At 39.6% G+C, this 60948-nt stretch overlaps 1 protein-coding gene and 1 pseudogene across 3 annotated transcripts; both read left to right on the top strand.

Annotated features, from left to right (window-relative positions):
• Positions 1-2109: 2109 nt before the first annotated feature.
• On the top strand, positions 2110-5590 carry LOC147904773 (short-chain type dehydrogenase/reductase pseudogene; annotated as a pseudogene). 2 transcript variants are annotated; one of them, XR_015543302.1, is made up of 2 exons: positions 2110-3001; positions 5197-5590. The product of XR_015543302.1 is annotated as a short-chain type dehydrogenase/reductase pseudogene, transcript variant X2 (transcript). The 2 variants fall into 2 exon arrangements; XR_015543301.1 differs by having other exon boundaries at positions 2110-3054.
• Positions 5591-24129: 18539 nt separating this feature from the next.
• LOC147904772 (uncharacterized) lies at positions 24130-30905 on the top strand. Its single transcript, XM_087395420.1, has 5 exons — positions 24130-24685; positions 25528-25681; positions 29601-29812; positions 29991-30164; positions 30327-30905. Exons 1-5 carry the CDS (start codon positions 24464-24466, stop codon positions 30411-30413), a joined length of 849 nt encoding a protein of 282 aa, XP_087251546.1. The 5' UTR covers positions 24130-24463; the 3' UTR covers positions 30414-30905.
• The last annotated feature ends 30043 nt before the right edge of the window (positions 30906-60948 follow it).

Genomic DNA, 60948 nt, shown 5'->3' with positions numbered 1-60948 from the left:
CAAATGGGAAAGCAAATGCCGCATTATAAAAATCCAAGGTTGATCACCCTGCATGAATTGAAGCATCATCTTCCCCTTATGATCTAACAGATGCAAATGGATATTCAGAATATTCAATCCTCCCATCTTTGGAGAGAAAAATAAAGGAGCATAAGGGCTTGGTGTAAATGATGGGATTGCCAAAAAAGTTCCATGATAGAAGACATGAAAGATGAAATGTCTTGCTTTGAAAACATCATCAAAAGTAGATAGAACTGGATGTAGGCAACCAAAATCAACTGAACTTTGCATAATCGAACATGCAAGGGCCATATAGCTAGCTTCCAATATTCCAATTTGTTCTCAACAAACAAGTACAAATCCATATGTTGGCCATAAAATACAATGTAACATAGTGGAAGAAGCTTAGATTTTGGAAAATTGACTTCTAAACCAATAGCCAACCCATACAAGGAAAGTGCACTCAGGGCGGTTACACACCGCTCGACACCTACCCAAGCGAATTGTCAGGTATAAGGATGTGATTGCATGGACATACACCAATTTGAGGGGAGTTCCTCGTGAACTGTGCCAGCATAAGACACCTTTCATGCCAGATGCTAAGCCAATCCGATAGCAAAGGTACATAATGAATCCTAATTATGCCAAGCAAGTCAAAGCCGAGTTAGATCAACTCTTACAAGCTAGATTTATATATGCCATTGACCGTAGTGATTGGCTTTTCCTATTGTATTTTTGCCTAAGAAAAATGGAAAACCGAATGACCAAAAAATTCCAGATCCATTCCCAATATCCTTTACTGATGGAATTTTGGATCATGGGTAGGGCCTTGGTTACACATTAAACGGACAACCTAATAATAAAAGGTTCTACAATTGTGCAACAAGGTGCATTTTGCCTACGTGGCTTAGGTGAAAGAGATGTGGATTGGATGGCAAGAGTTCAATTCCTGACATCACGCAATGGGGGGATAGTGCCCGCCCATGATGATGAGTGTCCCCATTTTACGTGACCAAATGCCCAATGCCACATGGATGCCATGTAAGGCATTGCAAGCTGGGCAGGGCACTGAAGTGTAATCGCGGTCTCATGAGGTAGGAAAGATTCCCTAGCCGAGAGAATCGAATGGAGGTAGGTGAAGGCCCAAACTACCAAAGTTGTCATTGCTCGAGGATCCTCTATCATTTCTAAGCATACTTCTAGAGTCCAAGAGGCATAGTTAATGCTTGGAACTGATCGGCTAGTCTATTTCCCAGAGATTTCCAACTAACCTAGCAGTGGCGAAAATGAAAATCGACTAGCCAATAAGCTCCAAGCATTAACTAACCTAGTAGTGGTGAAAATGAAAAAAAAACTAACCTACTAAAAGTGATGAAAATGAAAATTGACGAGCCAATCAGCTCCAAACAACCTGAGCAACCATTTTCTCTATCATTGGTACTTCGTTTGGTTCTCTTCTCAAAATGTTCCTCAAAACTAACCTAGTAGTGGCGAAAATGAAAATTGACTAGCCATTCAGCTCCAAACCTAGAGGATTCTCTCGTTCGTTACTTTGTTAGCACTGCCCTGCTAGGGGCAGCCTTAGCAATGAGAACGAGTTGTGTTTAAAGCAGAGATGAGCCATGTGGTTTCTTTTTTGCCTACCCTCTGGGTAGCCTTAGCAACATTTCAATTTGGGCAAAGCAAAAATTAGGCATTTTTAGAATTTTTGGAAGTACATTTTTCCTCTTGGACTTGAATGGAGTCTCTCTCTCTCTCTCCCTCTCTCCCTCTCTACCCTGCTTTATCTCTCAAAGTCTTCCTACCCTCCACCCCGACTTCTCTCTCTCCCCCTCCTTTATCTCTTGGAGTCTTCCTCCACACCATCTTGAGTGGATTCTTTTTTGTTTGCTTTTTTGATCTTGGGTAGGCCTTGTAAATGATTAGATATCATTCACCTTGTTTGGTTGAGCATTGTTGGCGTGAGGTTTTCATTCCTTGTTTTGCTCTCCTACCTCTCTAGCCCTCCTTCCCTCTCCCTCTCCCTCTCCCTGTCGCTCTAGTCTCGTGTTCCTTATCCTCGTCCCTCCCTCCTTGCCTCCCTCCCTCCCTCCCTCCCTCGCTCTAGGCAAGCATAAAACTTCCTTGAGCTCAGCTCCCCATTTCTTGAGGATTCTCTAGTTGGGCATTCTCTATCATTGGTACTTGGTTTGAAGAACGTTCCTGTGAGCTTGAGCTCCATCGTCGCCATGGCCTCCCAGCCTCTCCTCGCAGGCCGCGTTGCCATCGTCACGGGTGGCTCTCGTGGTATCGGCCGCTCCGTCTGCCTCGCCCTTTCCCGCCATGGCGCCTCCGTTGTTGTCTGCTACCAAGGTAACTCTTCCTCCGCCTCCGAAGTCGTCTCCCTCATCCATCGATCCTCCGGTTCCGCCATCGCTGCCCAAGCCGATGTCTCCAACCCCTCCGACGTCCTTTCCCTCTTCGACAAGGCCATTCAAGCATTTGGGCACGTCAATATCGTCGTCCACCTCGCCGGCATCCTCCTCAGCACCTACCCTCCCTTGGAAGACACTTCCTTCGAGGATTGGAACAAAACCATGTCTGTCAATGCCACGGGCACTTTCCTGGTGTGCCAGGAGGCCGCCAAGAGGGTCGTGCCTGGGGGAGGAGGCCGGATCATCACCGCCAGCTCTTCCATGGTACATATACTGAAACCTGGTTATGGGGCTTATGTGGCCAGCAAGGCTGCCGTAGAGGCGCTTACCAAGATGCTGGCGAAGGAACTGAAGGGAAGGAAGATCACAGCCAATAGTGTAGCTCCAGGGCCTGTGGCCACTGAGATGTTCTTTGCAGGCAAAGACGCGGCAACAATCGAGAGCTTCAGAAATTCTCCTCCTCTGGAAAGACTGGGCGAATCAGAAGATATTGCTTCGTTGATACTGTTTCTTGTGAGTGATGGTGGAGAATGGGTGAATGGTCAGGTGATCAGGGCCAATGGAGGGCTTGCTATTTAAAAGAACTTGTAAGCTTACCAGTAATTTTGTAAATATCGAGAGTTGTCAACAGCCTAAGCGGGTCCGTCTTCTCATCATTATCATTAGACACAGGCTAGATAAACTATCGGAAACGATTGACCTGTCTGCATGGATTCTCATCACTGATAAACTATCCGTAGCGATTGACCTGTCTGCTTGAGTTCTTATCAGCATCACATAAAAATCGAGCTGCCCAACAAGTGTCCTCTTTTGTTTATGGCTGTACGTCTGTATCCTGCTTTCCATTTTAACTGGTTACTCAATGGCAGACCCGCCCTGTAAGATAGCGCTGAACGCTTTTAAATCATGTCGTTCCTACTGCTTCCAGCTTATTTCAACCACTCTTTCATTCTATAGATATTGATTTCATCATGCATTTTTTCCTTTTGTTCTCCTTGTTGAATCCTATTGAATCCGATCGTCCACAGTCAATACAGGTATGGAGGGTAGGAAAGTATATGGTTTCTCTATACAGAGTCATTAAAGATCTACATGCTCTCTCTCTCTCTCTCTCACACACACACACACACACACACACACATTTTTTGTGATTCTCTCTCTCTCTCTCTCACACACACACACACACACACACACACACACACACACACACACGCTCGGTGGCTCGCTTACACTTTGGTTTTCATGAACTTGGATTTATGTTGAAGGGCAGAAGCTTGCTTGCATATTTACCCCAGGTTCTCGGTTCCTTAACTCTGGGTCTCGGTCCTAGTTCTTGGTGCGAAGTTTTGGACTCTGGCGTGATTACCTTGGGTTGCAGGTTCGGATAAAAGAGTTTCAGAGTCTGGGATTTGGGTTCACATGTTCCAGATGCTTGATTCATTTGCTCCAGGCTCCAGTTTTACTTTCTCTGGGTTTTGGGCTCCAGACTCTTTGTTGATATTGGGATTGAATGTCTTATCCAGTCAGGGGTGATTCCCCACACATGTTAAAATGTATGTTGGGCTCAGAGAGAGAGAGAGAGAGAGAGAGAGAGAGAGAGTGCAATAGACAATGCAACAAAGAGAATTAAATAATTCTGATGATACAAAATAGAGAGGGAGGAATGACTGATAGCTTTATCCACCTGTGTGCTCAAGTGCAGACCTTATATTACGATCTAGATAGACTCTGGATGGAGGATGTACTAAGAATAGAAGGCTTTGGATGTTGACAAGTAGTGGGACGCCTTGGGAGCTGCTGCCTGGCCTTTATGTAGTAGTTGGCGAGGTGATCGAGACTTGGTCAATTTTGTGGTCAATTGTGCTGCAACCCCCACGTTTTTTATCATGACTGCATGGCTCACCAACCATGCAGCTCACTGATCAAGTCTATCGCTTCGAACATTCATCATAACTTTGACTACCTCTGTTCAGTTAGCAGTGAGCTAGGTCTTCATAAGCCATCTCCTAACCATCAATGGCCACAACAATGATCCCTTCTAAGCCAGTGCTCCTACCAGCAGCTATGGCTCATAATGGGGGCCTCACAAGTGTGCGCAATTTACCATTGGTAGATACATGGAGAGTATTTTACGAGATGAGCATATGGATGCGGGTGTGAATACCTTTCTAAAAATGGAGGTTGAGTTGTGACCTACCCCTGAAGAGAGTTGACTATGTTGTCATTTTGAGACTGCTCTTTAAGAATTGGATCCAGGAACGATGGGCTCAGTTTGTTTGCCAATGGTGTGATTGTCTCATTTCGAAAGTTCTTTTCTGAATAATTACTTTATGCTATGATAAAATAATTGTGTAGGCCAAGAGACTCTGCGGGTCTTTAGAAACCCAGTATAGCTGCTTATGCTTGGGCACTAATGACGACATAAGTGTTGCTTTGCTTGCTAAGTATGTCTTCCTTTTGTTTTTCATAAAAGTTTTTGTTTACCTCTTTTTTCTTCTCTTTCATTTTCTCTTTTATTTTCTTTGTCGATTTTTTATCTTTAGAACAACAAAAATTCTAAATTTGTATGATTGGACTTATTCTAGTCTTACAAAGGTATATGATAAAATAATTGTGTAGGCTTAATTGTGTAGGCTGATTGTCTAGGACTCAGTCCGTTTATGGATCATTTCTTACAAGCATGACAAATTAGATTTATGCTTTGCTCAAGTGCGATAACAAGTAGGTTGGTTGACACCTGTCTTTCCAATAAATTCTAACACATGTTTTTGTTGGATGGCAGGTACCAGATCCACATGCATATAAATTTGGGCTTCTTTTTTTTGACATGTACTTTTCATATGTGGATTGTCTGGGACGAGCCAATTGTGGACAAACAGGTCTACCAAAAAAGTTTTTTAACTCTACAGAAACTTATTTATATTCTTTTGAAGAATATGTATATAGAATACATTTTTAATTTTATATTTTGGTACATGTACGGTGGAAAGTAAGATATCTATTAGGTCAGGAGGTGTTGACACATACACAAACATGACCGTAACACAATGCTATTTCCCAACCTTCATGGGTTGAGTTTGCTAAGATATGTGCTATGGCATGTTGGCTATAATTGACATCAATATGTACTTTACCAAATGGATTGTGATATGGTGTTTATATCTCTTGCAAATTCACACTGAAGACCATTGCATGTAATAATTGATAGGTTTTTATAACACTCGACCATTTTTCATGCTGCTACTTTGCCAATTGGATTGTGATACATAATAACGGTTTTTGAATCCAACCCACTTGGAAAATAGGTATTGTTAGAATAGTCACTGCCCCACCTGTGAGCCCCCATCTCTGGAGCGTAATGAGGTTAGGAATTCTGTATAGGATGGGGGGATTTAAGAGGCTGCCATGTGGGCACAAGTTACTGATGCCACATCTGGGGACAGGAGAGAGCTGGACCTATGGGCAGTATATAGGGCTAGATATAGTAGCAACTATGGCTGCCAGCTGGGCAATAGATAGACTGCCACGTGGGCAGCAAAGCCTTCTTCACAGGTTGGCAGATCTGCAAATGGAAAGGCTGGATCTGATGGGTTGGATCTCAGCCACATGGGCTTGTGCAGGCTGGAAGAAAGAGCAAGAGAAGCAGAGGCCCAGCATGTGGGCATAGAGTGGTATGAGCTGAGGGCTTCAATAGGGCTGAGAGGTTACATAGCTCCTGCCACTGGTTGGCTAGCAGCAGACTGGTTGGCCAGTCTGCTAGGCCGGTGGGACCAGAAGGGGCCGGAAGGGGCCAGCAGGTCTGTCAGCAGGAACTGAAGGTCACTACAGAGCACACAACTAGTAAAAGTGCCAGGTAGAGTTTGGAGCAGATTGGCGGCTCTCCACTGAGATGCCAAGGTAGTAGGATTGTTGCAGGTGTTGGGGATTCTTGGGAGCACGCTTTGGAAGGTTGCTACTTATATTGGGTGCAGTTATTTTGGTTTGTCTTTACTGCCATTCATTTCTTTAGATCTGAGTGTGTCATGTCCACACGTCACCTGAAGTAGGTTACACATGTATGGTTGCTTTGATTCAAAGTACTGTTGGTGCCTAGGGTTAAGCTATTAGATGGCAACCTCCTCTGTGTAATTCAAACTTGGTATCAGAGCAAATATTTGGTACACGTTTATATTTTTTTACATAGTATTAGAGCAAGGGGAGTAGGGAACTAAGATTGAGATTTTAAGAGCCTAGGAGATAGCATATGCGCAGTCTATGTATATCTATATATCCTGCACGAGAGACATCATAAGAATGGCAACCATCATGAAGAGGACTAAAAGGATTCAAAGATGCATAAGAAGAAAGTCAAAAATCAAGGACAACATATTGAAATAGAAAAATGAATCTCCAAAGTCAATGCCAACACACAAATCTAAAAGTCAGAATGTGACAAATCAATTTTAGTCTATCCAAATTATATATATCAAGATATTATAAATTTGGGAGAAGATAATTCCCTACTTTAACAAAGATGAAATTAGTCTTGACATTATGCCATGTATAGATGAACACAGTTTATCATGTCTAACAAAATGCGCCAAGTTCTTGATAGGACCTTGAAGAAAAGAAGTCCCTTTGATCAATATATAAGAATATGCAAACCTTACAAAGCAACATATACACAAGCACGAGTTGTGGTACTTCTAGAGGCTCCAGATAACTTTTGATGCAATAATGGCTTTGACAAGCGACACGTTTGGTAGGGATAAGGGGGATGTGGTGATGGATTCGACGAGCGAAGAGTCTGGTATGGATAAGCAAACTTTTAGGTAAGATCCCCTTTGTAATTCACGCTAGTCTTTTGAATGACACGATGAGGTGGCTTTATGCTAATGCAATTGTAGGACATGTGCATGGTCTTAGATGCCTTGCAACCTTCCTAGAGGGCTCAATAAGAAACACTTGGTCTGAAATATTAGATTCTCGCCTGGTTTCCCTCTTTGAGAAACTTGAGATGTCGAATGCAGTTGTCAAGAATGGGACATGAACCATTCGAAATCAGCCCCTCTTTTTTCAACTATGAAACCTTGCTTTTTTGCCAAATATACATCCTCCGTTGAAAACGCCTATGTGGGTGGGATTGCCGGATCTGCCTCTTTTGCTTTCCCTTCAAATCGAGACTCTCTACTCTCCTCTAGCACAGTTCCTCGGTTTGAAGGCTGAGAAATTCATAAATCCTAGAGGCAATCCTCAACCATCCGTCCCAATGGATCTGGTTGTTAATCCTCTAAGTGTGCCTTGATTAGAGGATGGACCAGGGAGAGATAATCTAGAAAATCTATTCTAAAAGCATTTCCAATTCTTGCTTTCTTTGTGGATTGAGTGGCCATTTCATCAAGGATTGTGTACAAAGTGCTAGTCATAGAAGCCCAAGGAGAAAGATTAACGAGTCACCACAAACAGTAGAATTTAAAGAAATTGATGAGAAGAGTGTGCCAAAAATACATAAAGGGATGCTTGAGAACAATAAAGAAAAGGTGCAGTCTCAATGGGATGCTAAGGGAAAAGGAATTTCCAGCAACAATACTTTTGAGGTGCTCGGATGACTCTCAGGCAATGAAGAAGTCGAGAAAATAGTGCCTAATACAAAGTCTTTTGAGGAACAGCTTATGAAAGTACACAAAGAAACCTTAGAGAATGAAGGACAACCTTTTATTAGGGTGAGGCGCAAGAGAGGAAGCCAGACAAACAAGAAGGCTTCTCAATCAAACAAAACAAGTACACAAGCAAATATAGTTGGTCCCAAAGAAGTTACAAACCTAGAGGCTAGTGAGAAGAGAAGATTTTTGAGAGCCTCTATGATGTCACATGCACAAAGTCCAATCCACTTTGAGAAGAAGAGAGATTAAAATATTTAAACACATGACAAACATCTCTCAAGAAAATTTCTCGTTTTTTAGTGTAAACGTTGAAGGAATGACATGATTTGAAACCATTCTATTAAAGACATGGTTGGGAAGAATGGAGATTATACTAGACTTTTTGGCACTCTAAGAGCTAAAAGTAGGGGGTGAAAAGTTGAGATGGCAACCACAACAGATTGATAGCAAACAAAAAAAGGGTTATCACATCCAATGACAAAGGAAGAGCAGGGGCAACAACTAGAAAAGTGCATTGATAGAGTCATTCTAGCTTTCGGATTAAGTGGAATTAGGATAGACTTGAGACATGAAATTTTGTCTTGTGAAATGGTTCAATTTTGCTCCAAACTCTATTAGGGACAAGAATCTAGTTAAAGCTAATCCATTCTTCTTTCGCATCCCGTATTTTCAGGACAAGTAAAAGAACATTTGGGGTAATGATTTTAGAGGGACTGCAACTACTTCTGAGAAGTGGATTAGGGCTATATACAAAATCAAGATTTTCCTAAAAGCAATTAGGAAACAAGCTGTTCTTGCTCGTTTAAGAGGAGACAACTCTTAGACCGTAATCCTCGGAATTGGCTCAAAATCTTTTAGAACAAGGACTGAAGCAATTGAAAGATTTCAAGGAGCAAATGAGAATACAAGAACTCATATCTCAATATATGTAACAGTGTAACATCTAATTTTGGTATGTAACATTGGTACCCGTTTTAAGATTCCCTCGAGAATGTATAAAAACACAAGTTTTTTTGCGTAGTCATATTTTTAGAAGTTCTTAAATTCAAGTAATTCTTGCACATTGTGCCTACAAATTAATAAGGACCTCGTCTACATCACTAAATATCAATGTATTTAGAAAAATCAAGAAGTCCACATGTTTTTTAGTTTCTTTGGTCTAGTATTTCCTTTGAAAAACTACATGCCACATTGCAAGGTCTTACGCATACTAGCACAACGTTATCAATATTATTCAAATTAGATTATACACTATCACCTACACTTTTGAAAGAACATTAGAATATCATTACATTAATGAATTAAACTCATCCTTCTCTCTTACAAGTGTGTAAGTGTGCAAAGCATACGAATTGTGAAATGTCTTGGGAACACTTATTTATTGAAACCATGCATATTCATTAAAACTGTTTATACAAGTCCAAGCTTAGAGTCTAGGCAAAGCTGCCATTTGTATCAACATTATTGTACAAATTAGACTTTACACTATCACATAAAGGTCTTATGAAAGAACATAAAAATATTACCTTATTAATTAATTAAACTCAATGCTTTCAAAATTATAAATGTGCAAACCATACGGATAGTGAAATGTATAATGAGTAATTTTTAATTCAAACCATGAATATTCATAAATTGTTTACACAAGTCCATGACTACAGTCTAGTCAAATTTGCCACATGTATCATCTAGATCGTCTGTACGCTCCTTTGTAGTCTCAACTTGCTGGATGGGTTGCTCAATGACTCTCTCTTTCTCAACCTCCTTCTCCCAAGTGTCAGCTAGCTCGCTTGCCTCTGTAAACCCAGGCTTGAATATCTCTGGAGGTTGGGGCTCACATGAGGAGGCTACCTCTGAATCTACATCATATATTTTGCCTTTCAATCCAAGATCTTGATGCTCATCAAGCAACTCATGAATTGTAGACTGCAATCACTCTCTTCTTTATTAGTCAAACTAAATAGGATCTTTCTCAATAGCAATTACATTCCGATGCTTTTTTAAGTCACATGCTGTTAGTGTGCTTGAACTAGCAAATAGATCAAGTATCCACTCATTCTCATTTGAGAATAGATCTATGAGTTCGAGTGGCATTTGCCCCTGGAAATTAGCCTATGTCTCCCTCCGAGACCTACAAGCGATCAGGCCTCCCCCCCTCGAAAGTGTTATGTGCTTCCCCATTGCCCGGAAAGGCAATTGGGTTCCTCCTGTGGGGGGAACCCGGGGCTGGGGACTCGGATGCTAGCACGGCACTTACCTCGGGTTCTCGAAGGGCATAAAATGCAAAGCATTTTCTTGGTCGGCCCCTTTTCTTCCTATACAAATTAATGAGGAGTTATGGTTTTTGGTAAGGATTCACTATCTCCCCATTCTTGTCTATTGTGATATGCCTGAGCTTCTTAGTTACAGCCGAAATAATAAAATGATATAATGTGAAAGTAGCAGATTGATGAAAATTGATATGACCTATGCTTTTCTTGCCATCCACAGACCAATATCCAAGTGAAATGTTTCTGTAGCAGAGGTGAATCAATGCCATTTCATCTGCCTCACATTAGGTTTCATCTGCATCAAGTAGCAAAAATAACTTTAACATTTAACATTAGAAAAACAAAAGCAATAATAATTGAATTAAAAACATGTTTGTATTGTGTAGTGAGCACTCACCAGCAAAGGTGATCACATCCAACACATTTTTCATTGATCACACTCATCACTGCCCCATACTGCAAGTCTGAATGAAAAATTACAACACGCCAAATTGTTGCCATTGTTATCTTCATGAATTGGTTGAGCAGACTCATTAGCTTCTTTGCCTTGTAAGGAACTTCAATGTGAAGCCTACAACATTAAAACCATATGCTATATCTGCAATTACCAATGTGTACTCATTCTTCGGAACTATCTTTGACAATTCATTGCAATCACCATTGACCACACGATAAAAACTCGATGGATGGTTCTCTCCCCAATCAATCATTCTTCGGAACTATCTTTGACAATTCATTGCAATCACCATTGACCACACGATAAAAACTCGATGGATAGTTCTCTCCCCAATCAAACTCTACCATTTCATCACATTAAGAGTGATAGATTGTTGACGTGTTCAACGATACATTTTTTTTTTGGATAGCTCGATCGATGAGCTGCTTGAATTGAAACTAGCAGGCATCATGGTACTCAAAAATCCTTTCTTGCCTCATCTCTGAAAATGATTGTAACAATATAAGTTCAATGTTTTAATGCATGAGAGTTTTCAAATTCTAAAAGAAAATAGTATTATCATATGCAAACCAAATTTGACATACCATGGTTTTGAAGATATTGAAATATGAAGCAAGGCTTTCCATTTTACTACGGTCGGGTTATTCTTCACAAAAACTTCCAATCTGGCATATTTAATTATCGGATCATTGATTCTTGCATCCGCATACATATTTTATGCTTGCATTAAAACACATATTCAATTTTCTCTACTGCCATGTTAAAATCAAATCTCTAGAAATATTATTCATACAAAGATTATTATAAAAGCAAGACAAGTATCATGATAGAAAGGGGAAAGGTTAACTTACTCATCAAACTCATTGCCCATTTCTAAGAGAGAGAGAGATCACACGATACAACTCTACCAAGCACGGACTTGATAAGAGTTTCATCCTTTATTCCTTGCATGCTCTTCCATGTTGTGGCTTGAATCTCCTCTAGTAAATCGTCTGGGTGTCCTTCTTGCTTCCTTTAGGCAATACTTTTGTTTGCCCCTTAATTTCAAAATTTTCCCACTTTAAGAAAATTGCATTTATCAAATCCCATACCTCCCCACTCCAAACAGAACTCTGGAACATCCCATCCCATCCCATGCTCTGAAGCTATCATTGACTTGATGAATCTTTATTGGTTGCAATAATCTGGGTCTCATTCAAAAGTGCCAATCGAAACTCAGGAGTGATCAAAGTACACTCTTCCTTAAGTTTCATGACAAACTCATTGCGATAAAATCAAACTCGTTCAATCCATGACATGGATTTTCGATAATCATTGTCATCATTATGATCAAAGGCCAACAAGTTCGCCTCCTCAATATAGTCAAGCCAGCATAGACCGTGCACTTACATGTCTTGCAAAATTGATTGTGAGGAAACTCAACATTAAGTTGCCGCTTTACTTCTACTGAATGGGAGCAACCAAGAACGTAATTGGCTTTTTGGCGATCAAAAGACTCCTCATTGGGACAATCATTTGGATCCACTTGTACAATGAAATTGACAACTGTGCACCTGGATTCTCTTTCATCCTTGTCTTCAAATTATCAATGTGAGAAGCATACAAGATTATCTCATAAACACTTTGCACGAGTTCTGTTCTGAGTTGTATTTGAAGTTCCATCTCTGATTTCTGCTCCGGGTACTTGTACCTCAGTGCCCTTTTTAATTTCTATGATATCCCTTGTATGTGTCTTCTCTTTTCTTCCTTTTTTTCCCTTTCTTGCTTTACCTTATGTCCTTGCTTGAGCTATTGTAGGTGTCTCCACTACAGCATCATCATCTGTCTCATTTGAAGGAATCATTCTTACACCCTTTAGTTGTTTTCTATGTGAGGGTGGTGCAGTAAAACCATGCCCACCCGAAGGTGCAACTAATCCATGAATAAGAAGAGGCTCGTAAACCTTGTGAGCAAGAAGATACATAAGCTCTCAATCCATGATTGCTTGTGCCAAAATTTTCAACTTCATGAAGAGAAGATCCTTTTCCTTTTGACTTGGAAGAGCCCAGGGCTTTGATTGGGGATGTTGCAGTATCCTCCTCCAAATCCTCCTCCTCATGCTCCTGTGAAGAACTCCTAGACATACATACCTCCATCTCTTCAATTATCTCATCCACCTCCACAATTTGATTAGTCAAGTGGTGAATAAGATCTTGAACACACAAAGAGTCAAATTCATTCAATTATAGTTTTGAAAATAAAGTAGACAACGAAACAAATTAAGATAATAATGTTAAGATAATAAGCTTTCCTTTTGCCTTGACTTTTTCAATTGTTCTGCTACATTCGGTGGAGTGATGGCCTTGTATGAAAACTTGTCTTCCTTAACGACACAAACAATAGGTCTCTTGTTGTTATCAATCCCTAACATTTCAACTTCTCCAATATTTGACTCACTTTTGCTATGTCCTTGATCTTAATGATTGGCTTGAAAACAAATCTTCCATTGGGAAGCATCTTTGAAAGCATCAAGCCATCTCCTTTGTATCGGGGTCAACCTTGATAGACCATTTTAAGTCTTGAACATTTTGAACTTCTGCATTATCCCATAAATTTCGAAGATGTAATGAAGCTTCATCACTAGGGGCCACATCATAGACCTGTTGAAGTTGTTGCACATTTAGATTTGATTCTTTGCGAGTTCTCTTTGATTGGATGGTATCCTTCTTTGTAATATTTAACTTCTTGCTTTTGGGAGGTGCATATTCTTTGGAAGGTTTCACAAAGGCACAAATCTCTCCAAAAGGTTGCTTGGTTGACATATCTACAAAACAGAAAAGCAAATTTCAGCTATTTCAAATATAACATGTTACTTACACATGAACAAATATGAAATGACAAAATAAAATATTCAATAAAAATAAGCTTCAAGGTTTGGGTCATATTTAATAAAAATTCACATAAAATATGGCAAAAAAGCTTAAAATTATGTTGAAAAAACCTAATTTAAACTATTAAAAATGTGCTGGAAATTTGGAGTTTGAATTAAATCTATCATGAAATTCTTTAATTTTTAGTAAAAAACAAAGGTATTTTACACTTTCAATTGACTATAATCACGGTTGATGATATTATCAACCAAGACAAAGCTAGGTTAATGATATCATCAACCTTTATGCACTTACAAACAAAATATTGTGATGAAACCAAAAATTTTGAACTAAAGGGAGCTTTTTAAACCTCAAAGTCGATGAAATCATCGATTGGCATGATGCCTCGTCGATGATTCGATCGACTTTCATGGAGCTCAAAGCCGTCAATGATATAATCAACGAGCATCGACCGAGGCCCAAAATATTTTTGTTTAAAAAAAATTGCAATTCTTTTTTTTGTTAGGACTATTTGGCCAAGCCGTCGATGATATCATCGACGGGCATCTAGCCCGGCCATGATATCATCTATCAGTAACTAGCTGGTAGATGATATCATCGACCTAGCATCGGTAGTTAGGTCGATGATATCATCAATTGGCTACCAGCTAGTTGATGATATCATCGATCTGGCAAAGGGCCGTTCGATGATATCATCAATGGGGCCAAAGGCCAGTCGATGATATCATCAACTAGCCCAATGGCATATTGATAATATCATCAACTAGCCACACGTCGATTGATGATATCATCAATCCAACCAAAAATTCACCCCCTTCAGTCCAAAAAAATGGTTCAACTTGCCCTGGTTGACTCAGAGAATGTTCTAGTGGACAACCTAGAGGAGGAAGGTTCTACAACTTCTACCCCACAAAGCTTTGGCTCTAGTGCATTTGAAGGTGTAGGATTGGAGGATGAGTCCTTTGTACGATCAATGGCATGCATGTTTATGCAGCAATGTAATTTGTAGCTTTTCATGATTTTGGAATGTGCTTTGTCATGGCCCTTTTATCTGCATTGGATGAAGAGGCCCATATTGTAATGGTTTGAGAAATTAATGTATTTTATGCAAATTTTGTATTCCACATGAATGGTTTTTTGGTCGTTTTCCCAACAAAGTTTGTTCAAAATTTTTTCAAAATCCATCATGCAAAATGGCAATATTTTTGAAAAAAATGTTAAATTCACAAGAAAAAAAGGGAATCTTTGAAAGCTTCCCCTAGAGTTCTTTTTTAGCAGTTATTGTTCTCAAATTAGATGTGACACTATTATGTACATATATATATATATATATATATATATATATATATATATATATATACACATATATTATACAAGGGAAGGATGGGCAGGTAAGTTTGCTAAAACTGATGATGATATGTTCAGGAGTATAAAGAAAAAACATGCCTAACTAAGTATAACTTGGATAAGAGATCATGACAGGGTGGTCATAGACAACTCAAAAATCCTGCAACTGGTCACACTACATTATGAACATCTTTTAGGGGCTCCAGATGTTATTACTATACAGTAGCTTGTATCAAGGTCTAAGTATAGCCATGTTTATCTGAGAGTTATCTCTCAATTTGACTAGACTTGTTGGATAAGGAGATAACTATTGAGGAATTGAAAGGAGTTGTTAACTGCATGGCAAAGGCAAGACAGAGGATGGGCTACCTATTGAAATTTATTTGGTCTTCTGGCATCTTATTGGGGCCTTTCCTCATTAAATTGTGGGAGGAATTAATGGTGGAGAAAGGATTTCTAGACAATAGGATTAATACAGGGGTGATCAAATTGATACTGGTGGGGGGAAGGGAGCAAGAAAGAGCTCTGTAATTGGAGATCCCTAACCAAGTTAAACAATTGTTACAAGATCTTTACTCAGACCTTAACACTAAGGCTAAAAGACATGATAAAGGTCTAGATAAGGAAGGACTAGAAGGGTTTCATAAAATGGCAAATATACTTGAAGCTATTCCTCAAATATTCAGACAATATGGGAGGGGTTAGAGTTTGCTAAGCAAGAGCAGGACATTTGTTTTCTAAAGGTGGATTTTGACAAATCATATGACCAGATGGAACAGGGATTTATCATAACTACAATATAGGTTTTGGGGCCAAGTTCAAAAATTTTATGGAGGTCCTACTCAAGCAATCTATGGCGAAGATACAAGTCAAGGGTTATAATTCCCCCCTCTTTGCACTCAAGAGATCAATCTACCAGGGATGCCCTATTTTACCTATACTATTTGCAAGATCTTTAGATGCCCTTTAATGGCTTATTCAAGATAAAGTAGATGATAAACTAATTAAGGGCATCCATCTTGAGGATGGGAAACATATTGTGAGCCAGAAATTTGTTGATGACTAAGATCTAACACCTCAAAACAATTCCATGCCAGTAGAGAACACAATGAAATGCCTTCATATCCTTTGTTTAGCTCTAGGGTAAAGAATAATCATAAAAAAATTGGGTCTTTAGGAGAACTAGGAATGCCCCTAAAATTTTCATGAACAAAGGATACAAAGTAATAAAAGAGGGAGAAATATTCAAAATTTAAGCATACCCATGGGTTCCACTGTAGCATGAAGGCTGAGAGTGCTCTCAACGGGAGCAAGAACGGAAGAAGGAGAGAGAGAGAGACAGAGAGCCACACAAGTTAAGGCACAATGACCTTTAACCCCCACAACCTCCCACTTAAAGGACAATGTGCCTTTAAGGGAGAACAACCAGTGAGCATACTATCCAATGCCCATCAATACACGATAGTACTCAAACCGCTGACTAGGTAGACTCTTCGTCAGCATATCTGCAAGGGGTTTACCAGAAAAATAGGATCTTTCACTAGCGAGATTCAATTGGTTTTCTATTTTCTAGAGAGATGCACCCCTTTGGAGCTTTCGAGAAAAAAAGCTCTATGCCATAAAGAAAGTGTGAAAGCTAGTGATGGCAAGAATTGTGGGAGAGAACAGTCATGCATGGAAAACCGATAGAGAACTTCAAGATTAGTTCTAACAAAGGGATAGGGATACTTTGGCCTACATCAAAGGCATGAATTATTCTTTTCTAAAAGAATGTAGATGGACATCTTAGAAAAAACTCTCCCTTGTCCCCATCTGAGACATGCTTTGTGGATTAGTTTGAACATCTAAATAGAAAATGGCATAGTAAGGAATTTGAAAAGGTTTGGATGTCATGCTTTGAAAGAGTTGGAAAAAAAATCATGCCTCCTTTGGTTGATCATCCATAGTAGTGTGGATAGGTAGTAGAGCCTAGATAATAGGACGAGGAGATGCCAAATACAAGTGTTTCAAAGATGGCAAGAAGGCATTCCCTACATTTTTATGAGCAAATGTTTCAAATACAAGTGTTTCAAAGATGGCAAGAAGGCATTCTCTACATCTTTATGAGCTGTGAACAGCCTATGTATGTTTGAGACTTAGTCAAAAATCAATTCCCTTTAAATTATGCATATTTGCTACTTGGGGACTCAATTCTAATATTTGCTTCCATTGTTTGGATTAGGAGGTTCTTGCTTCTTCTTGTTTTGGTCTGGCACATATGCTTTTGTTGCCTTTTGATGTTGGCCATCTATGGACTTTGTCTCATGTTTGTATAACTTCCATTTGGCTTTATCAATGTAAGTTTTTATAATCTTTTCACTTGATTGCATGGCATTTTTTCAAAATGCTCATTATGGTTGAAGCTATGCATTTGGATTATGCATATCTTGCTTGTCTTCTTTCTTGTTTATTTATAAGATTTGATTGAATTGAAAAGTTGTTTGTTTATTCATTTCCTTTGCATGTCTATTGTATGATTCGAAATTCTTAACATAATGCTTTGTCCTTCTTTTAGATTAGATATTGATTTCATGCCAATTCTATTGGCATAGATTGCATCTTTTGCATTTTTGTGTGCTTGTGTATGTTTTTTTTGTGGGAATTGAGGCTATGTATTATATAGAAATCAAAAGTATAGATATTACAAAAAATTTCTTTTTCTTCCCTGAAACAAAATTGGGTGAAGGCATTGTAGTGTGTAAGTAATAGCATCCCGACTAATAGTAGCAGTTAGTACTTAGACATCATCTCAAACTATGGTGACATCATCATTAGATGGAATGTGAATGATAGTATCATGAAAAGCTACAGTAGCTTGGGTTATATCAACAAAACTATAAGGTATATTAGCATCTTCAGTAGGACCAAGGATAGCAACATTGATAACATTTAGTGAAATATTTGAGTAGGCACTCATGACATGCGTGACCGGATTTACATTCCTTTGGCCATGACTAGGTGTTCATTTACGAGACGTACATACTTCTTAAGGTTACTATGAATTTGATGGACCAACACGTTACATTTCTCCAATTTTTACCATGTTCTCCGCTAGATTGATACATCTATTACTGTGGTGATACACTAATTTATGATCAACCAGCCTTGTATGAGGACATTGAGTCCCCACAATAGGGACAAGCAATAGTTAAAATCCAAAGCTATCAATCATTTCTCATGGAGAGAGAGAGAGAGAGAGAGAGAGAGAGGAAATATAATTTTGGAAATGATGCTCGTCAAGTATGATATCATTCCACATGATAAGATACCTATCAATCTCTTCCAGAGAAGTTTGGGGGACTCTCTGAAGAGTATTTCTAAAGCTGTTCCAAGCTTTCAAAAGAGCAGTCATAAGAGGAGAAGAAGGAGATCTAAGAAGGGATGAAGTAAATATCCACCTAGTGATGTGCACCCACCAGTCTTCACCTAAAAGGGGGACTCTCCAAAAAGTATTTCTGAAGCTTTGAAAATAGCAGCCACAAGAGGAGATGAAGGAGATCTGAGGTGGGCTGAAGTAAGTATCCCACCTAGTGCTGGGCACCTAGTCTTCACCATATGCATTGAACAAAGAAGTCCTTCCAAGGCTCTTGCCCAGGCATAAGTCCCCTCACCACCAACTTACAAAGTAAGGCCCTGTATTGCAAGTTTGGGTCTATGATATTGAGACCACCTTTTTGTGTGGGGAGGATCAAGGTCTCAAAGCCAACCTAGCTATCAAATCTCCACAAAAAATTCCTTATAGGCTGTTTGAGCTAAGAATCGCAATCCTTAGAGCTGCGCCAAGAAGAGCAAACATCAAAGGAGCCATTTTGGACTATCACACCATACTTTAATGGTGGTAGCTTGATGCACTTCATGTGCATTTTAAGAAGTAAAGGAAGAATGGTGGGAGGACAAAATCAACCCAATTCAGGTTGTGGGAAGTGGAAATTAGCTCACCTTAGGTCAAAATTAGCTTGCTTGTGATTGTGCATTCAATATGTGGACACGGGAGTCGAAATCAACTCGCTTCAATGCTTTTCCTCTCCAAAGTACTAGGTAGGGTTTCCCTATGTTTACAAGTTTAATCTTCTCTTAATTACACAATTAGGGTTTTATGTCTTAATTACATATATAAGGAAGCAAGGAATTACTCATTAGTCAACTTAATGATTAGTCAATTAATTGATTTAGTCAACTTTCCGGTTTCATGCCAAAAATGAGGAAACTGAGTGATAGAAATGGAAAAACTGAGTGCCAAAAATGCAAAAATTGAGTGGCGCATTAATTAACTAATTGAAATTTGAAATTGATATTAATGAATCGATAAGTTAATTATTTATTCTAATTATTTCATTCATTCCTCAATTTAATTAATTAGTTAGTTAACTATTTAGTTAGATAATTAATTATTAAGTTAACTAATTAGTTAATAGTTATTTAATTAGTCTAATTACTTAATTAGACTAATTAGTTTAGTTAAGTAATTAGTCTAATTTGTAATCAGTCTAAGTATTTAATTTAATTAATTAGTTAGTTAATTAATTTGTTAGTTAACTAATTACTTAGATAATTAATTATTAGTCAATTAATTAGTTGCTTAACTAGTTCATTATTGAATCTGAATATATGTATGCCAATTACTATAGTCAATTAACTAGTTAATTAACCAATTAGTTATATTTATTGATTAGTCAAGTTAAAATTACTGAATTAATTTATCTAGTTAATTCATTGGTCTACTTAAGGAATTAAAGTAGTCAATTAATCGTTTCATTAATTAATTCGGTGATATGCCCTAATAATTACGAATTTGAAAAAAAAATGTAATTTCGGAAAAAATTTAGCAAATTACCAAAGATTTTAGGAAAATAGTTAATGCTTTCATGGAAATTTTGGTTAGACCCATTCCTCACATGGATTCTAGAGATTGGTGCCAGTGCCATTCTCCACAAACCCACATGGAGATTGGCACCAATGCCATTCTCCATGTCTAATTGTGGGGAATAGCATTGGTGCCAATATCTATGTGAGTCTGGCAAATTTCACATTTCCCTGTGGGGCAATTTTCAAGCTCACATGGAGATTGGCACTAGTGCTAATCTAAAATTTAGGGAAAATTTTACCACATTACCAAAAAATTTAGGAAATTAATTTATGCTTTCATGGAAATTTTTTTAGACCCATTCCTCACATGGATTCTGGAGATTGGCACCAATGCCATTCTCCACAAACCCACATGGAGATTGGCACCAATGCCATTCTCCATGTGGGATTGTGGAGAATGGAACTAATGCCAATCTCCATGTGAGTTTGTTGAATTTCAATGCCATTCTCCATGTGGGATTGTGGAGAATGGAACTAATGCCAATCTCCATGTGAGTTTGTTGAATTTCAAGTTTCAAAATTCAAACTAAGACAATTTAGGAAAATAGATTATGCTTTCATGGAAAAAAAAAATTGAGCCATTCCTCAATAAGTTCTGAAGATTGGCACAAGTGCTATTCTCTACAAACCCACATGGAGATTGGCATCAACGCCATTCTCCATGTGAGACTGTGGAGAATGGCACTAGTGCAAATCTCCATATGGGTCCATAAAGATGGCACTGGTGCCAATCTCCATGTTGGCCAATAGAGTTTTCTCTTGGCATCACTTCCAAGGGAGCACTCAATACCCTATGTATGCACATGTATGGTGGCTAATACATTTCCTTGATTATTGGTCTGTTGGCAGTGGGCTAATGATCATTCCCCGACTCCAGAGGTTTCTTAGAAGCAGCCCCCAGTCTTTCCAGGAATCACCCAACAGATAGCAGCCCTTAGAGTGCTCTTGAAAGCAAATAGGGATCGCTAGTGACCAAAAATGAGGAGGGTGAGTCTTGGAGGGTGGTCTTCCATGAGGGGAAGGTGAAATTGGCTTCATAGTGCTTCTTTTCAAACTCTAACCCTATCACTAATGTGGTTTCTCCTACTGCTCCTCTACAAAACAATGTCGTGTCTTTTATGGATCCTCTACAAAAGGCTCCCAATCCTGACGATGGTGCTCTTCCAACTGATGAGTGTAGCAAAGAAACGGCCATCTATGGAGATGAAAAGGCAATCAATTTGGCAGGAATGCCGGAGACACCGCATGAAAATATGATCACCGCAAGAGACTACTGGAAGAACCCCCGTCAGAGAAAAAGGTGTTGTCATCGAACATTTCCATTTCAGAACCGCCCCGTTCGATGTCTAAGAAAATTAAGGACGCTGCCTATAGGCAAGGAAAATAGATTTACTTTTCAAAGAGATCGACATCAGGTGGGTTAAAAATGTCAAAGACTTCTTGAGCAAAACTAGAAAATCCATCTGTCAAGTTCCGTCACAATGCATTTCACAATCGTCGAACAAAGATCTGTCCACTTATCGATGAATCCCTTGAGAACATTCCATCGTGCAGTGACTTCGAGAGGCTTAGTACATTTCGTGATTGCAATGGCACATTTGCTCACTTCACCTTGGTTGTTCGTTTCCGTTTATGTTTTGAAGGATTGAAGTTGAGTCTTCAGGATGTTGTGGCATGGCATTGTTAAATTTTGGATGAGGAGAGAGGTGTTAGCTTGGGGGTTCTAAGAGATGTTATCGTTGTGTCCCTGTGTACAATGTATTTTGCTATTGGGCAGTCGCCACATGTTGTGGAAGGCTATACTATTGTTCATAGAGATACCTAAAACAAACCACTCTCTATAGCGTACAACTACTTTACAAGTCCCAAACTTATTGCCATTCATGTTTGCAATGGATTCCATCAACCAAAATATTAATTGAGTTAGAGTTTTGATGGTTGAATACACGTGCTCAAGAGTTTGATGTTATGTAAGCCTCATCATAGGGGACCATATATTTTTTAAAAACATGTTTATGGCATCATTTTGACTTATTTATATTTCAAAAATACTTCAAATCATCATACATGAGGAATTTCATTTGAAATGTTCTTTCAAATGATGTGAGTATGGCAAATTGAATGATATAAAATCTAGGTTTGATGGCTAATTACATGTACTAAATAATTTGATGTTATGTAAGTCGCATCATAGGGGACCCTATATTCTAAATAATTTGATGTTATGTAAGTCACATCATAGGGGAGCCTAAGTCGCATCATAGGGGACCCTATATTTTTAAAAAACAGGTTCACGACATCAATTTTATTTATTTATCTTTGAAAAATACTTCAAAGACTCATGCGAGAGTAATTTTAAATTATTTACGTGCCATTTAATATGTTTATAATTTAAAAATCACATGTGATAAGAATTTGATGTTATGTAAGTCGCATCGTAGGGGACACTATATATATATTTTAAAACTTTACAACAACAATTTTAATTCTCTTTGAAAAACAATTCAAAGAATCATGCATGAGTAGTTTCAATTGAAACGTAATTTTAAATGATTTGTGTATATTAAATTTAATGATATAAAAATTGTAGCCTTACTTGATAAAAAAGGTTAAACGAATTGCATTTGTCAATAAAAATATAACTATAAGCAAATCAATTTGAATTATTGCTCTTTAGAAAATAATCAAATTATCATACGTGAGGAATTTCAATTGAAATGTACTTTCAAATGGTGTTTGTATGGCAAATTGATTGATATAAAAACAATAGCTTTCTCACGTATTTATGTTTTAATTATTTTCAAAGTGATCAATCAATACCATTACATGAGTATAGAAGTTCCGGATCCAACTTGCTAAAACTATATGCTTTTCTTTATAAAACTTGAGATCTTGCAAATTGGCACTTGCATTTAATGCTCCACACACAACAAGAAGAATAGGATTATTCCTCAACATATCAATCTTGCAATGAGAAATGGTGAGGAATTTAGCAACATACTCAGCAATGATGTCATTGTAAATGGGGATTATTACTAAAAATTTCAAAGAAGAACAATTTCATTGAATTGAGTGTTTACATGTTTAGCCACCCCATCATCTGCATGGTATTTGATTGTAGGTACTCCCGTATAATGATCATCAGCAGATCACGAGCATTAGACATAATCTCCCATTGTGTCCTTCATTACATCAGGTTGGTCAGGTTTATTTCTTTTGCTTTTTGGGTTATAAGGTTTTCTTACTCACACACACACACACACACACACACACAAAAGAACCAAAAAATAAAATTTGATACACGTGTGCATCTCTCTCTCTCTCTCTCTCTCTCTCCTTTCTAAATGCCTATCTAAAAGCCAATCTAATAAAAAAAATTAAATGTGCTTAAATATTGATTTTAAAAAATAAAATAAAAGCATTGCCATATTAAAGGTTTGGATTGCATGCTTGCAGCATTTAAAAATGTGAACAAACCCATCATACACGGGTCTAAGTACTTGTGTTTTCTAGCAAAGAAGATCCACACCACAATTATGGTGAACATTTGGTGATACATAATTATATTATTGTTCGTCATGTGTGAACATGGCATTTGACGAGATGACCACTCCCAAAGGGGGGCTTGGCTTACTGCCTGCATTTGAACCCAGCTGTGTTTGCCTTAAGTGGTGCGATTTTATTTGGCTGCAGCAAAGGGCTTGCATGGTAGTAGTGCCAGAACTCATTTGAGGTTAGAATGCCACCCCTCTCTGCGGACGTTGAAACAAATGGTATACTAGGTGCTGTGGCATCCAAGTTTCTTCTTTCGTGAATGTGTGAAAGCAATAGAAGCCACGACGGGGATATTGCGTGCACTTGTCCGGATGCATTCGAAACCATCTTGGAGCCTTAGAGCACTTCCCCATGTCGGCCACTGGTCCAACGCCATTGGGAGGGAGAATTTGCAGCCCCATGTCGAAAATAGATTGCTACTCTGGAATTCGAAGGGCCGGCCGAAAATTGCCATTGCTAGCAGCCGAGCCTCGGGTTGTTGCTAAGCGGCTGTTTGCAAAACGGCCATCTGTGCCTCTGCTTACCGCTTTGTCGGGAGTCGGTGAGGCCGTTGCTTCATGTTGATTTAATGTTCATTTTCATTTTCATGTTCATTTTCATCATTTTCATCATCTTCATTTTCATGTTCATGGTCATGTTCATTTTATCTTCATTGGAATGTGGCGGAGCGTTGGAAAGAGGGCAAGGTGCTTAGCCAATTTCTTCCTCAGCTCCTCCATCCTCATCTTAGGGTTCCCTCACCCATCTCCCCATCTTGCCCCTTCGTCCCATTTTGCTTCCTTTTTCGTGGATCTCTAGCCCCTTTTCTCCATCGCTCCCTTCGCATCCTTCTTACAAGATTTGCTGGATTTCCTACCCTTCCTCTGCCTTTTCGCAACAGCCTCCGGTTTTTCTAGCCGGAAACGGCTTCTCCTCCGGTCCCTAGCCAATTCGCAGCAATTTGGGTGCTTTGGCGGATCGTTGAGATTGAAAGAATAGGTCGCGTCTCGCAACCGTGGCTGCCATGTCGGCGGTGATTTGTGGCAAGCGTTCTCTCTTCGAGGACATTCACGGATCTCCTCCCATCGCAAAGAGACTGCGCTGTGGAGGAGGAAGCTCTCCGATTCGCTTTTCTTCTGGGGCATTGTGTAGAAGCGGCTCATCAGGCTCTCCACAGCATACATCGGCTGACCCGGCAGACCAGCTGTCGCAGCTGCGAGCCCTTTTTCCTGACATGGACGAACAGGTACTGTACAAACTTATTCGATTTGTCGTTATGTTTTTATAAAGGCGCAAACTTGCTAGGTTGGATTTGCTATTCCTGTTTGGAAACACAAAAGCAATAATTTTCTATGTCCTTCCTTTTGATGAGGAGTTCTGCATTCTTGAAGGGGTGCGTAATATTTCTGGAGACTCTACGGCTCTCCTGTTAAAAAATTATAGACAATGTGAAGCGAAATTTCGCAGCTTCTTTTGTTATCACTGTATGCCAAGAGGGAGATACGAATGTGTTCTCCTTCCAGAGGTGTTATCCCTTTCTGGAAACAGGGTAATCATATTCATTCTTCATCCAGAGGAGAATTTCTGCTTTGCAGGATGCGTAATTTTCCCTAGCAGTAATTATGGTGGTCAATCATGCTTCTATGATCTCAAAAGGGTTGGTTAAATGACCATCTGATGTTATCAGAGAAAACGCGGGATCCATTTGGCTATAGAACAGCCAAGACCATGGCTATCCATTCAAGGATAGATCTGCCTTGTTGAGTGGATCACCCCGTAAGACAAGAAGGACAATCATGTACTGTCCATGTGGCTTCTTCCTGCCTCCTACACTCCTATAGGTGTCACTCCCCTATGCTCTCATTTTAAAGGGGGAGTTGACCCTTATTCTCTGACCTCTCTCTCTCTCTCTCTCTCTCTCTCTCTTTCTCACGTTTCATTTGCAGTAACTTCATTGTCTTGAGTTTGCTCTCACATGTTTTGCTCATAGGCTAAATAATTAATGTATTCTATTTTAGGAAGGTATACTCTTATGTTAATGCAACCATGAGGTTGATCTATTGTGTTATTTGTTTGTGATATACTTAGTTGGTGGAGAAAGTGTTGGAGTCAAGCGGAAACAGTTTGGACTCTGCAATATTGAGTCTTAACGAGCTACGCTTAAGCTCCAATGGAAGGGGCAGTTTTGACGACTCCAATGGAGATGCCTCCTCAAGATGTCAAACTAGCTTCTTAACGGAAGGTGTGTCTTATTTGAATACATTTTTAACAGTTGTAGTACTTCAACCACACATCTCTTTTCTTTCCTTGCACATGAAATGTTTTTGGATTTTTGTCTCTCGTAGTATTTCGTGAAGGACAAAGTCTTGTCTGATTTTTTTAAAATGATCAAATTCCTTATGACAAATGCATATTTTGATCTATTTTGGCTTATCATGAGTATATCTTTATTGGAGATATTCTTCATAGATATTGAAAGCTCGTATAATGATGGAACCAAAGGTTGTTTGGATTCTGTGTATGTACACGTGTATGGGGAATTGAGTGGTAAGTATGTATGTATGAATGGGGGATGCAAGCTAGGAAAGGAGTGGCAGAGGTGTGCATGCTATTGACACACATGTGCATACGGGGCATGCCTTGGGAATGGCTAAATTTTCATGATGCAACCCTTTTAGCTGGAAGAAAAGACATTGAGCTTGCTATTGCATGGTGTGGCAATAACTCTTTCTATAAGTGGTGCATTACTCTGTCAACTAGATTGTCCAAGCATTTTTTGCTTAGAAATGCTCGTTTGGGAGAGACCAAATGCAATTGTAAAGTCTTGACATTGAATGAAGAGAAAGTGGATCGCTTTTTGATTAACTTTCTAGTTAGTGCTAGCCTTCGTCATGGTTGAGTCTGCCCTTCACCTTAGGAGTGCTTACAGAAACTCAGTATGGAGACCTTTGTATAAATGGATGCTCAAGTATGTGTGGGTGTGTGGATATGCATTTGTGAGAACATATGTTTATACTATGTCTACATGCACTGTTGGGCGTTGATGATGTCGGTGGGGATTGGGGGGGGTTGTCGCTGACCCCCAAATAGCCCTGGTTGGCCAGCTTACTGACCCAAGTCAGCCAGCAGTCTGCTGGTTGGCCAGATCGAGAAGGGTGTTTTGGGAGGGAGGGGGAGAGATATAGAGGGCCCGCTTTCTGGGCATGATACAGTTCAAGCAGGAGAGTGCAGAGCCTAGCAGCAGCTCAGTCAGGCAATCTTTCCAGCGGCTACTACTCAATCTTTCCAGCAGCTACTCATAGCCTCCAGGAGGCCACGTGACAGGAGGAGGAATAGCAAAGGACAGCAGGTCTTTGCCTCCCACTAGAGCATCTTGACTGTCCATGTGGGGTAACTTCTGTGGCAGAGATCTGGACATTTTAGAGCAATGAATATACTTTATTTTGACTGTCTATTTCAAACTTTTGTGTTGTCTTTCTAGTACTTGTGTGCATCTGTGGAGTAGGATTTAATGTTTGTGTGATCCAGGGCAATAAAATCTTCGACTGCACGTAGTGCTTGGCTGCGGAAGCAAGCCTCTTTCCTTTATCTCGCATGGTATCAGATCTTGGTTTGGCACATAACAGCATGCTAGTCCTTGAAGCATGCAAAAGTCCCCAAAGACCAAATCTTGCAAGTCATCTTGAACATTGCAATGCAAACTATGTATGCTGAAACTATGCAAGGTCCCTTGCTGTGCTAAATTCAGCATAAGGGCTGAGTACTAAGTGCCGCTACAGATGGTGTCAAGCTACAGCAGTACGGCAATGAAGCTGGTGCTCCATGCTCACCCTTGGCTAAGGTCCATTTATGGAGGTGGTGTACATATGCCCTATTTAATATCCCCCGAAGGCCTACGGATGGGCCCGATTCTAGGCCAACCAGTGAATTTTTGACTGGTGTGGTTAGAATTATGCCCTACCATAGAAGTTGCTTTGTCTCCCTCTTGTTGGTTGGATTGAGCAATGCGTGCTTCATCAAAACCTGGCATAGCTTTTGCACTGATGGGATTTGCAAGGAAATTAATCTGGATTGAAGATACAAGTTCTATATCAAGTGTCCTGCATCCTATGTGATAGTTTTGCTTATGATTTTTTAAAATTTTTTATTTTTCTTGTTGACTCACAGTTTTATCTAACTTCGCTTACAAACCCCCTTTTTTCCGGAGTATAATGTTTTACATTGAATATTGAATTTGTCATGTATCCTGTGTTCGAGGTCATTGCTACCCCTTGTTATGTTTCACCATAGCTTGGTTACTTATCTTTGAGGTCCCTGTATAAGGAGAAGCTAGGATCATGTTAGCATAGGTGAAGAAGGGATGCAGATGCATCAAGGGTCAATTTGCCATCTCCATGATGGAGGCTGAAAGACAACACCTCTCTGACTATAATTTTCTTGGTGGTTGAATTCCAAAAGATGGAAGATGAAGGAACAATGTGCCACACCCCACACCCCCTGAACACTCTTGCTCTCTTCAAGTGATGAAGAGTGAAGAATCGATTGTGAGTGTGGAGAGTGGAGAGTGGAAATGCCAACCTCAACATACTTATACAGCCTAGGCAAAGGGCTAGGCTAGACTGACCGGCCCTAGATCTATGCCGATCTAGCCAACCTATAGCCGACTTGGACCGACCAAAGAAACCAATTATTACCGATTGCCATGTGGCCGATCAACATTGGGCTATGTGCCACATGGAAGCATTGTCACACATGGCCACTACGACATCATATGTCACTCCATTTCGTGGCTCTTTTGCCACCCTCACAAGTTGAATTGATTGTCATGTGACCCATATGCCACATCATCATCTTGGGTAAGTGTATGAAGCAATGTGCCTCATCATCTTCCCCATGGTGCAGCAATGATGGAAAACTAGACGAATTATACACTAGATGCAATGGTGCACACAAGTTACTTGGTTGATCCTTACAAAAAGGAAAGAAAGTGGAAAGGTAGGACGAAGTAGCCATACAAATAAAGTGGATGTCGAAGGAGCTGGTTGTTCTATGAAGGATTTAAACTTGCATTCATGAGCAATATGCCAGAGGCATTACCAACAAGGTGCAACCCTTTGACGGGTCTTATACAAAATCACATACATTTTGATTCCATCACAATATGAAGAGAAAGCTACTATGTGATTCCATCATAATATCTATAGGAGGCTATCGCCTTCTAGACTCACCGTAACTAACTATCAGCCAATGCCAACAGATGGTCCAATACATGGTTACTTAGTACATGTGCCGACCACCTAGTTCTTACCCCTCAAGGGGCTACGATGACTCCAAGATGGGACCACAATCCCCCCCCCTGAGCACATCATGACACCTATTTTCTATATATCGGGGCATATGAAGGTGACAATGCAATTGATAGCTTGAGATAGGACCCAATAACTCAAGATTGTGAAGATTGTGTGTAAACGAAAAGACAACGTGCCATATACACCCCCCCCATCCCTCCCCCAGCCACCCCCCCCTTCCCTCTGAAGAGGAAAAACCCATTGCGGCCAATGATGGTAGTTGCCAGAAATTTTTCGAAACACACAAACATTCAAAATGTTTAAAAGAGGTCGAGTATTTTCTAGCCCCAAAATGTGTATAACATGTCCCACATATTTATGGTATATTCAAATGATGCTAAACATGCAGAATTCTCAATTTTACAGCCCTACATAAAATGCATAGAAGTATAAAACATATTTTCTATGGCTTCTTGCTACATGTCAAATGCTAAACCAAAAATACATAAGGGCAAAAACCCATGCATGCAAAATGCAGCAAAACCCAAAAATACAAATCAAGGGCAATATTTAAAGTGCAGCAAAATGCAAAAGTAAAAATCAAGGGTGAAACATTTGTTTGGAAGAGAAACATTTGGAAACGTGCTGCAGGGTTTGAAACGTTTCTTTCAAAGAAAACACGTTTTGTTATCATGATCCCGCCACCCTTGTATGTGTTTTGCGCACATGTTTAGACAAGAAGCAATAGAATATATGTTTTATACTTCTATGCACTTTATGTAGACTCCTGTTAGTTAATGGTTATCTGGATTAAAAGCACTTTGGTGGTGATAATGATTTATTAACTGAGTTATGTCTCTGGTTTTGTATCAGATGGCAATGCTTGCACGTTGTCTGGGGAAGTCGCTCACACTCAAGGAACAGCTTCGGCATTAGAAAGCGGTGAATGGGTCAAATTGTTTGTGCAGGAAATGCTTAGTGCATCTAATCTTGATGATGCCAGGGATCGTGCTGCAAGGGCTTTAGAAGCTTTTGAAAAGACTGTCATGGATCGTACTGGATCCATGTTTGAAGTCTTGCAAAAGGTATGGAGTTTGCTGTCACTGTTTTGAAATCATCTCGTCCATGTCTTCAAGGCATACACTATCCATAGGTGTATCTGGACAAAAGTGGTATTTTGGGCCTCTATGATTAAATTTCTCTGTTACTTTGCCCAAGTTTGCTGATGGGCTCACTCTACAAGTTCCCAATGCCTGCTTTCAGGAGAATGCAACTCTAAAAGAACAGTTGCAAGGATTTCTCCGCGATAATCATATCCTGAAGCGGGCTGTTGCTATTCAGCATGAGCGGCAGGTGGAGCATGAGCACTGCTCACAAGAGATGCAACAGTTGAAGCAGCTAATCACTCAGTATCAAGAACAAATCCGCGCTTTGGAGGTGAACTCATGATCTTGATTCCCAACCAGTTAATAACACTCCTATCACTGAAATCCAAAGGAATTTCACTTCTATTCTAATTGAACTGTATGGGTTGGTGAGTTTGATTTTCCTGGCTATATTTGAGTTTGGTTTGAGTGATATCCCAATGTTTTAATGCAGTTAAATAACTATGCACTGAATCTACACCTGCGCAAAGCTCAAGAAGGATCATCCATACCTGGGCGCTTTCACCCTGATATTTTCTGAATCACGGAAGGAAGGAAAGCTACTGCTTCAATGTCAAACAAGTTCATCTTGGCAGCCCTGGCAGCTTTTGTGGAATGAGAAGCTCTGTGCAAGCTATAGAGCTAGAAATGACAAAGTAGTTTCTCGGATGCTGCAGTTGTCTTTGATACTCAAAGAGGAGGAAGACATGCAAGCCTGGAATGATGGAAAGCTTTGTTACTTGAATTCACGCTGTCAAGTAACAACCTATTTGATGGTTCTCTTCGTACTTGTAAGCTAGTAGAACGCTCTCATAGTCACAAAAGTGGGGGGCATCTTTTCCTGTTGGAAGGAAACAATCCAGCTTTCTGAGCATTTGTTGTTATTTTTGGGGAATATGCGTGAGGTAATGTTTAAAGTTCACAATGGTGCTGGAATTCATTTCCAGCAATTCCTGTATTATTACTCGATAAAAGGTGTAATAGATGATCTTCTTGTACTTCGTGCCAAAGGATAGTTTGATGGTGATGTCCATGAATGAGTGAAAATTTTTGGTCGAGGGTAGAGCCAAAAAGGAGCCCAAAGTGCTGTGAAGTCGATAGTTTTCAACGACTTAAAGAAATTTGAAGTTTGAATGTGAAGTGGCCTTTGTAGCCCTTGGAAGGCTTGATTTCTCTGGGAACAATTGCCTGCTTGAACCCATCTTAAGGTATGGATGGAACTTTGGCGTAATGAGGATCTCTCGACGAGTAGCAAGTGTTCTAGAGAAGGAAAAGACAAATATTGCACCATTGGTAGGTTTGGATAGGTTCATAGTGTAGCGAGTATGAGACTCAAGATGGTTGTGGCTTCCCTTCTGCCTCCCCCGCCTTGCCTTCCTTTTTTCTGGGCAGTATAAGACTCTAAAGACTCTTTTAGTAGAGGTGGTTGTGGCTTCCCCCCTGCCTCCCCCCCTTTCGTTCATTTTGTCTTCACTCTTAAGTTCTATCTTTAGATGTGCACATAAGATTGTAGGTGATAGGAAATACAAATGTAAAAAATAGATGCACACATGACAATGATCAATCAGTTAAGAATGAGGGACGAAGTACTGAATCCTCTTCGCAAATGAATTGTGTAATGAAAAACTGAAGTTCATGATATACAATTGTAAATTTAAAAATTGAAAGGAGTTTGAATCTAGCAGCTTATAATTTGTGCATCATCATGAGCATTCTTCACTGTCCATCAGATTCTTATCTTGAGCCCCTACCTCTCTCACCATCTACCTAATGGTAGGATAACATATGTAAGCCCTATGAATAATAAATCAAATGCTCGTTTCAAGCAACTATTCTGTTGGTTCCATATCACTGACACATGGGAAGTCCATGTGGCCTCCAAAACCTTAGGAAGGCTGCACCATCCAACCACTAACCAAAACCAAGGTAAACTGAACTTTCACCGGCCAGAGGCCTCCAACAGCATATCATGGACTCTCTTTTGACAAGATCTTGAACTCTTGCATGTCCATAATTAGCAAACGTCTTGCCATACACATCTAGTAACATTTTGAGAAGAACAAGCCATTGAGAGGCACAACTGCTCGCTGACACACCGAATCAAGGTGATCCTAAAAGCAACCATGTTTAGCAAAACATCCTCTACAACTTTACATTTGATTCACCAATTGTGTGGTAAATAAGCCAAATCATCAGTAATCATGCAATAGCTTTATCTATTGTAACAACTAGCTTATTTAGGTGAGTCAGAACCCCTAATACATGATCAAATGTTAGTCAACATCAGATTTGAACACTTGTAAACATGGACCTCAGATGAAACTATTGCATGGCACCTCTGATGTGAGTGAATGGGCAACATGTGTTAAGTGGATGAAACCATCGTGTGAGTGCAACAACATTCATAATCCATTCATGCAGATTGGGAACCTCATGAGGGTAAACCCCCATGGAACAATCCAAAACATATCAAGTAAGCTTACATATCTCCAAAACATTTCCTCACCCCCTGAGTATAAACTCCAAACAATGATTGCCTAAAGTCCACTTTGGCAAACCAAAACCCCTCTTTCTGCTCAGCGGCAATCACATGCATAGAAGTCCATCAATAAAACCCAAAAAAACATGTGCCACAGTTTCAAAATCAAAGTAACAAGTGCATACCACTTGTGCTACCACATGACTATAAAATTCATAATATTGGTGACAAATCAAAGTGAGTGCAAGTGTACTAAATTGTCACACAAATTCCATAGTTCCCTTCAAGGCGGAATTGAGGACCTCATGGAGAAAAACACCATGCACCATTTGTACCTCCAATAAAAAGCCTAACATCTAAGCCACTCAAACATCATTGGCAAAAATAACTTATCTCAATAAGTACTGACCACCACTTGGGTCTTAGCCATGTTGTACATTGAGCCTCCTTAGTAGCCTATTTCCAAGAATTGACACTTGCATGAAAATTCTCTCCCTTCTATATGAGTGGGGTACAAAGTGGGAAAGCATCATATTTTAGAATGAGGCAGAAAAGCATTTTGTTTATTTGGAGTCCCCAGATCATCAGTACATTATCGGTACATGGAAAAAGCAGTGTTGTACTTCCTTAACCACGAGAGACTATTGGGCATTTTCAAAAACCACCAACTTGCTGAACATCCACTAGAGATTTTGAAACTTGGCAAAACACATTTCAAAACAAACTATATAACGTTGGACCGTTTGTTCAAGCTACAAGGAGTTGTAACGGGGACATTATTCAGTGTAGAAGCTAGCAAGTGGATAGCTGAGTCAACTTCATAAAGCACCCGTACCAAATTCACAGAGATGAAGCAAATCAATCTCACAATGTTGGCTTTTGGAAGAAAATAGCTCATGCAGCCGATGCAATGAGGCCGGTATGGTTTGCCATCCGAAAACTAGACGTGAAAGGTCCAAGTTTAGGTAGTGCTTACATGGCTTGGTGGACAGCTGAGTGAGATCTATTGAAGGAAAATAGAAGAGCCACAAATGACGACGGTGGCTGTGACACCCGTCGTTTGATCATTGTGCAAAAGATGTTTCGAAAGTGATGGAATCATGCTCACAATGACCTTCACTATGCTGGTCATGTTTTAGATCCACAATGGTGGGAAGTTTCATCTGGAAACATTGGAACACGTAATGAAGCCTTGGCATAATCTCTTGGGATGATTTTTTGAAGATACATCTGAATATGCTGCTGCCTGCTGTTAGGGAATTAACCACTTTTCAAAATAGGGAGGGGTTGTCTGCATGTACAAGAATACAAGACCTTGTAAAAAAGATGCCTACGTGGAGATGGTGGGAAGAGTGTGGAGCATCGACACCTCATTTGCAAACCTTGGCTTTGAAAGTACTATCCTAGCCTTGCAACAATTCGTCCAGTGAATGAAATTGGAGTAATTACAAATTTGTACATTCCGTCACAAGAAGTCGCTTAAAGACACAAAGAGTGGAGAAATTGGTATATGTTTATGCAAATGGTAGAGTGTTGGATGATGTTAAGGGAGACAGTAATGATGGAGATCTAGACAAATGGGTAAACTATGATCTCTGAGAGGCTTGTTGCATGATCCTCCCCAGCGTTGGACAAGCCCAAGCTCTATCGGCAACAAGGATGAAGAGATTTTGTGATGTATAGAGTTGCACAAGCTTGAAAAAGCATTGACACTATTGACTGTGGTTGTATTATGATTCATTAAAAATGGTTCCATTTAAATATTGTTGATTGACGTCATGCCACTTGAAAGTTTTGTTAAAGCATTTAGATGGTATTACAAATGTATTGTTTTCATGTTGGAGCTTGGAAAGCATTAAAATGGCTTGCAATCTGTAAGTGCTCATGTAAGTGATGCTAGGTATTGCACTAGTGTGAGTGAAATACCGACATCCATCACAATAGAGCATAATGTTGCGGATGATCATGGTGTAGATACACGCTTACTCGGGAGAGAGAATAAATGGGAAAAGGAGATTTGCCATCCCACGCCTGTTTTAACAAGTAGATTACCATGTTCATAATCATCCAATTACATCGGGAGGGGGCAAGACAGTTGGATGATTTCTCTCTCTTGATGCAGTCTACAGATGTGGTTGAAGTTGTCGCAAATGTGGAGAATAATGTTACGATGCTAGATGGCAAATGGTGGAGATGTAATGTCTACCATCAAGAATATAGTGGCTCTCACTTAAGAATGAGGTTGCATTTCTTGGGTGATCTATTCATAGAGGAATTGCAAAATGCAAGGGGCCATCATGAGCTGAGGCCATTGTTGCTTCCAAAATGCATTGTTATAAGCATCAAAAATTGCTATACAATTCAAGTTACAAGATGTTCATATTCACATTTTGGAGTTTGCATCTTCAGAAGCGTTGTTATTACAAAAAAATGGGCCTGACCAAAAAAGAAGCCAGTAGATGGCAATATCCATATAAGATGGATCATAGTTATTGACATGAAAAAATTGAACCCAACGGGTGTGGCATGCAAAAAAGGATTTAGATGAGGGTTTTTACATAGGACCTCATGTTGCACTGGGAGGAGATTGGTGGGTGCCTTGGGCCCCAAGCAAGTTCTGTAGTTTGTGTTGGTACAAGACCATGAAGCATCTGTTAATGATGGTAAGTCCTAGTAGCATGCTTTGGCGATGATCAACAGCATGGCAAGGATGATTGACATTATGTGCAAGCTATTAAAACAAAGTGTTTCACTTTATGAGAATTGATTCAATACTACATTGAATTTAAACTTAATGAAAATTTGTTTCAATATACCATCATAAACAAAATTAATAAAAATTAAAAAATGAAACGAATATTGATGCAATACACCATTGTAACAAACCTTTAATACAATTCTTGCAATTGATTACACATGCCAAAAATTGTTTTAATATTATATGTAAAGTTGTATACAAAATTTCTCTCCTGATCATTTAAATTCTACGTAGCCTCGAATCAAGAGAGTACGTTGTGCTGATGCCGAGCATGTCATACAACTCACATACCACAGGAGCGTTACACATTGCACATGCACTTCTCACCTTTAGAGTATTTAGGCAAGCAAGGTGAAAGCGATGATCACAAGGGAGAGCATAGTATCGTGTGGCCCTATCAAAGCGATTTTGGTAGATTCGAGAACATGGCCCATCCATGATGAATTGTAATTGAGCAAGTATTGTGGACAGTTTGCGCACGACGAGGACAACAAAATTGCAGTTGATTGTCGATACTATGCCTCCTTCTTCGATATGTTGCAAGGTGGCTTGTGCGTCACACGCCTATTGGGAATAATTAGTTGCTATCTTGCACATCTTTGTTCGTTCATTGTGTCACTTTTCAGTCGCTCAAGTTCTTGTAGCACCTGTTGATGCTCCATAATTGTATCGCACACAATCACGGGGGAAATGTGACATCTCGCTTAGTGCATGCTCCCTGTTGTCCCTCTCCAATGTCCTCTTCGATGGCCATGAAGATATTGTCAGTCGTCACTAACGCTACACGTCCAATGAGGTCACATAAAAACTTGTCAATTGATGTTGGGTTGGAATTCTCCCAATTAAAAAGAAGAAGCAAATAATTGAAAAGATATATAAATATGATAGCCACCTGATGTTGGACTATCGATGTGTGCAACAGGTTCTACTACCATGGGTCTAGCACTAAGTGTCACTCATGGTTGCTTGCATACTCAAGCACTTGAGGCAAAGTCCACTTAACAGCCAAGCACAAACTTTGCGTATAGCATCTTTGCAAAGTATAGGGGAATATTTGAGCGAGATTTCTTTGCAAATAGCATCTCTCAAATGGTGGTTGCATTCTCTTTGATGGCTTGGTTACAATAACACCCAATAGGCTCATATCCCGTATAGCCATTACATTGTCATTCAAGACAAGGGCCTTAACAGCTACCCACTTCATGCCTTCAGGGTTATGGAAAGGAATGGCAATGGCAATTTCCTTTGTTTGCTCTCTCCTCAACAGTTGCGTGGTGGTGTCAGCTTCATCCTTTGTCTGCTCTCTCCTTGACATTTGTGTGCATCTTGTGGTTGGTACTTAACTTGTGTGGATGGTCGAGAGGGTGTTCTTGATGATGATGCCATTGTTGTGATTAGTGAATTATGATCTTGGAAATGATAAACCTAGTAGCAAAGATACGAGTTCATAACATGAGCCATACATACATTCCAACATTTTGTTCTCATATAATTATAAAAGATCATCTCGTGAGATTGTAGTCATATAACCAATGGTTAAAATATCAAATCCTATATCCTAAACATCCAATCGTGTTATCCAACATCCATTTGAAAATAGTGCGTAATGTGGGGGTTAAAGGTCACTGTGCCTTTACCCTGGTTATGTACAATACTCAAACACATATATAAATGAATGAAAAAGAAGATTATGGTGGTTCTGCACCCACCAAAACTTGTGTGGCTCTCTGTCTCTGTCTCTCTCTCCCTCTTCAACTGGTATCAGAGCCCGGGTGATCTAGCTGAGCATGCGTGAATGCTTAGAAGCTCAGTAGCTTTGTGGGACGAAGGAGAAGCTCTGTGGGAAGCTTTGTGGGTGACTTTACTTGCATCCAAGTGTGCAGAGACCTTGGAGGAACCTTTGGAAAAGTCACTTTGGTTTTGCGAAGTGGTTTTGAGAGCCTGTTAAGTGTTTTCAAAGAAAAAGTCGTTTTTTGAGCTTTTCCCTGTTCTGTTCGATGACAGAGACTCCGTATTGACTTGTAGAGGCAACTATTGCTTGCTTTTGGTGTCCACTTCACTTTAGGAGCTTGGAAACACCTTCATTCTTGAATCTGGGATCATTTCATTGGATTTCTGACTCATTGTGTCAGTTCCTACATTTTTCTGCCCGGGTGTTGGAACTCAAGTTTGGAGCAACCATTTGTAGATCTGTCAGTTCCGGTGGACTCAAAAGGTCCTAAAACTTCTATGTTGCTCATCATTTGCACTCCGGTGGAGTTTACAAACACCTCTATTTCCAAAAACGTTTTTCAGCCCGTGTGTTGGACCCAGTGATTGAGACCACGGTTTCCAAAACCGTCTGTCCCATTGCGTTCCGGACGCCCAAAAACCCCTACCTATCAGTTCTTGCGCGATTCGGTGGAGTATTTTCAGAGTTATAGATCTCTGTGTATTCAATTTCGTCTCTCTGTTATGCATTTTTCATTCTAAGGTTTTGAAACCTTAGATTTATGCCACATGGCAGTGGATAAGTGTTGACTCCCATTTCTCACTCATCGGTTGGGATTTTGGAGTTCTGGCAGAAGAGAGATATTTGTAGATTTTCTTGCTGAGTTCGATTATGCAATGGCACCCATGTTTTGAGGCATCTCAGGTTCTATTTTTAGTAGTAGTCATTATCGTGGGACCATGATTTCTTGAGCATACCTTATGCAGATCACTCTGGTTGCAGTTTGAGCAGTGTGTGCTCATTTGTGGTGTGCATTGGGTTGTAGTGGATGATTTATAGGCCATTTGGATGCATTGCGGTCCTTATTGGATGCGTTGATAGGCCCAAATTGCCTTGTGGGATGCTATTTTTATGGACGCTTTGCACATGGATGCTATTTTATGCTGAGGGACAGCTTTGACACATTGCAGGTGATGCACTGATAGTGCTATGCTCTCTTGGATGAGATATTATTAATGTATATGCCAGTGGACGGTGTTTATGCTTGAGTCATTTGGCACTTATTGGCATTTTGGGTTGCCATTGCAGTTGGCATTTTCTTTTGGGTCAGATTTGCTCATATGGTATATGCACATGAGTCAGATGCTTTGAGACATGAGTTTTGGTGATATTTCACTCTATTGTGGCATACACATTTGGGTGCACCTGGTATTTGGTGTGATTCTCTCTTACAGGCACTAGCATTTGGGATTTTGCTTTATTTGCATTATGGCATCCTCTTCCATTCTGAAAAGGAGTTTTTCAGCATTAAAAAGTTTGATGGGACAAACTTTTCTTTATGGAAAGAACAAATAAGGGATGTGCTTATTCAAAAGAAACAGATTAAACCCTTGGCAGGGATTGAAGCTAAGCCTGCAAATATGTCTAAGGATGATTGGAATGAGTTGGACGCATTAGCAAAATCTACTATTAGACTTCATCTTGTAGAGTCAGTTTATTTCACAGTAGTAAATGAGCAAACTACGGAAGATTTATGGAAGAAACTGTGTGTCACTTATGAGAAGGAAACTGCCTCTAATAAAGTTTACCTCATGAAGAGGTTGTTTGAGCTGCAGATGAAGGAAGGGGTCTCCATTACTTCTCACTTGAATGAATTCAATATTATTTTCAGCCAGCTTCAGGCTCAGAAATGAATTTTGATGCAGAGACTAAGGCAATATTTCTCTTATGTTCATTGCCATCCTCATGGGATACCTTCCGTACAGCTGTCACAGTAACTCTGCACCTGGTGGAGTACTGAAATTTGATGATGTTGTGGGTAGCTTGTTGGCCGAGGAGATTAGACGGAAGTATATGGATGGCAACAAGCAGGATGCAGCCTTAAATGTGCAAAGGGGCAGATCACAGTTCAGGGGGAAGTCCCAAGAAAGAGGGAAGTCTCATAGCGAATCTAGGGCATAGAACATTGAGTGTTACCACTGTGTCAAGAAGGGCCATATGAAAAAGGATTGCTACAAGCTGAAAAGAGAGCAAAAGGATAAGAAAAAGAATGCAAATTGGGGTGCAAATCAAAAGGAAGAGAGTCCAAGGGAGGACAAAGGGAAAGTGAAGATCGAGGAGATCAATGGAGTCACACATGATAGTGACAATGACGTTCATGTCTAGTTTATCTGCAGAGTTGCTTACCACTTCAGATGATTCATATTCCCAGGATTGGATTTTGGATTCTGGTGCTTCATTCCATGTTACTCCCCATAGGGAACGGTTCTCCACTTATGACAGTGGAAAGACAAGTTGTGCATCTTGGAAATGACTATGCATGTGACATAGTGGGAGTAGGTGACATAAAGTTTTCTTTTGCAAATGGGTCTGCATTTATTTTGAAACATGTGAGACATGCCTAAGTTGACCAAGAGTCTTATTTCAGTGGGTCAGCTAGATGATGCTGGTTTTGACACCACTTTTGGCTTTCAGAGTTGGAAAATTCAGAAGGGCTCTATGCTTTTGGCCAGGGGTGCCAAGTGTGGGACTTTGTATCCCTTACATGTATCAGGGGTATTTGATCATGTTGTTGTAATAACCGAGCAGCCAAGCACTTCTTTGTGGCATTGCAGGTTGGGGCACATGCCACCAGAATGGAATAAAACTCTTATGCCATTTGGGTTATGTACCGCATTTGAGTTTCTCTGATTTTGAATTTTGTGAGCACTGTCTCTATGGGAAGCAGACTAAATCAACCCATAAAAGAAGGGGAAAGAAAGAGTTTGAAAAGCTTGATTTGGTGCATTCAAACATATGTGGTCCCATGCCTACACGGTCATTAGGCGGGGCTGAATACTATGTGACATTCATTGATGATGCAACTAGGAAAGTGTGGGCTTATGGTATAGCTCGGAAGAGTGATCTGTTCTAGGTATTTCAAAAATGGCTGGCCTTGGTTGAGAATCAATCAGGTAGAACACAAATGCCTACGGACTGACAATGGTGGAGAGTATCTCTCTCATGACTTTTAGCATTTCTGTGATACACGTGGGATTAAGAGGGAGCTCACATCCCCTCGTACGGTTAAAGGTCACTGTGCCTTTACCCCGGTTATGTACAATACTCAAACACATATATGAATGAATGAAAAAGAAGATTAGGGTGGTTCTACACCCACCAAAACTTGTGTGGCTCTCTGTCTCTCTCTCTCTCCCTCTTCCGTTCTTGCTTCTGTTGAGAGCACTCTCACGTAATATGATTTAGGAATATTTAAAAAGTACACGACTTATAAGTTATAAACAAACAATGTTTGTAGGCCAACTAGCAACATCATTCTGTGAATACAAAACTATCCACCTTGTAAATTGAGATATGATGAGATGCCAAAATTGCACATTTTATATATAAGTTTTCATATCATCGATTGGTCGCATTGTGACATTTTTATCAACATTGTGTGCGTGTAGTTTGGTTAGCAACAAGTCCACTGCCATTCTTTCCTCGGGCTTGTTCTAGCACATGTGGATTTTACAATCCCACAATAGCTTGATTACATGCCCTAGGTATAACTGATTACTTGACAGTGCAGTCTTGCAGCCCACAAGAAAGTTTGCTATTTTTCTAAGTAACCAACTGAAAGCATAGCAATCTGACATGTCTGACCATGCGTCATTTGGTTGAGGGTATGTATCATTTCTCCCGTATAGCTCTGGTGCAAACCAAGGAAATCATGACTTTGGAGCAAGTGCCCAAACCTGCTTGGGATTGCTCTTAGTTTTGTGGAGACACTTTCCCCATTCAATAATGCTCACATGCACATATTTTCCATCTTGTGTGAAATCTAGCATGTAGTTGCCGGCATTCAAGTCAGTGTATCTGAAGCCCCGCTTGTGCATTACTTTCATTACACTGGCAATAGCTACGCAAATTGCAACAGGGTTCTCACAGAATAGGCATGCTTGCATCTGACTCTGCGTATCATGCCACGAATTTTGAGGTTTCTCATGGGGGTTGCCTCGCCTTGCCCAGTTTGGATAATCTTGAACATGGAAGGTAGACTCATGAGCATGTCTACCTCCATTGAAGTATGAACTGATTAACCAAAGATCACTAACATGTTTGCAGCCAATGGCTTGACACACGACACTATGCATTACGGTCATTGCTAGCACTTCCTTCAATGATTTATGTGCATGTGCACTATCGTGCCTCAACTTCTTGCAAGCATAAGATAGGGTTGGCTTGAAACTTGGCACACTCTCGATCTTAACCTAATACACTTTTCCTTCCACTCCCTTGCCTAATTCTTCAAGAATTATCAATGCAACTAGTGGGAAGTGTATCATTGTAGAGCACATGTCAGCAAACTTCATGCATAGATCTATTTGTGCCTTGCCGTCTTGACTTCTCGGGTCAATCCTTTCTGAGGAACCACTATAAATCTGGGTATAATATCGGCTGACAACATTCGATAGTCTACCTGTTGCCCCTTTCTTCTTTTTGTTTTTCTATGAATCGTAGTGAGGAATTCTTTCCATTCTATGAGCCACCTATCCATGTTTGTCCTTGCTTTATCTATCAAGGGCTTTGACTGCTGACCATTTTCCATTGCACAACTATATCACCCAACACTCTAAGTAGGAATTTTAGTATAGCCTCTTTCTCCTCTGTCTGCTCCACCTCTCCACGCCTCATCCAATTGCATTTAAATTGAGCAGATATGCGCTCTTACATTTCATCTAGCTCAGACTTGGTATGAGGAATCTCTCTTATTTGCTCAGTGTAATAATATGTCAAATGCACATCTTGTGGACAAGGTGTTGCAACTTGATTCTCCAAGTGTCTCTCTCTCTCTTTGAAGGGTGGCTGCCATGAGGAAAGCAAAGGTGTAGATCTAATTTACACAACAATCATTATGTAGGCACTTGACTGGTTTTGCTACCACGATGATCTGTACATATGAAAACCAACCTAGAAACAATTAAGTAATTCACACGCCAATCATAATGCATTACGTTAACACTCGACAATCATTACAAAAACAAAAGCAAAAGAAATTATGTAATCAACACAACAATCATTGCTATGGTATGATGAAGTGAAAATCAAATTGTACGTACAAACACATAAAAAACACGCGCAACATAATTTCTTTAGAAGAAAAATTGAAATATACACACAAATGCTAACATGAATTCCTAATAGATATTTATAGCGTGGACCCTACAAGAAATAGCACGACTCATACAAGTGATTGAGGTGCATGCAAAATGTAGGTAAGCCGTAATTGGTCCAAGAAACTCTATCGAAAGAGGATAGGCTAAACATATAACAACAATCATGATTCAATGAACCAAGATGATCTAGATCAACGATTGTGTGATCACACATCTGGTTGGGAAGGTCGTCATCGAGATGAATCTAGCTTGCCAAATCGAGCTATCATTCGGACAATAATCGGCTCTATTAACATCTATATACAATATGTATGAATATATATGATACTAAACCAAAGTGAGGCCAATCCAATCGGCTGAAGCAAGCCATCACTTGGCTTTGATCATGTTACTACCTCATAGTATGTCACTTGAGGGGAGATGAATCCAATCGATTGAAGCAAGTCATTATCTGGCGCCAAGTGATAAACATTATATACTCACATGCACTCAAGCAAGCAAACATAGACATAATACATATTCCTCTCTCTCTTGCTCTCTCTCTCTCTCTCTCTCTTTCCCTCTCTTAGCTAGGGAGAGGTGAATTCAGCTGGCCAAAGCGAGCCATCACTCGGCCCTGACAAAAAACAAAAAGCAAGGCCAGAAGCTCACCAGAAGGGAAGTGCGGGGAACAACAGGAAACAACACAAGAAATTGATGAAAATGATGGCCAAACTGCGCTTTTATAGACCTTGACTCAATACACTAGTTGGTGTGATGCGACACCGATCGGTGTATTCTAGCTAATGCATGTGTGCCATGTGTATGATGTGATGCGACACCAATCGGTGTATTCTAGCTAATGCATGTGTGCCATGTGTATGATGTGATAGTCACATACCGGTTAGTGTAATGCTACACCGATTGGTATGATGATATTACACCGGATGGTAAGAGTTATTACCGTGTGGTGTTGCACCACACTGTGTGGTATTTTTAAAAATTACCACGCAGTGTGGTGTTATGTTGCACGATATTTTCTCGATCAACCGGTACGCTTTGATCGATTTTTAAAAACATAGTTTTTGCGTTCTGAATGTTTCCAAATGTTTAAAAAATGAAAAGGACGTTCTTTTCTATAAAAAAGTGTCCTAAAAAAATCCCAAACCATGTATCTTTTCTAAGAAAGAGGAGGCAATGGTCAAGGAGGACATTGCCTCCTTTTAGACATTGATGGGGCACATGCATTGCTTGTTCAAAATGAGAATTTACAAAGGAAAATAAGGTTACTGGGCAAGTCTCATGATTGGCACAAGTCTTACATGTCTTCTACATGTTTCCAATTAATATTAATGCTTGAACGCTCTTAGGATTATGGTATAATAGTGTCACAATATATTGCTATAACTCGTTTGTTGCTTTGATAGTTTATCCTTCCAATCACAGTGAAGGGACGCTTCTTAGAAGATGTTAGGAAAGCTATCTAGAAGTAACAAGATCAATGGTAGTGTGAGGTATGATTACTATCACATTGCTTTATATTCTATTTAGTTTTGAATGAGTTATATAGATGGATCTCTCGAAAAGACACTCCTTATCAAGTATCAAAAGGCTAGGGCGAAGTTGTGTGCTAGGTTTGAGAAGATCTTTCCACTAAGCCTTATGAAAAATGAGGTGCACATGCTTGTACACTAGTAGAGGAGGTCGCAATTGCAAAAAGAGACTCCTTATCAAGCATCGAGAAGGCTAGGATGGACTCTATCAAAGTTGTGTGCTTGCTTTGAGAAGCACTTTCCATTAAGCATTATGATAAATGCGCTACACAAGCTTGTACACATAGTAGTGGAGTTGCCATTGCAAGAACCATTCATAGTTTTTGAATGTTTTTCCTCAAACATCAAAGGTATTTATAAGGCAAAAAGCAAGACCCGAGGGCAACATGGAGGCAGCATGGTAGAGCACTAGTTGGTGCAAGATCAATTGGTATATATCACTAAGTTTCTTAAGCTTATGGATCCTAGTATGCCACATGCTTGGCATAAGGAAAAGGGATTCAAAGAAAGATGAGTGAAGATATGAGGGATAAAATTAGAGCTAGTGTAAGGAGGAGATTTAGAGCCTTGCACATGCTAACACAACCATATCCATAGGATCTTGCTCCTCTCCTTAAATTAGAACCTTCATGTGGTTGGCTATAACAAGCTCTTTGTTAAGCTAACGAGTAGCCTGATCCATCTATGACGGGTTAGGAACCTACCTACGTTAGGTCTCAAGTTGAAAGTCAAAGAATTTTAGATTGAACCTCAGTTAATACTTAGCATCTCTCTAAACACGATTTGGTTATATTTACAAATCATGACATTTATATGATTTTTATCAAATTTTGAATTGAAATGAAGCTCTGGCAATGCCTTTGGAAAAGATAAATCCCAATGAATCCCTAGCAGTGCGAAAAGGAGAGACAGCCTAAGTGCGGAAGTCATTGCTACAATGATGACGTTTTGGCATAAAAATACGAGAGTTTCTCCAAATAGAAAGGACATTTGTAAGAAGCGAATGGGATGCAAGGTGTTTAAGGAGCACATCATACACATGCTAGATACAATGCAGGTCAGTGGTGCCTAAACCAGCCCAGTGGTTGTTTGTGATTGAGCTTTGGGATATATTTCTTGAGCCAGGCTTGGACTAAATGTGATTCTCCTAAACTAGCCTGGTTGTTGGACCATCATGTAACCATAGGCTGGTTCGGCTCAATTGCCAGTTATGTGATTGTCTTGAACCAACATGGTTGAACAGACATTAGTTGTTGTCCAGCCCGGTGGCATGGTTGAGTAGAAATTACAAGCAATACATTTTCCAATATATTGTTATTTTACTAAACCAGGTTGATGGTTGGAACATCATGCAACCGTAGCTGCTTCAGCTCAATCACTAGTTATGTGATTATCCTAAACCAACGTGGTTGAACAAGCATTAGTTATTGACCAGCCTGATGGTTGGAATTATTGTGTTTCTTAGTACTTAAATTTGTTAAATTTAATTTCCTACTATTTGGGTCATATACCACTATTAAATTGTGGAATTAAAAAATGAAAAGCAATATATTGTTATTTTCTAATGGTGAAACTCAAAAAAGAAAAGCAATATACTTGTTATTGTCTAATATGTGAAGTTAAGACCGTCAGGCTAAACCATCCCGGTGGTTGAAATGTGACAGTGTCCTAAACCATCTTGGTGGTTGAAATTGTGAGTGTCCTAAATGTGTCCTAAACCAGCCCGATTGTTGGAACATCATGCAGCCGTGGCTACTTTAGCTTAATCACCAATTATGTGATTATCTTGAACCAGCGTGGTTGAACATACATTAGTTATTGACCAGCCCGGTGGTTGAAATTATTGTGTTTCTTAGTACTCTTCGGGTCATATATTACTATTATATTATGGAATTCAAAAATGAAAAGCAATATATTGTTATTTTCTAATGGTGAAATTCAGAAATGAAAAGCCATATACTTGTTATTGTCTAATATGTGAAGTTGAAACTATCAGGCTAAACCATCTCAATGGTTGAAACTGTGACAGTGTCCTAAACCATCCCGGTGGTTGAAATTGTGACTGTCCTAAACGTGTCCTAAACCAGCAGTGGTTGACTGTCCTAAACATGTCCTAGGCCATCCCGGTGATTGAATTTGTGACTGTCCTAAACCAGCGTGGTGGTTGAAAATTGTTTTGCTTCATTATATAATTTAATTAGACTATGTTTTGTATTCTTTTAGTAGTAGCAAAAAGGAGGCTCATTGTTTTTTTGTTCCCTCATGTTGGGCCAGCAGATGGAGTTGTATCTCAAGTTTATGGATCCGAATCTGGACATTTCAATTGGGTAGAGGAGCTTTGAGCATTGTAAGCCCTGGTATGTCAGGAAACTCAAAGACATGAATGTTTATTGTTGCAAAACACACATAGAATTTGACCTAGCCTGGCCAGCTATGAATGACTTGAGATTTGGTCGTGTTGGAGCATTGCTCCATGGGGATCGATGCCCATGCCTCCCTAATGAATGTGCAGTCTGTAGGCCACGTGGATCCTCACCATGTGTTGCAAGGGAGGGAAGGTTTTGTAGCCTGAGGTCTCTGTGGGAACTAGTAATTTGTCCAAAGGGAGAACATGAGTGGCACAGGATTGAATGCATTTGCGACACATGCAAGCATTATAGTTTGAAGCTGAAGAAGAAGACATTCAATGTCTTCCCAAATGAAATGACCACATTGCTCTAAAATGGAGGAGATTTGAAAATGTCAATGTTGAAGGATTCGATAAAAAGAGATGGCTACTGTCATATAAGAGAACCGAGCCAAGGGATGTTGTAGGTCACGTGGTTCAATCCATCCCAAAATATGTGCTTCATAATTTCATGGCCATCTGGTAGAATAAGCAGTTCAGGACATGCTTTGCTAATTTTCCTCGTGACACTATTGTATCTGTCATAGATTTTGTAGAAAATTATTATTTTCAAGAACAAGATGAGATACAAAGTACTCACTGGTACAACAAGCAAATAACAATTCTTGCGCATATCATGTACAGTCATTTGCTTGATTCTTCCATGCTTGATGCCAATCTACTTGTTGACTCACAGGAGTCCAGGTCAGTGCAACTTTTACATTTTAAATGATAGGGAACATGACACCCTTTTTGTGCAGCATGCTTTTCTACTGCATTGGGAATGGTTGAAAAAGAAAAATCTTCATGCAAAAAATATAAAACAACATTGGGTGTGGTTAGATGGTGCTGCCTCTCAATTTAAATCAGCACGTGGATTCTACTTCATCTCAAGGTTTAAATCCATGACCGATCTAGACATGATGTGGAATTTCTTTGGGTCTAGCCATGGCAAGGGTGAACATGATGAATGCGGTGTTGTTATTAAGCAAGCTCTGGTTAAACACCAATTAGCATGCCCTCAATAAAAACTCAATGATGCCCATGATGCTGTAACATGGCTTACAACCAACCTCTCCATAAGCACACATTCAACACACAATAAACAAAGCCTTAAGAATACCATAGTACGTAGAGTGTTCCATGAAGTGAAAGTGGATGAAGTGCAAAGGAGAAGCCGTCACGATTGCGAGAAAATTAAAGGAGTTCATGGTCTGCACAGCATATGGGCCTTTTCAAACAACCAACTGATTAAAATGAGTAAACTTTCTTGTTTCTACAGTGCGTGCATCATAAGGGATCATGACGATTGTGAGAACATTGCAACGGTGAAGACATGGGAGCAAGTTCAAGTTTTCCCTCTACGTTCAGATGAAGTGACGAACAATGGATAGACAAATGACTCACCACAGTTTGGGAAGAGTTTTGATGACCTCACTGACTATCTGGAAGAGGGGGATAACTTTGTAGTTGTTGTAGATTTTGGGGAGAATGCAGAAGATGACCCATACTTTCTATTACAGTGTATAAAACCTAAGTACAAGGTTGAGGAAACATTTAAGGATAATTGGGGAACAACCTATGAGAAGTGGGATGTAGTAGTAAAAGGTTTTTGGTACAAAAAAACATCCAAGAGAGGCCGCAATTACGAACTGCTACATAAGAGTCCATAAACATGTGTGTACTCTCATCTAGTAAGAGCTATTAAGTTCGAGATGCAACTTGTGCCACAATGAAAGAAGGGCAAGAGTGTCTTCAAAGTGTATTTAGACATGCATGAGCACATCTTAGGGTGTCTTGGAGCGGTGGATGAGGACGACTGATATAGTACTAAAAGAAATGTATGTAGTCTCTTTGCAGAGAAACAATATGTCCACTTGTCCTACAAAATGGAATTTATATGGAGACTGCTTCTTTTTAGAATATCCCAAACAACCACCGTGCTAGTTTTATTAAATTGTTTTTGTAAATCCCAAACGGTAAAACCCATGCTTGTTTTTAGTATATCCCAACAAGCACTGCGCTGGTTTCCCATAACAAATCCACACATCCTACAAATCCATTCATCTTGTAATAGTGGAAGCAAACCACTGCGCTGGTGGTGGCTATTAATATCCTAATGCAAACCAACCACTGCGCTGGTAATAACTTATCCTGCACTACTACCATGCTATCTCTACACTACTGCTGTGCTATCGAAAAAGTAATTCCTATTGGTCAATGCAATATTGACCTTGATATTGTGAAGCATATAGCCGCTTTATCGACAACTAAGGAAAAGGCATGGGTGCATGAGTGGATGAAGAATCAAGAAGATGGGGCTGAAGTAGTCACCTCGTTCATGAGAGACCAAATCCAACCACAAGTGATTGCATATTTTGAGACACCATTATAAATATTAAGAGAGTTTACAACTGCTGAATCTTATTTTTTTGTGTAACTTATCTAGGCTACATTAAATTTTATAATTTTAGTTTCATCTTCTTTAAAAATATAAAAAAAATGCTTATTTTTATGTTTTCATCTGTACTTTAAAGATTGGGTTTTTTCTTAAATTTTATCCGAAAATAGTCCAAAAGTATATGTAAAAATGAATTTGTACATTGACAAGTCCAAAATTAATGAAATAAGTGTTAGTAGCCATTGGTGCATGTAACTTTGCTAATTTGTTGCATAGTGCTATACTAAAATAGTGCCCTTTAGATTGTTTATCATTTCGTTAACCATTAGATTTCATCCCATGCTTTCTTTTAGTATATCCCAAAAACCACTGCACTGGTTTCCCATAACAAATCCACATATCCTACAAATCCAGTCATTTTGTAATAATAGAAGCAAACCACTGCGTTGGTGGTCGTTATTAATATCCTAGTGGAACCAACCACCGTGCTGGCGATAACTTATATTGCACTAATCCTGCATTGCTACCGTGCTATCCTAAAATTTATTGCATAGTGCTAGTGCCATTTAGACTGGTAATCATTAATCGTTAGATTTCAACCACTGGGCTACTTAAAACATTTAAGTTCTAGCATGAAAGCAGGTCGATACAAAATCAGGTATTATGAGCACCATGAGAATATCCACAAGTTCAAGAAATGTTTGCAAGATTTTTATTATTTTAAAACATGACATTTTGTTGTTTCAAGGAAATTCCAAACCCAACTATCTTATCAGCCTCTCTATGGCAAGCATCTCCCAACTCTTGAGGCCAGTCTCCTGGTAGAATGGTAGACCTTTTCACACACTTGGATTACACACTGCTTGCTTGACTCTCCCGACTTGTATGCCCATAGTAGCTCCTCCTTTTGCTGGGGGGCCTCTTCCTTCTAGTCTTTGCACTCTATAGCAACTATAGAAGGGGAAAGGAGTAGCTATAGCAAAGGTCAAGGTGACTATAGAAGAGGAAACAGTAGTTGTGGGGGGCAAAGAGTAGCTTTTGGACAGGGTAGAGCAAGATGAGAAAGAGCAGGAGGGGGCAGCCTTGTGGGGGTAGAGGAAGAGGAGGCAAAGCTAGAGAAGGCAGAGAAAGAAGGGGAAGAATAAGAGTAGGCACAAGAGCTGTAGGACACCATACCAAAATTTCAAAAGTGGAGGGAGAGAAGTATTGGCCCACATCAGAGGAGTAGAGAAAGAGGGCTAGACCTATAGTAGACTAGAGGAGAAGGAAAATTCTCCCAAAATAGCCCACAGAGTCATGGATGCAAATTGGGGCTAATCTACGGCCACTCTGCATGGGAGGAGGGTCACACATGAGTTAAGGGAGGGGGGTATGGTTTGGGTGGTCCCCAATGTAAGAGAAATAGCCAATAGGTGCTCTCTGGATGCATGCCAACCCTCCCCCTCAATGTACCATTGCCCTACACAAAGAATAACTCTCATTGGTAGACCTCAAATCCTTCTCTTATCCCTTGAAATTAGAAAACATTAATTTGTGGCCCTTTTGAGACCCCATTTCTCCCCTAAGAATGCCATCTTTGACCAAGAAAAACCTTAAATATAGTGAGCTTTTTCTATCTATATAAGAAAGAGAGAGAGAGAGAGAGAGAGAGAGAGAGAGAGAGAGAGAGAGAGAGAGAGAGAGTTCTAACCAAGTGTTCTTTGCTATATAGACAAATCAATTCCGATTCTCATCTTGAGATCTTGACATTCTTGATTTCTCAAAGGTAAAATTAGGCCAATTTGAATGATTGCTTATTTTCAAGGCTAGTATCATGCTTTTGGGCAATGTTGGCTATGGTAATAGGAGTTACACGATTTTCACATCGTCTCCACCTATGAAACGTGAACTCTGAACATGGGGTTGTCATAGCAGACGGTGAGAGCTTAGCTAGGATCCTAGGGAGTGTTGTTCCCATGCCTACTATTTTTAAACTAAGAAATCTGTAGAAAGCTTAAATTAAGCAATGCCAGAATGCTCTCTAAGTAGAGCGTGTTCCCATGATGCAATGGGAAAATAGCTTGAATATACTCAATCTGCTCATGGGAATGCCTAAATACATATTTGGAGTCTCAACTATGAGACATTGATTCACCTAAGAACTAGGATCATTGCAGCAAAACTGAAGCTATGCATTGGCTCCCTCCCTCCCTCTTTGTATGCTTAATGTTACCCAAATTCCTGATGTTAATGGGAGCTTTGCAATCAATCGAGATGGCGGAATTCGTAGAGTGAGGCTATTCTTTGCCTCTTTTAAGATTTCAAGAGTGTAATTCTACTATGTGGGAGCTAAAGGGGCCATGTTAACGGCCACTTTCTTAGTGGACTTGCCAAAACCTGCCAAGAAACCAGCTCTTGATCTCTAATTGGTGGCTAATACCAACTTGTTAAGGTCATCGCTTATGTGGGAGACTGGCTAAACTAGCAGAATCGGCATTTTTGTGGCTGTCTCTAGCAATGAGTGCCTCACGGCTTCCCTTGATGTCTAGGATGGTTCGTCAGTTTCCATGGCAAGCTCCCAACTACCACAGGCCACCTGCATGCCTCCCAATGATAAAAAATTGAAGGAGGTAAACTCTGTTACGTCATATTCCTTGAATCATTGTTTACATAGTTTGTCTCTACGAATCATTGTGTCCTTTAGGATCACGCCTGTTCGTTATTTACAATTAAATCAAATAATATAGTTTTATCATTAATTCCTATACACCCCCTTAATGCTAATACTTTAAGTGTTTAATTCTCTTGAGTCCTAAATTAAGACAACAAGATTCATGTTTTGCTGCAGGCAAAGGCTTTGTGAGAAAGTTTGCCCACATAAGCTCTGTTGGAGTGTGATCCAATAGTAGCTTATGTTCTTCAATCATTTCCTGTATGAAATGATATTTAAGATCTACGTGCTTTGTCTTTTTTGAATGTTTCGGATTGCTTACTAGATAGATGCATGACAAATTATCACAGTATAGCTTTAGTGGCATCTCTTGAGTAAGCTTTAGTTCATCAAGTAACATCTGTATCCAAAGTCCTTCCTTGGTAGCCAATGCCACAGCTAAAAATGCAGCTTCAGTAGATGACAAAGTGACTGAAACCTGTTTCTTTAATTGCCACGTTACTGCTGCACCTGCAAGAACAAAAGAAAAACCAATAGTAGATCTTCGAGTATCTATTTCACCCCCCTAATCCGAATCAAACCAACCAATGAGTGAGGTGAGATTTGAGATATGAGTGTAGGTAAGTCCCATATTATGTGTAAACTTCAAGTACCGAACAACACGTAAACGGGCTTTCCAATGTTTGTAACCTGGATTGTGCATGTAATGTGATAAATAGTTAATACTATAATAGATATGTAGGCGTGTACCTGTGACAAGGTAACAGAGTTTTCTAATAAGTTGTTTGTATGGAAATTGTGTCATAAATTGTTTGTCACGTTCTGACTCGGGAGAGTCTACTAGGCATAATTTGCTTATGATCGGAATGGGTGTAGTGACGGTTTTAATATTGACAATACCAAACTCATGAAGTATTTTATCAAGGAACTTAGTTTGGTGTAGGGTCAATGTAATGTGTAATCTATCACATGTTACTTGTGAACCGAGAAAATATGTAAGTTGACCTAAGTCAGTGATAGCAAATGCGGAAGCAATTTCGGACTTAGCTTGGTGAATGGCTTAAGGTGATGAACCAATGAGAGGAATGCCATCTACATAAAGTGCAACAACAAGACATGTATGTGATGTATGACGAATAACACCTATTTCATTAATTTTGGACTTTTTGTGTTGTTTTTGGACGAAGCCCAAAAATCCTTCCCAAATGAAAACTTTACTTTATGAAAATATCCTTTCCAAATCAAAATTTTACTTTCTAAAAAGTTTCTTCCCAAATCAAAAGTTCACTTTGTGGCACTGTCATATTCACATAAAAATATTGTTTTTTCAATCTATACTTTTGCACCAACATGCAAGAATTTGAAATAATCCTATATTAGAAATTCTAGCTATATCTAAGTTATTTGTTAATTTAATTATTTTTAATATTTTTCCTTGACGTTTTTCCTTCCCAAATCAAAAGTTCACTTTGTGGCTCTATCATATTCACATACAAATATTGTTTTTTCAATCTATACTTTTACACCAACATGCAAGAATTTGAAATAATCCTATATTAGAAATTCTAGCTATATCTAAGTTATTTGTTAATTTAATTATTTTAAATATTTTTCCTTGACGTTTTTCATTGACATGATAAATTTATAAATCCATGAAAGGAGACTTAAATATTTCATGAAAATAACATTGTCACTCGGCAATATGCACAAAATTTAACAAAACTTTTAATAAATAGAAAGAAGACATGATGCCATAAGACCAAAGAGGGATAATAGCAATTGTAGCTAAATTATGTATATGATTACATTGAGAGACGTTGCTCTTAGCTACAGTCTTTATATCCAAAATGATATAGATTGAACATATGTTTACAATTTAAATTGTTGCTCTTAAAGAGACTCAATTCGTGCCATCTGCATAATTTGACACCCCATTGTCTTATTGCTCAATGTCACGACAGTCCCTTGCCAGTTGCCATCTGCATAATTTGACCTAGGCTTGTCTTGCCAAGCCTTGCCCCTTGGGTGCATTGACTCCCCATTGTCTTATTGCTCAATGCGATAGTCCCTTGCCAGGTGCCATCTGCATTAACTCCCTGTTGTCTTGCCAAGCCTTGACCCTTGGGTGACATCCAGTGCAAAATACAGGTGCCATCTGCATTAACTCCCACAAGTTATCTTGCCAAGCCTTGCCCCTTGGGTGCATTGACTCCCCATTGTCTTATTGCTCAATGTGATAGTCCCTTGCCAGGTGCCATCTGCATTAACTCCCTATTGTCTTGGCAAGCCTTGACCCTTGGGTGACATCCAGTGCATATTTTGACTCTTATTTGACATACGAGGTGATGACTCTGATTATAATTGTCTTGGATTGGCTCCTTGCCTAGTACCCAAATAAAATCCTTCTGAATCAATGGACTTCAATACAAAGCTTTAATCATGGACATTCTTCATTTGCGCTATCTCCTTCTACTTCCTCCATGGCGAGCATCCTTAAAAATTCGTGTATGACCCTTGGGTGACATCCAGTGCAAAATACAGGTGCCATCTGCATTAACTCCCACAAGTTATCTTGCCAAGCCTTGCCCCTTGGGTGCATTGACTCCCCATTGTCTTATTGCTCAATGTGATAGTCCCTTGCCAGGTGCCATCTGCATTAACTCCCTATTGTCTTGGCAAGCCTTGACCCTTGGGTGACATCCAGTGCATATTTTGACTCTTATTTGACATACGAGGTGATGACTCTGATTATAATTGTCTTGGATTGGCTCCTTGCCTAGTACCCAAATAAAATCCTTCTGAATCAATGGACTTCAATACAAAGCTTTAATCATGGACATTCTTCATTTGCGCTATCTCCTTCTACTTCCTCCATGGCGAGCATCCTTAAAAATTCGTGTATATGCAAAATAGTTTGCTGTGGTATTTTTATTTTTCCTTCTACCTCATATCCCATGTGCTTCTTTGATTTCTTTGCCCTTGAATGCCAAGACACTATGATTGTCTCTGTCGAAACTTGAGAGACTGCTTCATCATTTGGGACCCACTCCTTCATTATACAATTAGTATATAATGTGTTGTTATCCATATTCTCCTTCCTGCCCTTTGGCTCATACCATACCGCTGTAAATGTTGTAGCTCTCCCTTGGTCATCTCTTTGCACATCAACTACTTTTGCAACCCAAAACTTCACATTCTCATATTCATCATCCGATGGCCGAACCACAACAAAACAATCAACCTCTATATCTACTTGTGGCATAAACTCTCTCTTCTTCGGTCCACAATATGGACGTGGGAGTAATGATACAAAATCATTTTCAAAGACTGGAGCTGGGCGCAAATCGTTATGAACATTTGGCCAAAACATATTGCATTCTTCCTTGACATCCTTTGAGCCTCGCATTCTCTCAAGGTCCTTTATTAAATTTCGTGTCTTGTTAATTACAGTGGTAGTGTGTTCTCTCCAAGCAGGCTTCGAATCAGGATATCTCTGGAGCATTTCCTCTTTGTATGTAATAAATGCTTTTAATCCATCTATTTCACAATTAGACCTCTCATTAAATTCTTGTATAGGAGCCCATGTTGGATACCTTTCCTTGCTGGGAATTGAAGTTAAGAGACTGTAAGGTTCTTCAGGTTCCCATTTTGTATCATGAGAATACTGTTGCCATTGCATTACGGGTTTTTCATCTTAAAAAAAAAAACGAAAGTAGTGTGGATTGGTATGACCTGTCAATGCATCACCACCCGTTTGTATGAAAGGTAGAATGAAGCTCTTCCAATCATACATTCTTTCGAGCCTCTCACATACTGTACTTTCCTTACGACCACCAACTTGCCTGCCACATCTTCTTACCAAGTCATCTATTGTCTCCACATCCTTGCATTTAAGCTCCCTTGAGACTGTGCTAAAAACTTGATCGATATCCTCATGTGTATGCCCAACATACAAAAATCCACATTCGACCTCATTGAAGATTCGATGAGCAACTAGCATGGAGCAGAAGGCAAACATAAGTACATTCTTATTTTCTCGCCAGCAATTATCAGCTTGTATTCTCAAAGTCGGTGGCAGGCGACCTTTTTCTGCATGTACATTGCGAATTGCCTTCATAATAGATGTTACAACTTGATTGCTATCATGTAGATGCAAGGAATCAATCCATATATCTGCAAAGAACTTAATTCCATGCACTAACACTCCACATAGATGTGTCTTTAGAAAGTGCTTTCCTTGTAATTTAGGTGGAGTGGCAACAAAACGAGGCAATGTTGTTGTATTCTGATCCATGCCATCTACAATAAGACACATGTAGTCATCAGGATGCGAAATAGCTTGCTCCTTCCAAAATGCATATTTTTGTCTGGAATGTCGAATAAGGTCATGATGAGATTTTCAGTTTTTTTTGTATAATTCCCTTTGATTTGGACATGTTGCACTCTCAATCGCTCGCTTTAAATCATCACAGACATTGCACTTTGACATTTTTTGCCTCCTTGGGATTTTAACATATCCAAAGTTCTTCTTCCAAAGAGTATACAAAGTATGAGAAGAAGCTACAGCATCCCCTCTTTGCCTTTGCTTTTCTGTAATAGAGTCAAATACTTCGAGCTTTGTCAAGCCCATTGGAAGGTGCATTTCAGTGATCGCATCACCGTTAGGGAGTTTGGTAGATATATGGGGTTGAGGCAAAGCATTTTCATGTATGAAGTCTTGTAAAATTGCTGCTGCCCTGACAGTTGAGATTCTTGATTTGGACCTTCCTCTATTACCGTGAATGCTAAATTTGTTGCCGCCCTTTGCCTTGGTGACTAAATCCCAATATGTACCATGGGATAATCCAGTAATATTGCGATATGCCTTATTGTAAATCCTTTTTCCATTTACGAGAGGTTTTACCTTTTGTCTTGAACTTAGCCTTTTATTGCCATTCTGAAGAAAGCAAGAGAGACTTGTGAGAAGGTATTCATTTCTTTCGCTTCCCCTTCTTTGCCACACGTGTCCTCTACATTCCCTGATGTCTGCAAGATCAATGAAGCGCATACATCTTCGCTTGCAACATAGATATCCCAATGCATTTAACATGTTCTCCTCCTTCATTACTCTCTTCCTCTTTGGTTGCTTTTGTGGATCTGCCTGGATTCTCTTTCTCTTCATGCATATGTATGACCGTTTTCGTTCCTCGTACACATTGTTATCTGTATTTATGCACTTCTTCTCCTCACATTTGTTTGTAACCAAGCATCCATGATTGGTCGTTGCATCCTTGTTCATATCACAATCAAAGTTAAATACTGAATAATCCTCTGTTGATCTCATCCTCATTTTTAACATACTCTTAGGACCATTCAATGAATTCAATATTCTACGAGAGTATTGAGAACCTTGAAACTCTTCCACTCCTGAGAGAACATCACTCATTGGGACATCTTGCATGGCTTTCACAAATCCACAACCTTGATTGACACCAGGTTTGTTAATATGCATGAACTCATCCACACTTGACAAGACATCGCTATTGAAACCTTTGCCCTTCTCACTGTGCAAGAATTCATCCACCCCAGATAAGGCTTCGCAGCTAAAATCATTTTGTTTCTTGGAACCAATGAACTCATCCACTCCAGATAAGATGTCACTTCTATAATTGAGTATATTGAAATCATCCACATTTGAAGTGATAGAGCCTGGCACATGGGCACGCTTTTTAGGTCCTTTGATATTGTAGTATGCGTTGTCTTTATCATTGAAAACCATGTGCCTCTTTCTCATGTTTAAAAATTGCATGCTCCATCTCATATTCTTGCCTACCTCATAGTAGGGATCACATAAGGATGTTATGTTATCAACCATACCATCATCAGTGACTTTTAGAATCCTCATCTGCGCAAATGACCATTGCTCCACTTGTTCAAATCCCAATACTTCACCTTCTGCTACAATCTTATTTGCAAATGATCTCATTTGTAGAATGTCCCCTATAGTAAAATCCAAGGTGGTGCACTTTGTATTCTTGATAATGTCTGTTGCATAAGTCTCATCTTTGTCCCATGCTATAAATGATTTGTTGGATGTATTGTAGGGCATAACATCTCCAAGTGTTTCCATATCTCCACATTTATACTTTAGCTCAACATGTGCGCTAAGAATCTTTGATACAGTAACTGCTACCTTATCTTCGCCAAGTCTTCGAAAGTGGCAAAGAGAATTGGGATCACTATCATGGATTGTAGCAAATGCAACTACTTCTCTTTTGCTACATAAAATCACATCCATCCCTGGAACAAAATCTATAGCCATCTCCTTTGTGAGAGTCCTTCGCAAGCAAGCTGCAGTGGCAACAATTACATAAATATTAGTCTCTTTTTAATAATCTACTTATTTATTATAATTTTTAATTAGTACTTAATTTATTAGTGGGAGAAGTTATGCGATCAAATACTCATCAGATGGACATGCCAAGTTATCCTTTGCATGGTCAATCTAGCATTAAATACTATTTTTGCTCTAGTGTCATGCACATCCGTAAAAAAACATGAGCCTACTAGGTACGTTATCCAATCAAACACTAATGGGATGCGGGTGCCACTTTGCATGTAAGTCAATTCCACCTAGTTGAGGTGTACAAAAAGTGTTGTGCCCATCGGATATGCTTTGCATGGTCCATCGAGCATTAAATACTATTTTTGCTCCTATCATGCACATCCATAAAAAAAACACGCTGCTAGGTGTGTTATCCGATTAAGTACTTATGCGATGGGAATGCCACTTTGCATGTAAGTCAATTCCACCTAGTTGAAGGTGTGTGCAAAGTATTGTGCCCATCCAATATGCTTTGCATTGTCAATCAAGCATAACACACTATTTCTGCCTTACTGTCATGCACAACCATATAAAAACATGGCCATAGGTGTGTTATTCAAATAAGTACTTATCAGATGGGGGCTCCACTTTGCACGCAATTCCGTTTTAACTACATTGAGGTGCATGCAAAGTATTGTCACCATCGGATATGATTTGCATGGTCGATCACGCATTATACACCATTTTTTCCCTAATGATATGCACATTCGCACAAAAACACGCCATTAGGTGTGTTATCTGACCAAGTACTTATCGGATGGGTGTGCCTCATTGAGAACATTTCAATACCACCTAGGTTGAGGCATAAAAAAAGTTTTGTGCCCATTGGATATCCTTTGCATGGTCGATCGAGCATTAAATACCATTTTTGCCTTATTGCCATGCACATTCGTCAAAAAACGCAGTCCTAGATGTGTTATTCAGACTAGTACTTATCGGATGGGGGCTCCAGTTTGCACGCAAGTCTGTTTCAACTAGGTTGAGGTGTGTGCAAAGTATTGTCACCATCAGATATGATTTGCATGGTCGATCACGCATTATACACCGTTTTTCCCTAGTGGTATGCACATCCGCAAAAAAACACGCCCTTAGGTATGTTATCTGACCAAGTACTTATCGGATGGGTGTACCTCTTTGACAACATTTTAATACCACCTAGGTTGAGGTATAAGAAAAGTATTATGCCCATCGGATATGCTTTGCATGGTCGATCGAGCATTAAATACCATTTTTGCCTTAGTGCCATGCACATTCGTAAAAAAACACGCTGCTAGGTGTGTTATCCGATCAAGAACTTATGCAATGGGAATGCCACTTTGCATGTGAGTCAATTACACCTAGTTGAAGATGTGTGCAAATTATCGTGGCCATCCGATATGATTTGCATGGCTGATTGAGCATTAAATACCATTTTTGCCTTAGTGCCATGCACATCCGTAAAAAAACACGCTGCTAGGTGTGTTATCTGATCAAGCACTTATGCGATGGGCGTGCCACTTTGCATGTAAGTCAATTACACCTAGTTGAAGGTGTGTGCAAAGTATTGTGTTCATCGGATATGCTTTGTATTGTCGATCGAGCATAACACATCATTTCTGCCTTAGTGTCATGCACAACCATATAAAAATACGGCCATAGGTGTGATATTCAAATAAGTACTTATCAGATGGGGGATCCACTTTGCACGCAAGTTCGTTTCAACTACTTTGAGGTGCATGCAACGTATTGTCACCATCGAATATGATTTGCATGGTCGATCACGCATTATACACTATTTTTTTCCTAATGATATGCACATCCGCAAAAAAACACGCCATTAGGTGTGTTATTTGACCAAGTACTTATCGGATGGGTGTGCCTCATTGAGAACATTTCAATACCACCTAGGTTGAGGCGTACAAAAAGTTTTGTGCCCATCGGATATCCTTTGCATGGTCTATCGAGCATTAAATACTATTTTTACTCTAGTGTCATGCACATCCGTCAAAAAACACGTTTCTAGGTATGTTATAGGATCAAGCACTTATGGGATGGGCATGCCACTTTGCATGTAAGTCGATTCTAGCTAGTTGAAGGTGTGTGCAAAGTATCGTGCCCATCGGATATGCTTTGCATGGTCGATCGAGCATTAAATACCATTTTTGCCTTAGTGCCATGCACATCCGTAAAAAAACACGCTGCTAGGTGTGTTATCTGATCAAGCACTTATGCGATGGGCGTGCCACTTTGCATGTAAGTCAATTACACCTAGTTGAAGGTGTGTGCAAAGTATTGTATTCATCGGATATGCTTTGCATTGTCGATCAAGCATAACACACCGTTTTTGCCTTAGTGTCATGCACAACCATATAAAAACACGGCCATAGGTGTGTTATTCAAATAAGTACTTATCAGATGGGGGCTCCACTTTGCACGCAAGTCCGTTTTAACTACATTGAGGTGCGTGCAAAGTATTGTCAGATATGCTTTGCATGGTCGATCGAGCATTAAATTCCATTTTTGCCTTAGTGCCATGCACATCCGTAAAAAAACACGCTGCTAGGTGTGTTATCCGATCAAGCACTTATGCGATGGGAATGCCACTTTGCATGTAAGTCAATTCCACTTAGTTGAAGGTGTATGCAAAGTATCGTGCCCATCGAATATGCTTCGCATGGTCGATCGAGCATTAAATTCCATTTTTGCCTTAGTGCCATGCACATCCGTAAAAAAACACGCTGCTAGGTGTGTTATCTGATCAAGCACTTATGCGATGGGCGTGCCACTTTGCATGTAAGTCAATTCCACCTAGTTAAAGGTATGTGCAAAGTATTGTGCCCATCGGATATGCTTTGCATGGTGGATCAAGCATTAAATACCATTTTTACCTTAGTGCCATGCACATCCGTAAAAAAACACGCTGCTAGGTGTGTTATCTGATCAAGCACTTATGCGATGGGCGTGCCACTTTGCATGTAAGTTAATTCAACCTAGTTGAAGGTGTGTGCAAAGTATTGTGCCCATCGGATATGCTTTGCATTGTCGATCAAGCATAACACACTGTTTTTGCCTTAGTGTCATGCACAACCATATAAAAACACGGCCATAGGTGTGTTATTCAAATAAATACTTATCAGATGGGGCCTCCACTTTGCACGTAAGTCCGTTTTAACTACGTTGAGGTGCGTGCAAAGTATTGTCACCATCAGATATGATTTGCATGGTCGATCACGCATTATACATCATTTTTTTCCTAATGACATGCACATTCACAAAAAAACACGCCATTAGGTGTGTTATCTGACCAAGTACTTATCGGATGGGTGTGCCTCATTGAGAACATTTCAATACCACCTAGGTTGAGGCGTACGAAAAGTTTTGTGCCCATCGGATATCCTTTGCATGGTCTATCGAGCATTAAATTCTATTTTTACTCTA

The sequence above is a fragment of the Dipteris shenzhenensis genome, chromosome 2 (genome assembly GCF_047967505.1).
Source record: "Dipteris shenzhenensis isolate YYH24624 ecotype China chromosome 2, Dip_SZ_1.0, whole genome shotgun sequence".
In the NCBI taxonomy this organism is placed as follows: domain Eukaryota; kingdom Viridiplantae; phylum Streptophyta; class Polypodiopsida; order Gleicheniales; family Dipteridaceae; genus Dipteris; species Dipteris shenzhenensis.
The sequence above is the reverse complement of the archived record's forward strand: the minus strand, read 5'-3'. Positions and strand labels throughout refer to the sequence as shown.

Coding starts and splice junctions, on each gene's coding strand:
- LOC147904772 (XM_087395420.1), top strand. CDS start 24,464: ATGTCGGCGGTGATTTGTGGCAAGCGTTCTCTCTTCGAGGACATTCAC. Junction 25,682..29,600: donor AACTAGCTTCTTAACGGAAG/GTGTGTCTTATT, acceptor GTTTTGTATCAG/ATGGCAATGCTTGCACGTTG. Junction 29,813..29,990: donor TGTTTGAAGTCTTGCAAAAG/GTATGGAGTTTG, acceptor GCCTGCTTTCAG/GAGAATGCAACTCTAAAAGA.